At 41.7% G+C, this 60,948-nt stretch overlaps 1 protein-coding gene across 1 annotated transcript; it reads left to right on the forward strand.

The window, feature by feature from the left end:
- The first annotated feature begins 10,696 nt into the window (after positions 1 to 10,696).
- USP38 (ubiquitin specific peptidase 38) lies at positions 10,697 to 36,146 on the forward strand. Its single transcript, XM_072119716.1, has 11 exons — positions 10,697 to 10,883; positions 13,897 to 14,604; positions 15,172 to 15,307; positions 16,285 to 16,414; positions 23,366 to 23,467; positions 24,273 to 24,431; positions 28,512 to 28,705; positions 28,827 to 28,920; positions 29,185 to 29,291; positions 31,304 to 32,642; positions 35,494 to 36,146. Exons 2-11 carry the CDS (start codon positions 13,923 to 13,925, stop codon positions 35,650 to 35,652), a joined length of 3,102 nt encoding a protein of 1,033 aa, XP_071975817.1. The 5' UTR covers positions 10,697 to 10,883; positions 13,897 to 13,922; the 3' UTR covers positions 35,653 to 36,146.
- Positions 36,147 to 60,948: the final 24,802 nt, after the last annotated feature.

Below are 60,948 nucleotides of genomic sequence, written 5' to 3' on the forward strand. Positions count from 1 at the left end.
GCACCAGGAAGAAAAAAGGTGAACTCCGTTGGACCTGAGCAGGGAAGCGACACATGCAGGATATCGGGCATTATCGTCGGACAATGCACTTTTAGTGAACGCCGCAGACCAGGTAAGTAAATGTGCCCCAATGTCATTAATCACAGAAAGGAGCTTAACTCCTTAACGACTTGGCCATTCTGCAACTTCCTGAAGTGACACATTTTTTCAAATCTGCCCTGTGTCACTATAAGTGGTTATAACTTTAGAATACTGTAACTTATCAAGGTGATTTTGAGACACAATGAACTTCATGTTAGTTGAATAATTTGAGCAATATGTTTTGCATTTATTTATGACAAGAGAGAATATTTGTCAAAAACTTTCAAAATTCTAAATGTTTTACTTTTCTGACAAATAGGAGCACATTTACTTAAGAATCTTGCGCCAGTTTTCTGTCAGACTTTGCACGTTCTTTTAGGTGAAAACTGGTTGCACAGGTATTTAAGAAGTGTCTGCACCACATTTGTGTTGTAGGCGATTGTTTTGTGGCACGTCTGCAGTATTCTTCATGCAACACAAATTTCTGCACTGAAATGGGTGTTTCGGTGCACCAAAATAAAAGTTGGTGCACTCTGTCGGGGCAATGCAGCGTTCTTAGTAAATGTGCCCCATAATAATGACATCAGCTTTCAAGTCACTTTCAGAGGCCTAAATACAGTAATAGTAAAACTACAGTATTTTTACAGAGGTGCAATGCTGATGTCTCATCCATAGTGCATTCCTGTTGCAGCCTCTGCCTGCAGCTGGGCCCTGGAGTGGGAGCGACTATGGTTGTGACATCAACCCTACATCTCTGAATTCATACAGAGACAGGTAGTGACATTAAAGGGGTTTTCCCATGAAACAAGTTAGGCCCTATCCACAGGATAGGGCCTAACTTACTGATGGGTTGGGTTCTTATTGATGAGACCCCCACAGATCATGCGAACAAGGGGTCCGATGTACCCCAGTTGGACTCCTTGTCGCTTCCCAAGATGAGCGGAAAATTATGTTCTTTTCACTTCCAGATCATGGTCCAAACAGTTCCTAAGTAGAACCGTCAGTAGTTTACAAATTCATCTGTAACCAATGTCATCAGTGTGTTCAGTTACAGGTATATAGAACAGAACAGTTTTCAGTAGATATAGTAGAAGCAGTATTTTATAATTGAGAGACAAAGTATACTTCCACCATTCTGTGGCAGGTTACATCAGTGTTTAATTCAAAATAGAAACAATTGTGTTTTATCACTGCCATCTAGTGGCTAATGCATAGAATTGTGTTGGCTATTTGTTGAAAAGTTGCCACATTCAATAATGTTTACAATGATTCTTTTTTCATAAAAATAAACTAGATAATGGTAATTTTAACCATCTGATACCCATCAATTCAAGACCAACCTTCAAAATCAACATCAGTTTTTTGTTTCTTTTTTCCACTTCCTGAATTACATGTAATATTTTTTTTTAATTTTTCTATTTATAGAGAAATATAAAGGTTTGTTATCTGCGGGACAAAATGCACTATCTTGTGGCACCATTCCATTTTACATTTTATATGCAGTATACTGGAGATCTGGAAAAAAAATCTAAATGCAGGGAAATTGACAAAAAACACATTTTCAACACTTTTAGTTTTTATGGATTTCACCTTGCTACCCAAAATACACATCTTCTTTATTCTTTAGTTCAGTATCATCAAGGAGATTACCAAATTTATACATTCACTCCTTAGTAACAAAAATAATTGTGTTTGCATCACCATATTCTGACAAGCTTTACTTTTTAATACTTCCATGTATAGAGCCATGTATGGTGTAATTATTTTGTGGAAAGGTTTCAATGGTACCACATTGGCAACTGTATGACCACTTGATCACTTTTTATTCAGATTTTTTTGGGTAGCAAAAATGCGAAAATGATGAGAAATTATTTATTTTGCCACTGAATAGTAAAATATGGTATTATTCATTGTATGTCGGTAATATTTGGCCACAGCATTGTTAATTTACTGTATGGTAGTACTCAGTAATCAGGCACATCAGTTTTATTTAGTGTACAATAGTATAAAGGTTTTTAACTCCCATGCCATGGTGCCTTCAGGTCTATGTAAAAAGTTCATGGGCTGAGCTCTCTTCATACAGGGCTGGTATCAGCTGAACTGCGCTGTCAGGTCTGGTATCGATCGCAGCAGTTAACCTGTTAAGAGACACGGTCAAACCGACGGCCACACCTGACAGTGCTACCAATGGGTTCCCTCGTGATGTCATCGGAGGGCACTGATAGGTTGTCATGACAGCCTGAAGTTTTATAGAGATAAAATGTAAACACGCCCAGACAACCGTTTTATTTAACCCGTTAACAACCCGTGACGTAATAGCACGTCGTGGGTCGGCCGTGGAAGCATGGAGAGGGAGCATGGAGAGGGCTCACGCGCTGAGCCCTCTCCATAGCCGGTAATTCTTTGCTGCATATTGCTGATCGGTGCCAGATTTCCCGCTGATCGCCGCCGCCAAAAAGGATTGCCGCTCCCTGTGACGTCATCGGCGATCCGTCACCATGGTAGCCTCGGGTCTCACAAGAGGCTACTTCGGGTTAACCCATGCATTACAATGTGCTATCAGCACATTGTAATGTATGAGGAGTAAAATCCCCATATACTGCCATACTGTAGTATGGCAGTATATGATAGGATCGTACAGACAACCTAGGGTTAAAGTAGCCTAGGGAGTCTGAAAAATAGTAAAAATAAAAAAAAAGTTAAAAAAAAAATTATAATAAAAAACCCTAAAAACTCAAATCACCCCCCTTTCCCTAGAACTGACATAAATATAAATAAACAGTAAAAATCATAAACACATTCGGTATTGCCGCGTCCGAAAATGCCCGATATCATAATGGTTTTTCACTGCGTTTAATCCCGTAACGGAAAATCGAGCCCAAAGTCGAAAATGGCACTTTTTTGTAATTTTAAAAAAAATTAAAAATTCTATAAAAAGTCATCACAAGGTCGTACAGTCCTAAAATTGATAACATTGTAAACGTCATCAAAATCCACAAAAAACGACACCACCCACAGCTCTGTACACCAAAGTATAAAAAAGTTATTAGCACCAGAAGATGGCAAAATCCCCCAAAAAAATTTTGTACAGGTTTTAATTTTTTTAAATGTATGATAACATTATAAAACCTATACAAATTTGTTATCCCCGTAATCGTACCGACCCAAAGAATAAAGTAGACATGTAATTTGGGGTGCACAGTGAAATCAGTAAGATCCAAGCCCACAAGAAAACGGCACAAATGCGTTTTTTTACCAATTTCACTGCCCAGTACACGGCATGGAATAATAAATACCATCTCTATGAAGTGTAATTTGTTACGCAGAAAACAAGTTGTCACACAGCTCTGGACATGGAAAAATAAAAAAGTTATGGATTTTTGATCATGGGGAGTGGAAAATGAAAAAACAAAATAGGGCCATGTCCTGAAAGGGTTAAATATATTTCAAAAGGCATCTGTAAAGCACAAGCAAAATGGTTACCAAAATACAAAAAGTATTTCTCTTTGCTTTCTTTTTTATACAGTAAACTAGTTAATGACACCTGTAAACACACCTGACAGATGTGTCAAGAATGGCTTATTAGTTAGATGATATAACTTACTATTATATTTGATCAGATGTCACATTTCAATGAGCCAATACAGGCAATTTGTTCTTAAAGCAAACACGCCCAACCCCCAAAACTAACTAAATTTTCATAAACTGACATTAAAAAGCATTGCCCCTATCCCTACATTGTCTCTCTACACGTCTGTAAACTTAAAGGGGTTTGCCCATTAAAGAAAATTCTCAAATTCCAATCCCCTAGTGATGTTTACACAATAAAGATAATTTTTAACCACTTATTTTACAACTTTATTTTAGCTCCCATCACTATAAGAGGACACTTCATGATCCCTCTGTGCTATGAGATGATGTGAGCTGACAGTGTGCTTAGATTATCAGGGTGCAGCTTTATCTACACATTAATTTAGCTGCTGAACATTCTACTAGTATCTGACACATAGAAAGAGAGATGAGTCAGATCAGAGATGATGAGATCCATGTGATGCATATTACACATGACATTCTCAGCTCAACAATCACAACCATAATAAACACAGAGTTCTGCTGTATATCTCACTTTCCCTCCGCTGGATAAAGATCTTGTCTGCCTGTAGCATGCAGCTTTAATCTCCTCACAATGCTGCTGTTGTTTGCCAGCAGTAAGTCAGTTGGGGGATTTATCACAATTATTTTAGGACAGAACTGTTTTAGTTGCCCATGGCAACCAATCAGAGCTTGGCTTTCATTTTCCCACAGCTGTTTAAAAAATTAAAGGGAACCTGTCATCTCCGATCAGCTAAATAAACCCCAGACAGTACTTTAGAGAACAATGTAGTCATCTCAATGCTTCTAATCCTGTTACTCTGTGATAAAAACAACTATGCTTTTTGCCCTTGTTCATTTATGCAGTTAAGGAGGCGAGATAGCTCCCCGATCCACCCAAGCGCTGCCCGCCTCCTCACAGCTGCCTTCGCTTCAACCCACGAATCAAAACACTGCTCCCAGCTCTATGTCACAGACCACCCTACAGGTGCACAGCGCATGTGTCTGTAATACGCATGATGCTGGTGTGACTGAGAGCTAGCCAGCCATGCACTGGCACACGCGCAGTGCACCTGTAGGGCCGGCCACATACGTGCACACAAGAGCCTTTAGAAAACAACACCTTTCTGCTGGCCTATGGCTGTTAGCATGTTAACTCAGTTTGTCCAGTGTCAACTTTCTGAACATAAATCAAACATATACTGAAAAAATATTATGTTACTTGTTCTCTTCTCTTTTACACAACAGGGTCACAACTTAGTAAAACATGGTTCATACTGTAAGGGATTGTGTATATGGATTTTAGATTTTTCCTGCTTTTACTTTGTAACACCAAACACAGAAAGGGACATGTATACAGCGCAGAAGTGCTGAGGCTGTATGAAGAGGGCTCACATATTGCAGCAAACACTGATCACGAGTATTAACTCTTCCAAAGACGCCGGCAGCATCAAAAGGACAGCAGCGCATCGACGTTGCCATCTTTGTTCTGATCGTCGGTCCCCGGGGAGTCAGTGGGGGTTAGCGATCAGTTGCCATGACAGCATCGGGTCTCACCGTGGAAATGGTGACCATGGTGTAGTCAACAGACACAAGCAATACATATGAATGCATTTTTATTGCATGTTAATGAATAGTTGTATCTTCTTCCAGGAGTAGTTTGCAACAAATGTTTCTTCAGGTGTATATTGACTCTAAAATGATACACAACAGGTCTCGCACAAGTAAAACGTGAGTCACTTTAACCCCTTGAAGCCCAGGTTTCTGCATTTTGTATTTTCACTCCCCTCCTTACACAAGTCATAGCTTTTTGACTTTCTCCGTGTACAGAGCTGTATGAGGGCTTGTTATCTGTGAGACAAATTGTACTTCCTAGCGGCACCATTTAACCGGTTAAGGACCGGGCCCTTTCCTGTTTTTTCATTTCCATTTTTCACTCCCCACCTTCAAAAATCTATAACTTTTTTATTTTTACAAGCAAAGAGCTCTGTGATGGCTTTTCTGCATAACAAATTGCACTTCATAGTGATGTTATTGAATATTCCATGCCATGTACTGGGAAGCGGGAAAAAAAATTCCAAATGCAGTAAAAATGGTGAAAAAGCGAATTTGCGCCATTTTCTTGTGGGCTAGGATATTACGGCTTTCACTGAGCGCTCCAAATTACATGTCTACTTTATGGCTGGTACGATTACCAGGATACCAAATTTGTATAGGTTTTATAATGTTTTCATACATTTACAAAAATTAAAACCTCCAGTACAAATTTTTATTTTTTTTTTAATTTTGCCATCTTCTGGTGCTAATAACTTTTTTATACTTTGTTGTACGGAGCTGTGGGTGTTGTCATTTTTTGCGACATTTGATAATATTTTCAATTATATCATTTTTAGGACTCTACGACCTGTATGACGTGCCATTTTCGACTTTGGGCGCTATTATATATTTTTTATTTTTTTTTTTACTATTTTTCAGACTCCCTAGGGTACTTTAACCCTAGGTTGTCTGATCGATCATATCATATACTGCCATATTGCCTCGGGACGAAACAGCCTCGGGACGAAACAGCCTCGGGACGAAACAGCCTCGGGACGAAACAGCCTCGGGACGAAACAGCCTCGGGCTACCATGGAGACGATGGCCTCTCCCCAATAAAGTCACGGGGAGCGACGATCCTAGGCAAGATGGCGACGCCCATGCGCCGCTATCTTTTTGAGGCTGCCGGCTGCGATTGCTGTGATAACACTCGGTGTGTTACCGGTAAGCAATATGCAGCAAAGACTTACAGGATATGGAGAGGGCTCAGCCCGTGAGCCCTCTCCATGCAGCCGGACCCGACCGCTCGCCGTGTATTCACCGGTTAATATTCAGTGCAATGTACTGGGAAGCTGAAAAGAAAATCCAAGCGGTAGAATTGACAAAAATATATGCATTTGTGCCATATTCTTGTGGGCTCTGCTTTTACTGTGCGCCACAAATGAAACCTCTTTTTTATTCTTTAGGTTGTATGGCGATTGGGATACCAAATTTATAGAAGTTTTATTAGGTTTTAAATACAATCTACGTCCAATGGCACTTCCTCGTTATTAAGTTGCGCTTTGTTCTGATGAGCTTTGTTTTTACACCTGTCACTGTGCTCTCCAGATGACACTACCTATTTATTCTTTAGCTCAGTAAAATTACGGAGATACCAAATTTCTATAATTTGTTATGTCTTTATACCTTTGGTATAGACAGCTGGTTAAAATGTCACTCTTTGCAGGATGGGATGACATTTTACAATACAATTTGGACAACTGTACAACCTTTTGATAACTTTTTATCCAATTTTTAAAGTGAGACAAATGGCAAATTGATGTGAGCCCTCTCCTTACTCCCTACACAGTGACAAGCTCGTTCATTTACATAGGTTGGTCATCAAGGGGTTAAAGACTGGGAACCTTATCTAGTGGTCCCTTGTCAGTGGCCAGTCTAACCACGGATCCACTAAAGCATGCATTCTGCTCATATTGAAGAGGGATGGGGGAGTAGCCGACCACTTGTCCAAATTTTAAAAATGAACCCACAGTCTGTGGATCCAATGTGCATGTTACACAATACAGAGAACAACAGCTGTTCAATGTACTAAAGTGTGCTAGGTAAGAAATGAAGTACTCACATGAGCACTATAGTTGCTATTTTTATTGATACTGGAAAGCACCACTGGTAAATGTGTCTTTGGCTTTCTCCGACCTCCATTCCACAATGACCTTACTGCTGACATCACTGATGTTTCTAAACTGGTCTGCCAAAGCTGGCACATTTACTGCAACTAAACTCAGTTTTACATCCCATGCACATTGCAGAACTGATTTTGGCTAAAGGAAACCTACCATCGTGGATCTACCCACTAAGGTAGATCCGGAGGCAGGTTACTGTAATTATGCCTTATGCTTTTTATAATAAAACTTTAATCTGATGTACATGCAAATTTAGAGGCTACTGGGGCGTGGACTAGCCGCACCGTGAACCAGGAGCTACCGCACCAAGCAGTAGCCTCTTTCGATCCCTCGTGCTTCTCAGATGAGGCGCTGTGCGCATAACACAAGCTTCTCCAACAAGTGCACACAGTCTGGGGTAGGAGGGATCGAAAGAGGCTACTGGGGAGTGGAGAAGCCGCACTGTAGAGCGGGAGCCACGGCTACTCTTTTGATCCCTCCTACTCCTGTACATCCGAGTTCTCGGATGAGGCAGTGCGGGCAGAACTCCAGCTTCTCAGACAAGTGCGCACCACAACTGTGAGCTATGCTCTGAAGACCGGGATAGTAGGGATCGAAAGAGACTAATGGGGCGCCCCAATAGCCTCTTATGTAAATTTGCATATACATCACATTAAAGTTTTATTAAGTTCTGGGGCAACAAGTGTTTTGTTACAAAAAGCTTTAGGCTACACTACATTACAGTAATATGCCATTGGATCGACCTTAGTAGGTAGATCCGTGATGGTGGGTTTCCTTTAAGTTAAGGAATGTCAAGCTCAATTCCTCGTAAGACTGTAATGTTTTCCTTTCAACCAAACTACATCGAACAGCATTCAGATGTTAAAATCCTTTGTGGGAAAGGAACTGCACTGATAGTGATGGTAGTCTATTGTGCTACACACATCTGATGTTTTCCAAGTTCCGTTTCCGGAACCCAATTCTGAGAAAATTGCAGCTCTGTACTGCTCTGATGCAAGTCTTACATGAAACTAGCCCATCAAAGTCAACGGTTGTGTGAGAAAGACCGACAGGACTTGGATATCATCTGGGTGTTGTAGGTTTTTCTTGCATGTTCTGCAAAAAGATGCTGAAGAAGTAATAGCTCAAAGCTGTGAATATAAGGCATAGAAGTATGACAATTCAGATGAAACAAGGACTGCAAAAATGGATGGACTGCCGTATAGCAACAAGACTGAAATGTGATCAAAACCTGATACTTTTCACTGACAAAAAATGTCTGATTTTAAACTCTAAAGCTGTTGGCTCCATGTCCATACAGTGGCTGCAACCTATAATTACAGCTGTGGCTCTCATTTGATGGAGAACCTGACTGTAAAGAGTACGCCCTCATTTCCCTCCTAACCTCACAAAGCAGACATGCACGGGTCCCCCTCCTGCGCTCACCTTGACTGCCTTCTACTCTCACAATGTCACTGTGTTTCCCACACAGACCCGCCTCCTCACAGTTTGCTTTTCCAAGAGCCTCTCCTTCTCACACATCCTACACCTCCAAGCCCCCCTTCTCCTGGGACAGCCTGCACTCCTATGCCCGTCTTCTTCAGACACAGCGTGCACCCCGATGCCCCCTCCTTCTGGCCCAGCCTGCTCCCCTACATCCCTCTCCTCACACAATCGGCACCCTATGCCCCCCTCCTCTTTGCATAGCCTGAACTCTCATGCCCCTCTTCTTCTGGCACAGTCTGCACGCCTACATCCCTCTCCTTCTCACACAGCCTGTCCCCCTATGTCCCCCTCCTCCTGGCACAGTCTACACCACCATGACCCTCCTGGGACAGCCTGCACCCCTTTGCCCCCGTCCTCCTAGCACAGTCTGCACCACCATCACCATCCTGAGACAGTCTGCACCACCATGACCCTCATGGGACAGCCTGCACCCCTATACCCCCCTCATCCTGAGACAGTCTACACCACCATGACCCTCCTGGGACAGCCTGCACCCCTTTGCCCCCGTCCTCCTAGCACAGTCTGCACCACCATGACCCACCTGAGACAGTCTGCACCACCATGACCCTCCTGGGACAGTCTGCACCACCATGACCCTCCTGGGACAGTCTGCACCACCATGACCCTCCTGGGACAGTCTGCACCACCATGACCCTCCTGGGACAGTCTGCACCACCATGACCCTCCTGGGACAGTCTTCACCACCATGACCCTCCTGGGACAGTCTGCACCACCATGACCCTCCTGGGACAGTCTGCACCACCATGACCCTCCTGGGACAGTCTGCACCACCATGACCCTCCTGGGACAGTCTGCACCACCATGACCCTCCTGGGACAGTCTGCACCACCATGACCCTCCTGGGACAGTCTGCACCACCATGACCCTCCTGGGACAGTCTGCACCACCATGACCCTCCTGGGACAGTCTGCACCACCATGACCCTCCTGGGACAGTCTGCACCACCATGACCCTCCTGGGACAGTCTGCACCACCATGACCCTCCTGGGACAGTCTGCACCACCATGACCCTCCTGGGACAGTCTGCACCACCATGACCCTCCTGGGACAGTCTGCACCACCATGACCCTCCTGGGACAGTCTGCACCACCATGACCCTCCTGGGACAGTCTGCACCACCATGACCCTCCTGGGACAGTCTGCACCACCATGACCCTCCTGGGACAGTCTGCACCACCATGACCCTCCTGGGACAGTCTGCACCACCATGACCCTCCTGGGACAGTCTGCACCACCATGACCCTCCTGGGACAGTCTGCACCACCATGACCCTCCTGGGACAGTCTGCACCACCATGACCCTCCTGAGACAGTCTGCACCACCATGACCCTCCTGAGACAGTCTGCACCACCATGACCCTCCTGGGACACCCTGCACCCCTATGCCCCCCTCATCCTGGGACAGCCTGCACCCCTATGCCCCCCCTCCTCCTGGGACAGTCTGGACCACCATGACCCTCCTGGGACAGCCTGCACCCCAAGGCCGTCTTCTTCTGGCACAGTCTGCACCCCTACATCCCTCTCCTCACACAATCTGCACCCTATGCCCCCCCCCTCCTCCTGGGACAGTCTGGACCACCATGACCCACCTGGGACAGCCTGCACCCCTATGCCCGTCTTTTTCTGGCGCTGCCGGCACCCCTACATCCCTCTCCTTCTGGCACATATGAGCCTCTTGCTCGCACACAGCCTGTACCCCCCGGTCCCTCTCCTTGTTCCTGTGTATCCTCTCTCCTCCCCCAGTGTCAGCGCTACACCAGCCTCTTCCTGTTCTAGCCCGCACTTCCATGTAAACTCTAGAGTTGCTCCTCCCACACCCGGCTGGTCACGTGATCGTGACGTCATCGCAGGTCCTTTCGCCCACTAGGAAACGGTATCTAGAGAGTGAATAATAGTGGCGATTACCAGGAGGAGATATTGTACGTCGCTGTGTGAGCCGCCGCCTGATGCTGAAGCTCCAGGCCCAGCTGTGCCGTGTCACTGACAGGTAAGTGTGCGGGCGGAGGGGACATCTGCCATGGGGCAAGGGCTCCCTATGGACTCGCTGGATTGTGTCCAGTCATGTTACTTCTCCTGCTCTGATAAGGCAGCACACAGGGGCAGTAGCTCAGGGTCTGGCCTCACATGCCCCTAGTGCCCGGTGCTGTACGCATTACTTCCTCAGGTCTGGTAAATCGGTGACCTGTATCCGCCATGGATCTGGGAGAATCCATGGTCCCTGTGCCTGATCACTCCTGTCTCATCCATCCCTTCATCCCCCTGACCATTGACTTGTCCCATCCTAGAAGTTCTGCCCGTGGCGGTGAAATTCGGCTTATTACCATTCCATTTATCCCGTCTATATAGAAGATAAAATCAGTTTGTACTGTGCTCCAGAATATGTGGCCACCATTTAAAGGGCTATGCCCCGATGATTAGTGTGTTGATGTCCTATTCTAGTGGTGGTGGTGAGTCTGAGTTGTATATTCTATATACCAGTGATGGCAAACCTTTTAGAGCCTGAGTGCCCAAACTTCAAACAAAAACCACTTATTTATTGCAAAGTGCCAGCACAGCACTTTTAGCAGTAATGTATTGCTCTATGTTCATTGACAACTTTCAGTCATTCAGCCGCGTAAAGACACCAACACAGTTGAAAGGAGGAGGGCAAATTCACCTATCGTTGTAGGAAGATTCTTTGAGTCCTGTCTGGTGAACTTCACGGAGCCCTCTCTGTGGGCACCCAGGCCATCACCCCAGGCCTGGGTGCCCACAGAGAGGACTCCGAGTGCCGCCTCTGGCACCAGTGCCATAGGTTCGCCACCACTGCTATATAGAATGAGTAGAGCACTAGTATCACTGCTCAACCTGTTACCCCATTCACAACCCCTGTCCTAGTGATGGCTTGGAGTCTCACCTGGATGATGCATGTCCTAAATCTTGTGGTAACATCTCCTTTTTTTTTCCCCTCCGGGACAGATGACTTTCCTGCAGCAATATTGCATTCCTATATATGGCACAGGGCAAGTCCTGCAATTGTTTTGTATATACGTAGTCTGTCCAGATAGTAGCTAAAGGGGGAGATTTATCAAGGCTTGCATGCCAGTTTTCTAGCAGACAAGCTTTTAAATAATCGCAATGCCTTTCCAGATATATCAGGAGGCCAGAACCTCTTTGTATATATGGCTGGTGCAGGGCCGTAGAAATATAAAAAGACATGGGGATGATTGTTGTTAAAATATATATATATAGATATATTGGTGTTTCTTTTCACATCAGTCATCCATTTCAGCTTATGGACACATACATATTGGTTTTCTCTTGCTGGCTTCAGTAATTTTTCACCGATACTGAACCATTCTTTTCAATGGGCATGTTCAAACTTCAGGGGGTTTTTTTCCCACTGATCAGTGGTCAATGGAAAAGATCTTAGAACCTGACCTTTTTGTGTTCATTGACCACATTGGATCAGTAGAAAAAAACTGAAAAGTAGAAAGTGTGAAAAAGTGAATTGCAAAGAATGGTTTAGTAAGGGATCAGTGAAAATCACTGAAGCCAGGAAGAGAAAACCAATCTGTATGTGTCCGTAAGCTGAAATGGCTTCAGTAAAAGAGCCCTAAATCAAATGCGCTTGGTCATTGCAGATTGCAACATTGAAAAGAATATTCTGTTACTTGTTCACAAGGATTCCATCCCAGCCTTTATCTAGTTATTTCATACATTATTCATTGTAAAATCATCTATTTTTTATCATGTAAATGAGGCTGGTCACATGGTCAGAGGCAGTGATGTTACCCCTCCCCTCTCCTCCCCCTGCTCATGTCTGTGTGTAATGTATAGTAAAGCATTGCTAGTGTGTGCTGCATCTGCTGACATGCTGCATCCTCCTATAATACAGGTGAGAGACACAGACATCAGCTACACATGAATCTGACATGTTCTGCTGTAACATGGCTGCATGGAGCTGCTGTATCTCTCCTATACACACACAGGCTGCAGGGGGTGTGGCCATCAGCACCAGGAAGCACACCATTATACAGCCTCACACCATTATACAGGCTGTCAGTCATGCACTGGGGGTGTGGCTGTGCCTCCCACTCATGAATAGAGTGGACAGCTTGAATATGCTAATGCTTCATTGGACATTTCACAGGTCATTTGCATACAGCTTTAGGACCTCATTGCTTAGGTTTACAGGCATGTAGAGGGACAATGAAGGGATAGAGGCAATGCTTTCTAATGGCAGTTTATGAAAATATATTTAGTTTAGGGGGGTTATTTTGCATGACGGGTTCTCTTTAACATTGCTTTTACAAAACGCCTGCATTACTGCAGTCACTATTATTACAACCCATAATGGGGGTAATTGTATAAAATAGACTATTTAAAAATATGAAAATTAGCCTGAGGCGTTCAGGATTCCGTCACCTGTGCGCCTCTTGACTCTGTCTGCTTTTTATTTATTCAAGCCCCTCAAAGTCGTGCCTGATCCTGCCTGTTGATATTGAGATTTGCAGAAAGCCACGTGACATCACCGGCTCTCTGCAAGATCAACTGGCGGGATCAGGCGAGTGAGAGGTATGAATTAATGAAAGCTTTACAACATGACTCTTAAGTTAACGTGCTTCATTTATTATTCCTAATAGCCTCTGCCACTGCCTTCCAAACTGTATAATAATGATATTAAGAATATGGATGATAGGATATTCACAATAAACTCCCAGGTTTCAGAGATGGTTCTTTCTATAAATGTTCATCTCATACTCCGTTGAGGTATCTTGGGATTGATGGCAAAGTGAAGCGGAAAAGAAAGCTAGGGAAATGAAGTTGTGGCACTACTAATGTGCAGAATGCAATATACAGCTAGATCTGGAATGCTGGGATGGAAAATTACATTTTTACTAGAGGTCACTTGTACCTCTAAAATCTACAGAATACTGGACACCCTCTTACATTGTCAGTTCTGTAGTGTAACATTTACAATGTCTTCATGTTTGATTTTGTATGTTTTTGTTTTTCAGATGCAAGTCTTGCTTTTCAGGTGAAAATGGACAAAATTTTGGAAGGTTTAGTGACCTCTTCTCATCCTGTGAACGTAAAGAAAGTAATTGTGAAAAAGGTTGTTGAATCTGCGGAGAACTCTATCAACGAGGAGCAATGTAAAGCTATGTTCACCGTAACCACCCGATTGGTATTGGAGGGGGAAGACTGTTTCCAGAAGCAAGTTGGGCACCAGGTTTTGGAGGCATATGCCAGATACCACCGTACAGAGTTTGAGAACTTTTTCAATAGAAACTTTGTCATTACCCTTTTACAAGAAGGCTATGGGTCTCTAGACCGGAAGGATATAGCAATCATTGACTACATTCACAGTGGACTCAAGTTGATCATGAGTTGCCCCTCTGTCCTGGACATTTTTGCTGTCCTCCAGGTGGAGGTTCTGAGGATAGTTTGTGAAAGACCCGAGCCATTGCTTTGTGCTAGATTGAGTGAACTCCTAAGTGACTTTGTACAATGTGTTCCCAAAGGTAAAATGTCAATCTCCTTTTGCCAGCAACTTGTTAGGACCATTGGACATTTCCAATGTATTTCAACGCTAGAAAAGGAATTACGGGAATATGTCTCTCAAGTCACCAAAGTTAGTAGCTTGCTACAGAATATCTGGAAGGCTGAACCCTGCACTTTGCTTCCATCCCTACAAGAAGTGTTTGCTATTATTTCTTCCACGGGTAAGAGATGAATAGATCCATTTGTGCTGTGTGTATATTCTGAAATGTATCTTTCAGTAAATGTTTGTAGCTGTTCATTTCAATCCAGTCTGAAATCCATGGTGAATCCACAGGATTTCTCCTAACCCATTGAGAGAGGACTAATCTTCATAAAAGGGAAAAAAATACCGATATATATTATGTCCTTTAATATCAAAGCACCCAAAGATCCTTGATCCAGGACCCCCATTATGAGCTGGAGAAGAAAGCTACTGCAAAGAGTCCACTTTAGACCACTATCTTGTCAACCTTGGGTTTGCTGCGGTCAGGGAAGACTGATGTTGTCTAGCCATACCTCCTTTACTAGATCATATCAGAGATTTTCGACCATATTTATGGTGACATATTCGGCCTTAATAAAAATGTTTGCAGCTAGTAGTAATTCTGTTTACATTTCAGTAACATTTTTCAGTCCTCATGCAAAGAAATGAAACTTGGAGTTTATTTATTTTTGCTTTAAAAATTTTGTGCCGTATTGATGTTGAAGCAAAGTTTGTAACTTGATGCATTTCTGATTATTTGTTACAGATGCTTCCTTTGAACCATCTGTTGCCTTGGCCAGCTTGGTACAGCATATTCCTCTACAGATGATTACTGTCCTTATCAGAAGTTTGACCACAGATCCTAATGTAAAAGATGCCAGTATGACCCAAGCTCTCTGCAGGTATGGCACGTTACATATCCCTCTCTCGTAGTAAAGCTGCAGTCCATTTTAGGGATATGGCCTTAATTATATGGCTGTGAAGAGGTTTGTCAGATGTCAAGGGGAAAACAAATAGAATTCGTACCCTGCTCCCAGTTCCAGCACTGCTGACTCTCCTGACTGACCTGGGAGTGCCATAGGTCTTGGGACTGCTGTGGGTAATCGGATGTCACAGTTCCCCCATCTTGCCAATAGCTTAACATGGATGGGAGTGCCGCCAAGCCTGCAGAACTGCAACACAGAAGCCATGGCGGAGTAAGTTCTCATGCACACGAACATATATGGTGGCCAACATAGAGGTCTATTGTACACATTCACAGTGTGGCGAGCGCACCAAGCTGTGCGGCAGCACAGAAAAAACATAAAGGAAGTAAAATTCCTACCCGTTTTTGTGGTTCACTCGCTCTTCTTCCTACCTGACCCTGTTTTCATCCTATTTTTACACGCATTCATATGTCTACATTACTGGAAATCCTCTATAAAGCAGTACTCCAGCAAAAAACTTTTTTTTTTTCAATATTGCTTAACTTCCCTGATAAAAGCAAAAAAAGCTGTACAGTCTATGATACTCTCTCTTCTCTGCCAACACTTTACATACCTGAGTCAGTGTCTCCCTAATATAACCTTTGTTCTGGTAACCATAGCACACAGGACAGAAAGGATTTGTGCTTTTAAGCATTAACCATTTATTCACTATTGATGAGCAGAAATGGCTTTTCTCCATTGCCCGTTTTTTATTAATCACTTTTCTGTTTTTTGTCTTGTGTCACACTGATGGGCTTTTGGCCGAGCTCACATTGTGCGCAGCAGCATATCCCAATTGATACAGAACCATGTTTACTTCCCCAGCCTGGCTCATTAGTACATCCATCATTAGACAAATCCTCTAATTAGTTATTGAATAGTATTTAGAACATGCTGTCCCCTCTCTTTTTAAGGATGATTGACTGGCTTTCCTGGCCTCTAGCACAGCATGTGGAAACATGGGTGATTGCTCTGCTGAAGGGACTGGCTGCTGTCCAGAAATTTACCATTCTCATTGATGTCACATTGCTCAAAATTGAATTGGTATGTAAACGACTACATCTGTTTCTTCTTGAACTGTACATTTCAGGGGAAAAATCTATTATAAAGTATTATAAAGTTGTTTTTTTTTTTGTTTGTTTTTCTGTTTTACAACTTTTTAAGTAATTTCATTGAATGTTCTACAACGTGTTATTATTTTTCGTTATGCTTAGTTTGTGGCAAGGGTCACTTTTAGCCCAGACAACTACACCACCATGTCCGAGTAGAACACTTTAAAATATATAGTCTTTATTTAGAAACCTTAAAAATGGGGCCACTCTTCAGCCACTATGCAAACACAAAATTCAAGCTTTCAGCATGTATTAAAGGGAAGTTGGATCACAATTTAGGATCCCGTTCCCTAGCCTTGGTTTATCTATTATTCCCACACCAAGATTTAATATGTTTAATTGGGTGAAGGATGTCCAACTTTTCATCAGGAAGCTTAGTAGGAGACAATGCCAGGAGCTAGGTCTGGAAGAAAGTGACCTGGAATGTCTAGACACAATGACAACCCTGGCAAATGAAAATGAACGGGGTATAGGTGAAGGGCCTTTTACCAACCTCAAAAGACCTTCTAAGAAATTTCCCCCGGTCAACAATGATTCACCCCTGGATGTCTTTCTGAACCTGGTAACTGATGAACTGAGAATTTTGAATCGGGAAGATTGTGGAAGCCATCAGAATATCAGTAAAGAAGAGAATGACAGTATCCGGGGCTTGATGAACGATTATTCTATTGTCATCAAGCCCTCGGACAAAGGGGGTAACGTGGTCATCCTCGACCGTGCGCAATATATTAAGATGTGTAAAAACATTCTAGGGGATGGGGAGTGTTATAGAGTACTAGACGCGAAACCCATGAATACCTTTTAAGGATGCTTTGATAAACATCTTGGAGAGAGGGAGAGATAAGAATCTGATTAGTGATGCGGAGCTGGGGTTTTTGAAGCCAACGTACCCCAAAATAGCCACATTTTACGGGCTCCCCAAGATCCACAAGGGGTGTAATCCCCTTAAGGGTCGCCCTATTGTATCGGGCATAGACAGTGTGACCCAAAATGCGAGTCTCTATGTGGATCAGATTTTAAGGCCCTATGTTTTAACATTACCATCCTATGTGAGAGACACAATGGATGTCCTCAATCGCATTGAGGGGATACATGTGGATACAGAGACCCATCTAGCAAGTCTGGATGTGGAAGCTCTGTATAACTCGATCCCACATGAAGCCGGATATCATGTCGTGGGTACCTTTCTTAGATCTAGAGGTACCCAATATAATGACCACAATGAATTTACCTTACAACTACTCAAATTTGTGCTTGGGCACAATTTTTTCACCTACGATGGCAAGTTCTACCACCAGCTCAGGGGGGTTGCAATGGGGAGCCCTTTGCTCCCACATATGCAAACCTCTTCCTGGGCTGGTGGGAGAAAGAACATGTTTTTAAAGAGGACTTGGAAATTTACACATCGCATATCCTGCTATGGATAAGATTTATAGACTATGTCCTGATTTTTATGGAAGGGACCACAGGAGTTATTTAAGGAATTTGTGACCATCCTTAACTCCAATCGGATTGACCTTTTCTTGACATACGAGATTCATCAAGATACAATCTCTTTCTTGGACCTGACAATTACTAAATCTGACTCAGGAAGATTGACCACCAAGATATATAGAAAAACAACAGCAACAGAAAGGAATAGCCAAGGGGCAATATCTCCTGGCTAGGAGAAATTGCTCGGATATGGCAGAATATCTGTCGGCAGCATCTGAATTGAGGTCAAGGTTCCACGATAGAGGCTATCCCGATACTATCTTGAAAACAGCGCATCATCATGCGATAGAGAGTAACAGGGACACCCTCCTGACCCCCAAACCAAAAGTGGAGTCAGAAACCCAAACACGTATTATAGGAACCTACGACTCCCACTTTAAACAAGTCAGAGATATTTTGGCAGCACATTGGAAAATTTTGAAGTTGGACCCGGATGTGGGTGATCAGATTGGTGATTTCCCGCAAATCACATGCAGGAGAGGCCAGAACATCCGAGATAAATTGATTCATAGCCACCTACTACCACGTACACAGGAAACCTGGCTCCCAAACCCCCCCCCCCCCTGGGCACGCACAAATGTGGATTTTGTAAAGCATGTAAATTTATCACCCCAAGTGCATCAGTAACAAGCTCTGTGACTCACCAGACATTTAGAAATTGTCAATTTATTAACTGTAGGAGCACGGGAGTCATATATCTGATGACATGCAAATGTGGAACCCAGTATGTGGGAAAAACATACAGGGAATTTCGGGTACGGATCAGAATGCAGTTCAGGGATATAAAAAATGGAAATGATACCACCATCGCCCGTCATGTCTGGGAAGAACATGAGGGAGACCTGCAGAGTATCAAATTTCAAGGAGTGGGACTGGTGACACCACCTATATGTGTAGGGGATTATGATCGTATCCTGCTCCAATGTGAGGCCAGATGGATTTGTATTCTTTCTACAGAAAAACCCTTTGGTCTCAATGATCTGATCATTTATTCGTGCTTTTTGTAGAGCACATTATCAGTGACTCTTACACTCATTCTCCATTCCAATGAAGGGAAGAATGATTTCAATCAATTTCTATCGACTACCTACATATACCAGTCCAACTAAATTGTGTATGCCTCTGTATCACATCTAGATGAGCATTGCTCTGTATCTCAGGTATCCAATCCTCTTCCATCCTATATTACACCCTATATTGTACATGGAATAATACTATACTGGATTCAAAGTATGTAATTTTCTTTTCTTTCTGGCCTCTGGGCTAAATCTGACTGTCTGTGTCCATACTGGATGTTTAATGCCGCAATACGATCCCCCACACACATTTTATTATTGAATAACTAACGGGAGAGCTAACACAATGTCACGGACCACTTGATTAGATACTTAATATGTACCTTATGTGGGAGATGACGCTGTCCTGTTTTATAGTTATTCTCGCTGACATGCTGAAGTATTCTCAGTCTGTCGCCGATCTTGGGCCCATGTGATTGGTTGCCCAGATCCAGCCCTGGACAGTGTGATTGGCTGCCAAGGACGAGCCCTCTTATGAAGGGAACGCCCACTGCCCTCTGGTGGACCAGTGAATGGGACCGCCCAGTACAGGAGAGGGGGTGGAACGATTCCTTTATATACCGCGCACGCACGGCCGCAACAGTGCCTGATAGACGCCGGCGGCTGCACTTATGAAAAATATGCTGTGTGCAGCCGCGATTACACACACCCAGTTAACATCTACATGCCTCTGATGACGCAATACCCAGAACAGGATATTGCAGTACTAGCAGCCGTGCTCGGTCTAGTTGTGGGTACAAGCACTGTGCCGATTAGCGGAACCAGAGTCACAACTGATGTAGATTGATAACCAGTTGTGAATTCCGCCTATACACCCACTGCCTGACGCGAAACGCGTCAGGCAGTGGGTGTATAGGCGGAATTCACAACTGGTTATCAATCTACATCAGTTGTGACTCTGGTTCCGCTAATCGGCACAGTGCTTGTACCCACAACTAGACCGAGCACGGCTGCTAGTACTATAAGCAGCATCTTAGTCAGCAGTAGGGGGAGACATTAAAATGAACGGGATCCTAAATTGTGATCCTACCTCCCTTTAATACATGCTGAAAGCCTGAATTTTGTGTTTGCATAGTGGCTGAAGAGTGGCCCCATTTTTAAGGTTTCTAAATAAAGACTATATATTTTAAAGTGTTCTACTCAGGCAGAATAATACTTTATCCCCAGAACATAAATCTCTTATCAATTTTTGAATTCTATTAATCTACACCACCATGTCCCACTACTGCATTCATCTGCCCTGGTGAATTTTGTGGTTTTGTGACGTATCAATATGGAGTGTGTCTGGAATAGTCCAGTCACAACAAGTTATCTCCTATCACAGAGGGACCTAGTGGTGTGATCCCCAAAGATAACATGAATGGGGGTCTGTAGTACCCCTAAATACATGCATCTGCTGCTCTAGTCTTCCCGGGGGATTGCCTAGGAAAATGCTCGGTTATTTCCGTTAATGCCATTCAAAGTGATTGGAGCACAGAATACACATCTAACCTGACGCTCCCTTTTGCATTGGATAAGCAAGTGTTGTGACAGGACAACCCCTTTTAAGGAACTGGGTTACTTTCATTAAAAGGCACACCCTAAAAATAGTCAGTATGTAACTTAAAGGGGTTTGCCACTTTACCTTGTGTTTTTGTAATATGTGGGGGGCAGGGTATTATGTAATTTATCAATTTATCAATAAAATCTATTAAAAGTTCTTCTCTGCTTTCTTGATTTGTAAAATTAAACCTCCTGTCAGAGGTCGCATTAACGCCTCACCAAGTGTCATAGACGCATTATGAGGCGCCATTACTCCTCAAAATAATTGCCAAGCGTGAAACTACGGCCTAGGAGTTATTTATATGTAGCGCTGAAAATTTGATACTCCTCCTCGGCTAAAAATACTCCTCAAAAATCGTGAAAGGAGTATTCTTACCCTTCTAGAAAACAGTTAGTGCGACCTCTGCCTCCTGTCTTTTACCTCATCAGCCAGGCATTACTGACTGCAAAATGGCCGCAGATGGAGGGTCATGTGATCTTGTCCATCCATGAACAAACACCCTGACAGGACCTTATGATGATATTCATGATTATAAGAACAAGGGCCTGGCAGGGCGATTGCTTAGGGACAGATAGAGATCACATGGGCCTCCTTCTGCAGCCATTTTATGAACAGGAATCTATGGCTGATGAGGTAAAAGACAGGAAGCTTCACTTTACATGACAAGAAACGGTGTAGAACTATTAATAGACGTATTTTGGTAAAATACCTAATATCCTGCCCCCTACACCTAGACACAAATTATAAATTACTTGAGTGGAAAAGTAGTTCATCAGTATCATTAAAGTATATGTACAATAAAGAATTCACACCAACAATTTACCATTATGTTCCTCAAAGTGGAAAAGTTTGGCCATGTTAAACTGACTGCTGGCTCACATGACTAATCTCTTCATTTTGTCACTGTGGAAGCAAGAGGGCTAAATCCAGGGGCGTAACTTGAGGGGGTGCAGAGGATGCAGTCGTAAGCGGGCCCATAAGGTGTCACTTTCCCATATCAGCAGACAAATAATATACACTCACCGGCCACTTTATTAGGTACACCTGTCCAACTGCTCGTTAACACTTAATTTCTAATCAGCCAATCACATGGCGGCAACTCAGTGCATTTAGGCATGTAGACATGGTCAAGACAATCTCCTGCAGTTCAAACCGAGAATCAGTATGGGGAAGAAAGGTGATTTGAGTGCCTTTGAACGTGGCATGGTTGTTGGTGCCAGAAGGGCTGGTCTGAGTATTTCAGAAACTGCTGATCTACTCGGATTTTCACGCACAACCATCTCTAGAGATTACATAGAATGGTCCGAAAAAGAAAAAACATCCAGTGAGCGGCAGTTCTGTGGGCGGAAATGCCTTGTTGATGCCAGAGATCAGAGGAGAATGGGCAGACTGGTTCGAGCTGATAGGCAACAGTGACTCAAATCGCCACCCGTTGCAACCAAGGTAGGCAGAAGAGCATCTCTGAATGCACAGTACGTCGAGCTTTGAGGCAGATGGGCTACAGCAGCAGAAGACCACACCGGGTGCCACTCTTTTCAGCTAAGAACAGGAAACTGAGGCTACAATTTGCACAAGCTCATCGAAATTGGACAGTAGAAGATTGGAAAAACGTTGCCTGGTCTGATGAGTCTCGATTTCTGCTGCAACATTCGGATGGTAGGGTCAGAATTTGGCGTCAACAACATGAAAGCATGGATCCATCCTGCATGGAATCAACGGTTCAGGCTGGTGGTGGTGTCATGGTGTGGGGAATATTTTCTTGGCACTCTTTGGGCCCCTTGGTACCAATTGAGCATCGTTGCAATGCCACAGCCTACCTGAGTATTGTTGCTGACCATGTCCATCCCTTTATGACCACAATGTACCCAACATCTGATGGCTACTTGCAGCAGGATAATGCGCCATGTCATAAAGCTGGAATCATCTCAGACTGGTTTCTTGAACATGACAATGAGTTCACTGTACTCAAATGGCCTCCACAGTCACCAGATCTCAATCCAATAGAGCATTTTTGGGATGTGGTGGAACGGGAGATTCGCATCATGGATGTGCAGCCGACAAATCTGCGGCAACTGTGTGATGCCATCATGTCAATATGGACCAAAATCTCTGAGGAATGCTTCCAGCACCTTGTTGAATCTATGCCATGAAGAATTGAGGCAGTTCTGAAGGCAAAAGGGGGTCCAACCCGTTACTAGCATGGTGTACCTAATAAAGTGGCCGGTGAGTGTAAACCATACATTATAGTCAGGGCCTGGCACAGACTGGGGGCGGGGGCTCATTAGCTTCAAGTTATGCAACTAGTTAAAACTATTAGCAACCATTTGTCCAGTACAGCTCAGAGGCAGTAAGAGGAGTCCATTGCACATCATTTGACCTATTTTGCTGTTTTAGCAAATAATGGTTTTGGTTTTTTAGACTTTGAGGCCTTCTTTGCGTTATTTGCTGATGACATTAGTTACTATAACAATTAACACAATGGCTCAGATGTTAGGGGGCTACAAAGTGTTGCTGACCAGCCTATGTTCTCAGGCTATACAGTATTGTTTCTTCTCTCTGGAGAAGAAGAGAAGGGTAAAGAAGCTTTTTCTGACATATTGCATCCTGAAGTTATACTTCTAATGAACAAAATGGTTTTTGCTAAATTTTATATGAAGGTAAATCTAGCATACAGAGCCCAGACAGAATACTGATATTGTTGTTGTTTTTATTATTTTCATGTATTTTACTATTTTTTTAACTTTTTTTTTTTTTTTTTTTTTTTTTATAGGTATTTAACAGACTCTGGTTTCCTCTGGTGAGGCCTGGCGCTCTGGCCGTTCTTTCTCACATGTTACTCAGCTTTCAACATTCTCCAGAGGCTTTTCACATGGTAAGTCCTATGTGTTTTTAAATAGTTTTATTCTTAAAGGTGTTTTCTGGGCTCTGCAAAAACTATATATCCAGTCTGCGGGAAGGGGGGGGGGGCTGATTGTAAGGGGAAAAAAGAAGTTATACTTACATTCTCTAATGTTCCCATTGTGCAGCGGCGATACTTGGGTCCATGTTTGTTTTGCAACTGCATGTGCCAGCCTTTTAACCCCTTCCTGGCTCTTTACGTAATAGTACTGCTTAAGCACCAGTGACTTGCCGACGCGTGCCTTACTATAAGTCATGCTTCTGACAAGCAGAGTTGGTACCAGAAGCAGCAGGTGTATATTACAGCAGACAACCTGCCGTAACACCTGCAATTCAAGATAACTTCCCATCTGGATTGGAACCCCCCATGCTGCTTACCAGGGGTTTTCAATCCTGTGTGTGGCAGCCTTGGGGTCAGATGAGACCTGTAAACGTCAGGACCCGGCTGTAATGCATGCATTAGGTTAAAGTGCACTGCACATCATGTTGAGTGATCGCACTCGGGGATCTCCGTCTACTCCATGCACGGCCGTCTGCTCCATTACTCTTTTGGAGTGACAAGGCATCTGACTGAGGTACGTAGGACCCTAACGGACCCCTCGTCTTCATGATCTGTGGGGGCTCATCACTGAGACCTCCACCAATCGGCAAGTTAAGCCCTATCCTGTCCTGTGGGTAGGGCTTAACTTGTATTCTTAGGAAAACCCCTTTAAGTACAGAAAATGGTAAAATGCATATTTTTCTTGACTTACAGTAGTTTATTTTTTTTCCTTGTTTAGATTGTCCCCCACGTTGTTAACTTGGTTCAGTCCTTTAAAAGAGATGGCCCACCGTCTAGTACAACTTTTCTTATCCAGTTTTCGGAGTTGATGCACTGTATGATTTATCACTATTCTGGATTTCCAGATCTTTACGAGTCTATTTTGGAAGCTCTTAAGGTAATATTTCTTCTTGTTTACATTTACTAATCAAACCTAGTTGCCTTTTTTTTTTTCTTTTTGTGAAATGATCAATAAAATTCACATGCAGATTTTAATGGCACTAAGAGACCAAACAAAAGAAACTGCAACGCTTTTCCCAAAAATCCACATATTGGATGCTTAAAATGTCCTCTGTAAGGACCGTTGTCCTGTAGTTAGATTGGACAGTCTTAACCTGTACATTCCAACATTACACCTCCTACTATGTTTGTTACATTTTTTGGTGAACAGTGTTGCAACTTATACCTTACCTATAAATTTCACTCCCTTTCCTACAAGCCATAAAAACATATATAAAGGGTCTCAACACTCTTACACCACTAATCTAGCATTTAATCTCGCTTATTTAACCCCTTTCTAACCAGGCTTTAATGGCTGGGCATCTTTAGTGTATTTTCAAACTTATTGATAACTTTATTTTTGATCTCTCACCAGATCAAGGATTGTAAACCAAACATTCTGGCAGGATCTGCTGTTCTTTTAGCTTTTTATGCCCTTGTTTTTTTTTTTTGTTTTGTTTTTTTTTTTTTAAAGGGCTTTAAATAATATGCAAATGAGCCTGTGGGGCTCCAGGCTCCATTAACTCCTACCAGTATGTCAGTGTGCTTGGTTTACAATCCTTGATCTGGTGATAGATTTAAAAGTAATCGCAACGTTTCTTTTGTGAAACTTTGGGATAGTTAAAATGGGGGGGGGAGGTAATTTTACATTTTTATTTTTTTTGGGGGGGTGTTAAATCTTACATAAAACTGGAGAATTTTTTATTTTATTTTTTTTCAGCTTTTAATTTAACTCAAAATGACCATGACCAACAGCGTCACTGTTAATTGATATAATCAAGTTATCTCAGCAGTTCCTAAGCTCGCAGTTACACTTCACCAGCTTCCCTAAGTACTAATCAGGACTGGCGTGCTGAGTCTGCAAGCTTCCCAGTCCTCACGTGAACCCACCGAAGCAGGACACTAAGCAAGTAGGGAAGCGGCAGATGGTGAACGCTTGACCAGGTAGTGACTGATATGAGGCCGAGGACAGGCAGATGGCGGAGCAGGGTTTGAAGTCAGAGGCTGGACCAGGATTAAATCACTGGGGTCATGGTTACACCGCATCAAACAGTGCAAGTAGCGGGCTGGAGTGCAAGGAAGAGGCAAAATACTCTAGCAAAGACTAATGATTCAGGAAGCTGATTTATAACCCATCCCACAGAGCAGATCACATGACCAGGAAATGGCTGCAATGCTGAGCACTAGCCACCAGGGGGAACTTGGAAAGTAATCCTCATATTCTCCGCCAGAGGGAGTCAGACTGTATAATCATGATGGCAAGCAATCTGCATACTTGCCACTAGAGGGAGATAGAATGCAAGAAGAATTGGTGCAGAATCCTGACTATAGTGTCAGGCAAATGTTGATGTTTTTACAGTGTTGAAGGGTTTTATTCTTTTAAATTATTCATAATTATTTTATTTTTTTTACTTTTATGACCTCATGGTGGACATATAAAAACCCAAGGGACACATTTACAGGTTTTTTTTTTTTTCATTTACAAGTTTTCACCTGTAACTGGAGCACCTTTAAGCGAGTTACAGGGAAAAAACTATCCCCTTCGGGGCTGATGTTTGATAATCGGGTGACCGCCGAGTCGTCTGGCTCCTGCATTCACTGCACAGCGCTACTTCAGCGCTATGAAGTGCTGAAAGGAGAAGGCAGAAGCGGTAAAAAACTGCTTCTTCCTTTTCACCAGGGCCAAAGACTGTCCTGCTCCTATGGTCCCGCACTTGCTGACGTCTTTGGTCAGACTGCACTTCACAGACTAACCAGACTAAAACAGAGCAGACATTAAATAGCGACATTACCCTGTTTGATATATGATGCAAAAAGTCTGTGCTTCAAAGTAACCAACCTATGCACTGTGATCGGTCTGTGAAATCCAGCCAGGGCATCCACAGACGGACCAAGGCCTTAGAGACTGGAGCATCAGTTCAGATGCCCATATCTTGGGCTTTACAAAACCTAAAATCATTCTTGTGATGATATGTGATATGTAAGGCTGTTAAAGACATTTTAAGGAATTAGATTTTTATCTGCAGCTCACATTTTTAACTATGGGGGAGATTTATCAGAGCTTCTATGCCACAGTCGGCTAGTGCTGGACGTTCTTGCCCTGCAACTGCGCCCTCCCAGAAGCAAACAAACTTCCACAAATGAAAGTTTGCATGCAGCACGTATTTCTACACAAAGTAGGACCTGTAAAGAAATCTAAGGTTCACAGCCGCCCTGCCAAATACATCAGGAGTAGCGGGAATTTTATCACATGCCGGCATGCAATAAATCTCCCCCACGGTCACACTTTCTGTATCTCTGGTTCTGTAGCTCACAGAACCACAGGCTCGATGCAGTGAGATCCTTTCTTTTAATATGATGGTATTATATAAATGACTATTGTTAGCTCATTTGCATATAAATATGGAGTTAAATTTTATGTTTTTTTATTTTGTAGAAATGTTTTATGGTGCTATATTTTATTGCAGAAACAACCTGTAATATGTGTTTTTTCAGTAGGGCTTTCATAGTCTATATTACAGAATGTTGCGATGTTCTTTATGACTTGTGATGACTTATGATGTGTGTAGGTGTTTAGGCAACATTGTTTTGGTGTGTGTGGTGTCACAAGAAACCTGCACAGCTCAATGTCTCCAAATATTATCTATAGTGTAAACAGGCCCACACACAAAAATAGCTACTAATCCATTAGAAAAAAAAGACAAAAGGAAGTGTGTATAAGGGCCAAAACTATAACAGAAAATGTTTATTTCATAGCAAAGTACCAAACAAGACACAATTTAAAAACATCTAAAACGTACACCAGTACATGTTACAAAGACCACTGTATCAGACCATGGTAAGTCAATACATCACATTGCATAAATGAAGACAGACCTAATAATTATTGCCGGATGCCCCATAAATCAAAAACGAGTGTACAGAGAGGTGCTAAAAAGTCATCACACATAAATATATGTAATACATGGAAATGATGGCACAACCTCCAGGAATCTGACACTCCGTATCTATGTGTAGTTACCAAACCAAGGTTGTCAGCGAGGTCCATGGACCCCTAAGGAAGTCGCTGTTTGCGACGGAATGCGTGGGGCATTCGTACACATTGCCTTCCATATATTTAGCCTGCTTGTGCCTCGCTGACAACCTTGGTTTGGTAACTACACATAGATACGGAGTGTCAGATTCCTGGAGGTTGTGCCATCATTTCCATGTATTTTATATATTTATGTGTGGTGACTTTTTAGCACCTCTCTGTACCTCTCGTATTTGATTTATGGGGCATCCGGAAATAATTATTAGGTCTGTCTTCATTTATGCAATGTGATGTATCGACTTATCATGGTCTGATACAGTGGTCTTTGTAATATGTACTGGTGTACGTTTTAGATGTTTATAAATTGTGTCTTGTTTGGTACTTTGCTATGAAATAAACATTTTCTGTATATAGTTTTGGCACTTATACACACTTACTTTTGTCTTTTTTCTAATGGATTGGTGTCACAATTCTGTTATATCTGAAAAGGATGTTTCATGCTTAAAAGGTTACTTTAGCCCAATGGGGGTCAAAGGAGTCTGCCATCCAGAAATTACTGGACTGCATAGTGAAAACCCCGGGAAACAAATTATTCAAGGGTTCATGGGTAACAAATGTGTATGGCTCCATTCAGTTTAATGGGTCTGCGTGCTGTCTGTCAGGCTCAGACACAACCGTAGACCACACTTAAAGGACATCTACCACCAGGATAAAAGACTGTATACAAATGAGCCATTAACACCTATGGAGCCCCTCTGGCTCATTTGCATGTACTCCTTCATCCTGGTGGTAGATGCCCTTTAATCATTGCAATGGGTCCTAGTGAAAAAGCTCATAGTGAAAGGGGAAACTCCAGTGGATGTGGACAATTGATGTATACACATTTGTGATACAGTTGTAACAAATTGTCTTTTTTTGTTTCTTTTTACTTTTCTTTTTTTGTAGGACTTGCCAAAACCATCTGAAGAAAAAGTCAAACTTATCTTAAACCAAAGTGCCTGGACTTCCCAATCCAATGCTTTAGCTTCCTGTTTACCCAGGCTATCGGGGAAATCAGAAACTGGAAAAACTGGGCTCATAAACCTAGGGAATACATGTTATATGAATAGTGTTTTACAAGCTCTTTTTATGGCAACAGAGTAAGTAGGAAAAGTTAGTCACCTGTAACGCAAATGACAAACACGTGGAGATGACTTTGTCATCCTTGTACAATGGATGCTACATTTAATTTGTGGCTTTTAATTTTAAAATTTTTTTCAGTTTTAGGCGGCAGGTGCTGTCATTAAATATGAATGGGTGTAACACTTTGATGAAAAAACTCCAGCACCTTTTTGCATTCTTGGCTCATACCCAGGTATGTAACGTAATTGACCATCTCCAGAATATTATGTCTAAAAGACACGTTTTATGGACGGGATGATTTTTTATTTTTTTTTTTGTATTTGTAAGATTTGCATTTTTATTTCCGTGGCTTAATTTTAATCATTCATTTGTTTTCTAGAACATTTTTTTTTTAGTTTTGGGGCTATATATATTATTATATATTGTTTTTTTTAACTTTCTTGTACATTTTGCTCAATAGTTATTATATTTTTCCCTTTTCTCTCCCCTTACACAGAGGGAAGCATATGCACCTCATGTTTTCTTTGAGGCCTCTAGACCACCTTGGTTTACACCACGATCTCAGCAAGATTGCTCAGAGTACCTCCGATTTCTTTTAGACAGGTATAGTAGAATTGTTTCACTTGTTTTATACTCTTTTTACTTTAAGGCGCAGTAGAGCTTTATAGAGGACCTCTCAGGTCAATTTGGGACCCTTAACCACTTACAGGTTGATATGAACCTGTGGTTTAGGGTCTCAAATCGACCTGTATATAATGTTTGTGTCGGCTAAATTAAAAAACTTGCCTAGAATTTAGTCCAATGAGATATATCGCACAAACATCAGCAGATCCGGGGCCTCCTCTAGCATTGTGGAAAGTGAAATTAAATTATCCTGGCTTCATTGCTCATATGCCTGTTCCTACTGCTATCCCATACTGGAAATAGAATTACAGGTAGATTACAGAGAATCTTTTAAATCAAATTCACAGCTTTTAAAGGAGATTTAACCTCAAAATCAAGTACAAGCCATGAATATTTTCTCTTGTAGATCCAGGCACAGTATCCTTGGTAATTTTCTTATATTTATCTATGGCCTTCTTCCTTCTAAAATCAACTTTTACAATTTATGATGGGTGAAATTACCAGAACCCCTCCATGCTCTGGCTTCACAGGCTGTTACACTGTCTCCTCTTTCCTGATGTAATCTCACTGCAGCGGAGGAAGTTTCTGCACACAGTGGGAGGGGGCGGTGCTCCTACACAGTGTAACAACCTTAGAAGCTGCAGCACAGAGGGGCTATGGTACCACACCCTTCAGGAGCCCTTCAGGCTTATTATCATGTTAAATTTGATTTTTGAGGAAGGATAAAAGGATAAAAAATATAAGAAGATTACTAAAGTCATTGTACAGTCTGAACCAGAAAACGCTGTCTTGATATAATGTTATGTTTTCCTGAAGGAAACCCTCAAGAATGAGACCATGATTCAGGAGTTTCTCTTCTATACTGTATCCATTGGGCCTCAAAAACTACTTTTGCTTAAGAATGTCTGTACGTTGTAAGAAGTAGCCGCAGTAGGCGGAGGCGACACTGGCCCGTGAGCCAAGTACATTCTGTTATATACTGCTGCCAATAGTCATCAGCCAGTGGGAGATGAGCAGCATCAGGAATTTTAGATGCAGCATTGTTTCAAATATTGGAACTGTAAAAGCTATTTATTAATCTTTAGAGAACAATGGGGCAGAATATGACCAACTAAATCTATATAAACTTAACAGTGATTGAGGTTCAGAGTATAATATGTTAATGGGTTTAGTGTGATCAACCTTATCCCATGCATGCCCTCAACCAATCTTCCACTTATAGGGAATCCATTGTCAACATTTTACCAGCCAAACAAATGGAGTGCTATTAGGGCTGACATACGCTGACTCATTCCGAAAAATCAATGTACTGAAATATACAAGTTTGACTTGATGTGATTGATTCGGTGGCATATTCGGAACCTTGTATGAATTCCTCCCAGAACCACTCTGCAATGCTTATATTGGTCAGGTTTGGGTGTTCCCACTCTCTTGGCATCATATAAGAATAATAATTGGAATAAACCTGCATTTGTCAAAATAAAAGGTACATTTACAACCAAATCCAAAGGTAAGGCACAGTTCCCATCTCTGTTAGATCCTCAGTTTTGAGCCAAAAATACACGTGATGGAACACACATAGAATAGGTGCAAGTTTGTCCATCATACTTTTGCTCTGTATAGTCACTGTAAAGACTTGCATCTATTCAACAACACTATGTGTTGGCTCCTATTTACTGAAGAAATTAACTGAACACCTAACGCTCATGTGAACTGGCCTATATAATGTATTTGTACCACTTTCTGGGCCAAATCTCTATTCTGGTTTCCAGTAATGAATGGTGGACACGGCTGTCGTGGGAACCACTGAGATCAATGCTGCCAAGGTCTTTGCTGAAGCGATTGTATTAAGACCATTGGAAGAAAAAAAAAGTTTACAAAATCTTGCTTGTAAAAAATAGAAGTGAAAAAGTTACTCTGATACATCCAGTGCATGACCTTTTCCATTTTCCTTGTACTTTCCTCTGATAATGAATTGTCTTTATTGTTAGATTACACGAAGAGGAGAAGACTCTCAAAGCCCTGTCTGCAACAAGTCCAGATACTATGATCACTGATGGTAATGTACAGCCATCATCACCTTCAGGAGCAGATGACTTTCCCCGTCATCAGAACACAGGCTGGAGAAGTGGTGATAAGACCCTAATAGAAAGCATGTTTGGAGGAAAGCTCCAAACTAATATCTGCTGTCTGAACTGTAGGAGTACTTCACAGAAGATCGAAGCCTTCTCTGACCTTTCTTTAGCATTTTGTCCTTCCACATCCGATAAACCTGCACAGAACATGATCTGTTCGCTACCAGAAAAAGAGGACGATTGTATAGAAATTGATGTCTCGCCTGAAACTGAACCGCAGAGTGTACATCTTCCATTGGCTGAAGAAGGTGATCCTGCCAAGCCTAAAGCAATTGGGGGTGAAGTTCTGGCCAGTAGCCCCTGTGTATTGGACACCGCTACATGTGAAAGTACAGTGGAGTGTGCTAATGACTCTTGTAGAATCAGCGGGAGAGAGAAACCCCTGTCTGTAACAGACTTGTTAAACTATTTCTTAGCTCCTGAGATCCTTAACGGAGAAAATCGTTACCATTGTGAAAAGTGTTCTTCCCTCCAGAATGCTGAAAAGACTATGCAAATCTTGGAAGAGCCAGAATACCTCATATTAACTCTGTTAAGATTTTCATATGATCCAAAATGTCACGTGAGGCGTAAAATTCTGGATAATGTGTCCATTCCTCTGGTAATTGAGTTGCCAGTAGAAAGAACTACCTCATCATCTTCCTCTGGAGATTGCAACCGAGATGTTGATGACGTTCCTGATGTTGGAGAAAACTTGGCCAAAAAGCTGAAACCATCTGGCGCTGAAGATTTTAGTTGCACCCAACTTTTACCTTATGTATTAAGTTCAATTGTGGTGCATTCTGGCACGTCTTCAGAAAGTGGCCATTATTATACGTATGCCAGGAATGTCACTAATTCAACAAGGTGTATCCAACCAGAGAAAAGCAACTTGGCATCTTCGCAAAGTCAGATTGTAGGCAAGGAAACCTGCAACTCTGTTGTTGGCAATGATAAACCGTGCAATGATCTATCAAAAGAATGGTTCCTTTTTAATGACAGTAGAGTGACTTTTACATCATTTCAGTCCGTTTTAAATATTACAAGTCGATTTCCAAAGGATACGGCTTATGTGCTTATATACAAAAAGCACAGCTCTAATGATATAGAGAATGTGAAGTCTAATTCTGCGCATGGACTATGGGTCAATGGAGAGCCCCCGCTTCAGAAGGAGCTTATGGATGCTATTACAAAAGACAATAAGCTCTATTTACAGGTATAGAATGATAGTTCTCCTGTGATTTTTAATAACTGATAAATCGCATGTTAAAGAAGTAAAGATGCCTATACTAAATTTTGTGACCTTAAAGGATATCTACCGTTTGCTTTTATGCATTATGAACTAAACATACCTTGAGAATGTTGTAACGACACTGACGCAGAAACGTATCTTGTCTATTCCCTGAATTGAGTGGTTTTGCTGAAAAACCATTATAAAATTATGATAATGAGTCTGTCGCTCCTGTGGCTGTCCCAGCACTTCTACTTTTACCCCAATAATTATGCACTGCTTCAGAGAATGATGTAATCACTGTGTTGTCCCTGACAGGCAGAAGTAATAAATTGCTGCACCATCCCCTAGTTGCTGTGTATGAGTGATCCAGCTCGGGTAGATTAGTCCTGTCTTGACAGTTCAGGAAAGTTTGGTGTAATGTGTTTATCAATGGCAGGCTGAAGTAATCCAGCTTTTTCAAGGTCCTGAATTTTATAATTGTTTTTTGAGCAAAACCACTCAATTCAGGGAATAGACAAGATACGTTTCTGGGATTAAACAGGATAGGTTTCTGCATCAGTGTAGCTCCAGTATTCTTAAGGTATGTTTGGTTCATAATGCATAAAAACAAATGGTAGATTTCCTTTAACCACACTACACGAATAACTAGTTCGTTTTGGCATCCAACATCCCAATCCAATTTTCAACAAATTGAGACATTATGGCTGAGCATCAGCTTCTTCAGGACCCACTCTCCCATTGTCAATGTGTAAAATAATATGATCTCCTTTATCATTAGTAGGGGAGTATTTATGATGCTAAAAAATAACATTTGTATTAGTGGAGTTATAACCATATAATATGTACAGTTGTACTTGAAAGTCTACATACCCCTGCATTATTTTGCCTTTCTTGGTCTTTTTTTCCAGAGAATATAAATGATGACACAAAAACTTTTTACTACTCATGGTTAGTGGTTTGGTGAAGCCATTTATTATCAAACTAGTGTGTTTTCTCTTTTTAAATCATAATGACACCCAAAAACATCCAAATGACCTGGCTCAAAAGTTCACCCAAGTTCTCAATACCATGTATTACTCCCTCTAACATCAATGACAACTTGAAGTTTTATGTTGTAGTCGGGGACAAGGCTTTATATTTTATCAGATGGTTAAGCTGCCCATTCTTCTTGGCAAGAAGCCTCTAATTCCTGTAAATTCCTGGACTGTCTTGCAAGAACCTATGCTCTTGAGATCTCCCCACAATGGCTCTTTGATGATGTTTTACAGTAGGAATGGTTTTCCCTTCCTCATAGGCCTGGTTGACACTTCTCCAAATGGAACATTTATGGCTGTCGCCAAAAAAGTTAGATTTTTGGTAGCGTCACTCCAAATGACCTTGTTTCAGAAGTTTTTGAGGCTGGTCTCTGTGCTGTCTGGTGTATTGTAGGAGAGATACTTGGGGCATTTGTGCAGTAATGGCTGGATCCCAGAAACTCACTCAGCTTTTATGCACATACACACTGATTATAAGCAAACAGGTCACATATGAGGATGTTACTGAAACTTTAGTAGCCAATCAAACTCCTTTGTGTCAACTTCAGTGCATGTTATCAGGCCAAAATCATCAGGGTATGTGAACATTTGATCAGGGTCATTTTTGGTTGTCTTTATAATTTAAAAAGGGAAAACACAATAGTTTTAAAATAAATAGCTTCCATTTACCCAACCACTTACCTTGAGTGGAAAAAAGTGTTTGTGTTATCATTCTTATTCTCTGATAAAGGCCAAGAAAGCCAAAACTCTGCAGGGGTATGTATAATGTTGAGCACGACTGTAAACAGGAAGCAATCAAATTAAAAAGGATTCTAAAAAAAAAGGCCTCTTACTTCGAAATGAAATGTTGCACTTTGAGTAAATCTATTACAACTTTTTTCACTCCTAAAAGGGGTTTGAACATGAAAGAAAGTTCTCATATCGTAATCCCTTAGTGATGTTTACACAATAAAGACAATTTTTTTTTACTCATTACTTAGCAATTTTACAGTGTTGTTACTGTTTTAGCTTCTATAACTTGGTGATGGTCATAAAAAAAAAATAAATTGTATATAAGCCAGTGGGCAGATACTGGCTGAGCAGACACTTTGATTCCTATGTGCTATCTTCTGTGTGCTGACAATGTGCTTAGATTATCGGGTTACAGGTTTTCTACACTTTTTATTACGCTTTTGAACATTCTACTTATATCTGACGCATAGAAAAAGAGAGCTGAGACGGATCATGACAGACAGTCATGAGATGGATATAAGACACAATAACACAATCCGTTTTGCTACCTCACCTAATCAATAAAACTTAGTGAGCTCTGCTATGCATCCACCTCCCCTCATATCCAGAGCTGTTTGTAGTGCTGCTGTCTCCTCTCCAGGCTGCTAAGAAAAGTGTAGAAGCACGCTGTTGCTGGAACAGGAAGTGTCTGTAGTGCTCTCTCCTCCTTCTCCTGCAATACTTAAGCTAGAGGAATCTGCCAACTATAGTCAGAAGTTTACGGTTTTATTCAGGGACAACCAAATTGTGCACACCAGGGCTGATAGAGAAAGGTTGGAATTACATCTGTAAAATGCTGTATTTTTGTTAATAACTGTGAATTAGAGAATGTTATCCTGAGTACATTTGATAATCTTGTCTGTGGGGATATCTCTTTAACTTGCAATTGAAGTGTTGATTGAGGAGCCTAGTCCTTTTGCTTGGAGAAATATTTTCTGATATGCTGTTGAGATCTAAATGTATATACTATATATATTTTATTGTTTTCATGTTTTAGTATTAACACAATTTTCTTTTTCTTTTAACAGGAGCAAGAACTTAATGCACGCACACGGGCTCTACAAGCAGCATCTGCTTCCTGCTCTTTTCGACCTAATGGTTTTGATGACAATGACCCACCTGGTAGCTGCGGCCCTACTGGGGGTGGTGGAGGAGGATTCGGCACCATTGGCAGACTTGTCTTTTGAATAAGACAGGATTGTCTGTACATTGTCGCATATGCACTGATGGAAAAAAACACACTGGCCAATGAGACTGTGTAGCCCAATCTCTTACTGTGACATATCAAATTTTACTAAGTATAAACCAATCATTTGAATTGACAGGCAGCTTCTTTGTACACTTGAATAGTTGTACGTCAGTGTGTTCCTCTTTAAGAAAAAAAACTGCCTCTATATATAGTGCTCCTATAAATACAATTGTAAGAGTGTAATGATTGGTAAAACTGAGAATTTTTTTTTTTTTCACAACTCATTGTTTTGTGTTACATTTTCCTGAAATAATGAAAGCTTTATTGTGCACCCTATGCCGAAAGCAATAATGGTTTGCATTTTCATCCAGTTCTGGTTATTTTCCACTAAAATATCACAAAAGCATCAAAGAGATTCTGTATATAAATCAGAGAAATCGCCTTTTATGAAGATGCATGATCTTCTACAAAGTTTTTTTGTTTTTTTTGTTTTTTTAAATATAGAAAACAAAATGCTAACTTTATAGTATTTCTAAATTGTTTTGAGAGTTTTTAAAAATACTACTTCAGGGAGTACATCTGCTGTGTAAATGAGGGAGAGTTCTGTAAGTGCCTTGCAGTACTGTAAATCAAACAGATTCCTTCAGATTGTTATGTGTGATAAGTATTCTATATTGTTAATATTCTGAATTGCAGCTTAAAGTTAACTTACTGCTGAAGTAAAACAGTGGTTCCATGGATGTTCTTATGGTTTTTATCTTATTTATGGACAAATACATTTGTTCCCAGTAACAAATGCAAACAAATCTCTAGTGGAATGGCATTGAATGGGTTGTGCTTTTTACCCCTCAAAAGACAGCTGCTACGTAATTGATGAACAGATCTAGAATTAAAGGGGTATTCTCGTCTGGGCACTCACATTCAGTTTCACTAATCTTCCATATATAAACATTTCTTCAATTAGATGTTATTAAAAAAAATGTTCCTGTGTGAAGATAATTTCTCATAAATGTAGTCATGTTGTCCCTTAGAAACCAGATAGCTTCCTAGGATACGACCACGTCACACTCTAGCAGTGGTGGCCAGACTTGCGCTGTTGAGCCCTGCCTGGCCTCCTGGATTCAACGATCATTACCACAGGACGGCTGTGGGATATGCAGTAACTCCCGGACATTTCATATACAAAACCTTTTTGTTTATTTCTGCAATCCCTCCAGCAGTCGTGGCCGTTTCCGAGGAAGCCATCTCGTTTCTAAGGGACAACGTGACTACATTTATGAGAAATTATCTTCACACAGGAACATTATTTTTAATAACATCTAATTGAAGAAATGTTTATATATGGAAGATTTATCAAACTGAATGTGAATGCCAAGACGAGAATACCCCTTTAAGTCCTCTTCATTTAATTAGAGCAACGCTGCAGTACCAGATACTATCCATGGATGGAGTGCTTACGTTTTTGAAAGATTGCATACCTATTTTCATAATTTTAAGGGTGCTGGCCACTTTTTAATAAATCTCTTCCATTAGACTCTGCATGTATATGTATCTGTGTTTTGCCTCCTTTAAAAGCTTAAAGGGGTATTCCCATCTGAGCATTCACATTTAGTTTAATTCATTTTCCATACATAACATCCAATTGAAGAAATGTTTATTAAAAAAAAAATCCTGTGTGAAGAAAATTTCTCATTAATGTTGTCCCTTAGAAACGAGATAGCTTTCTCGGATACGACCACCTCACATTTTGGCAGTGGTGGCCAGACATGCGCTATAGAGCCCTGCCTGAGCACCTGGATTCAGGACGGCTGCTGGGCATGTAGTAACTCCCGGCCAATTCATATACAAAAAACTTTTGTTTCTTTGTGCAATCGTTCCATCAGAGGTGGCCGTATCCAAGGACACAGTCTTGTTTCTAAGGTATGGTATAAATACATTTATAAGAAATTAACTTCGCCCAGGTAAAAAAAAAATTAATAACATCTAATTGATGAAATGTTTATATATGGCAGATTAATGAAACTGAATGTGAATGCCCAGATGAGAATACCCCTTTAAGCCTTTTCCTGTTCTGCCATGATGCCCTCGGCATGTGCAAAAAGCTTCCATCTCTTTCACTGCTCTAGGGTGTCCTTATAATTTCACTTCTGTGTCTCTCTTCTCTCAGTACGTCTGACAGGGGGAGGGGGGGAGTAGCAGGATGAGTCACAACTCTCCTGCTACAGTTCCTCCAATTTAGCAAAGCTCAGAGATGTAAGCAGCATAGTGGCTCTGCACACAGTACAAAAGTAAGTGGCAGGAATGCTGAATTAGTTGATGAAACTTCAGAGAATTTCCACAAGACCGTAAAGGCACATGAGCAACTTTTGTAAAAGACTGGCCAACCACTTTAAGTGTATGTGTACATCAACAGTGTTCAACAATAATAAACAGTATATTTTATGAGAAAACTACTGAAGAAAACCTTCTAATAAACATATGAACGCTGCAGGGTGCTACTCAGAGATTGAGTCAGAACTCTGAAATCTAGACAAAAAAGAAGAGCAAGGCGTGGTGTGGATGGAAAGAGGATCCGTCCATAACAGCGGGTTAACTATTGATGTACAAGAGCATAGCTGCAGGAGACTGATGGGTGTGGTGCAAATCAATCAAAACCGCCAGTAAGCATAAAGTAGTGAAACACAATTGGCGCATCCTTAGCTGTATTCGGACAGAGGATAACATTGGTGCAGATGTTACAGATATCTAACATTTTTATGATTATATTTCTTTATTTTTATATATTCAGGTTAACTGCCATGGATTGTGCAGGAAATGGTATCTGTATAATTCTTCTCTAGTAAGGAAGTGGGGCTCAGCCCATAAGCCCCCTTTACACACCTTTAATCCCTTCCTGACACATTGGGATGGGTGTACGAAGAGGGCTCGCCGGCTCCTTTAAGAGGATCTTTAATGGTCAGACCAATACAGATCATGTACAAAATTGCCATATACTGCAATACAGTAGTACTGCAGTATATCGTATGAGCGGTAAGATCCCTAAAAATATTTAAAAAGCCGAACCTTTGTTCAAATCGCTCCCTTTTACCAATATTTGAAATAAAATAAGCATATATAATCATAAAAATGTTGGGTATTGCCATATCCCAAAAGTCCCAATCTATCAAAATACAAAAATGACTATTCCCGGCAGTGAACCCCAGATATCCAAAACGTAATGTAATAAAAAGTTATTAGAAGGTCCTACGGACCCAAAATGGTGGCAATGAAAGCCTCATCTTGTTCCGCAAAAATTGACTTCCGTTTTTTTTTTGCCATTTTGAAAATATAAAAAATTCAATAAAAAGTGATCAAAAGGCTGTACAGTCCCAAAAATTATAGCATTGAAAATGTCATCAAAAGTTGCATAACATGACAGCACCCACAACTCCATACACCAAAGTATGAAAAAGCTATTAGCGCCAGAAGGACAAAATTTAAGGTTTTAATTTTTGTAAATGTATGAAAACATTATAAAACCTATACAAATTTGGTATTTCCTTGATCGCACCGACCCAAAGAATGAAGTACACATGTCCTTTGGGGTGAAAAGCCGTTAAATCCAAACCCACAAGAAAATGGTGCAAATGCTTTTTTTCACCATTTTCACTGCATTTGGATTTTTTTTTCCTGCATCCCTGTACATGGCATGGAATAGTCAATACCATCACTATGAAGTGCAATTTGTTATGCAGAAAACAAGACCTCATACAACTTTTTACATGGAAAAATAAAGTTATAGATTTTTGAGGTGTGGAGTAAAAAATGGAAACGAAAAAGGGCCTCGGCGTTAAGGGGTTAAGTTACAGTAGTCAAGCTATGGATTGTCCTGCCACACTAAGTAGTAATGGCAGTTATTATATTGACACCAAAATAGGGCTAGATGCTAATCTAATGACAAATGTCAAAAAGGGTTGTAATTAGTCAAGCACTGCATTATCATTCATTAAGAGAGGTTGAACTTGATGGACCTGTATCTATTTTTAATCTACATAACTATGTGTTTGGATGTAATTGTTACTCCATTTGCTGGCATATCTAATTATACCTTCAAATGTCTCAAGAACATGAGGCTACTAGTCGCTGCTACTCCACGCCCCAGTAGCCTCGTTACTCCGCCTACCATGTAATCTTCGGCATGCATCTCCTCGTAGCTGCGTGCCCTCATCCGAATACCCTGCGCGCAGAACGCAGGTCTGTGGGTGCGCGGCCACAGATCCGAGGCCGGTGCTACTGCGCATGCGCAGAATGCCGGGTACTCGGATGAGGGCACGCAGCTACGAGGAGCTGCGCGCCGAAGATTGCATGGTAGGCGGAGGAACGAGGCTACTGGGGCGTGGAGTAGCCGCGATTAGTAGCCTCATGTCCGGCTACTCCACTCCCCAGTAGCCTCTTAAAAAAATTTGCATATACCAGCATTAAAGTTTACAAAAGGATAGCCAGGACGTGAGGATTAGCCCAAAAAAGGGCTAGCCTCACATCCCATTCATCCACCTATCACCCGTTCTACCTTTATAGGTAGAACCGTGGTGGTAGGTGCCCTTTAACATTTTTTAAAAAAAGGTATTAATGGAGCCAGAAGTTCCTCAGGGTAATTTGCATAATTTTAAGCCCATGGGATCACGGGCTGAGCCCTCTTCATACTCACCGGACGTTGGCTTCACAATGAAGCCCGTCGCTTCTGTTATTGCTGTGCCACTGTATAAAATACTCCGGAATTCCCTGATGACTGGTACGGTGCCAAGTGACTAGGGCAAGGCGAATGTGGTGCCAATATTTAAAATAGGCTCTAGAACTTTGCCAGGCAATTACAGGCCTGTAAGCTTAACTTCCATTGTGGGGGAAATAGTAGCAGGGTTGCTAAAAGACTACATACAGACGTATGTGACATCAAATAGTATAATAAGTGACAGCCAGCATGGGTTTACTAAGGATAGAAGCTATCAGACTATCCTTATTTGCTTCTATGAGGAGGTGTCTTCTTGGACTTTGCAAAGGCATTTGACACTGTCCCTCATAGTTGCCTGATGGGTAAAATAAGGTCTAGTGCTTTGGAAGGAATCATTTGCAATTGGATTGAAAACTGCCTGAAGGATCGTATCCAGAGAGTTGTGGTCAATGATTCCTACTCAGAATGGTCACCAGTTATAAGTGGTGTACCTCAGGGTTCTGTGCTTGGCCCACTACTATTTAATATATTTATTAATGATATAGAGGTAGGAATTAATAGCACTGTCTATTTTCAAGCTGTGTAGTGTAATACAGTCTATAGAGGATGTTCATAGGCTGCAGGGTGACTTGGACAAACTGAGTGTTTGGGCATCCACTTGGCAAATGAGGTTCAATGTGGATAAATGTAAGGTTATGCGTCTTGGGGCTAATAATCCACATATAACATATGTCCTTGGGGGAGTAAATCTGGGAGAGCCCCTTGTTGAGAAGGACCTGGGGGTACTAGTTGATCATAAATTGAATAACAGCATTCAATGTCAATCAGCTGTCTCTAAAGCCAGCATGTATCTTGTCATGTATCAAAAGTGCTATGGACTGGATAGGGATGTAATATTACCACTGTACAAGGCATTGGTTCTGCCACTCCTTGAATATGCTGTCCCGTTCTGGGCATTGGTCCATAAAAAGGATGCTCTGCAGTTGGAGAGGGTACAACTAAGAGCCACAAAAATTATAAGGGGTGTGGAGGGTCTCAGATATGAGGAAAGATTAAAACAACTAGATTTATTCAGTCTGGAAAAGAGATGACTAAGAAGGGACATGATTAATTTATATAAATATGTGAATGGTCCATATAAAAAGTATGGTGGAAAGTTGTTCCAGATTAAATCAAATCAAAAGATGCTCCTGGGGCTATGTGAGATTTAAAGGGCCAGCGTGCCACTAATTGGCACTGGCTGGTTGCTGACCTGATAAATAGCCAGCCTCTTCCTGTAATCCCTGCCGTATTTTTGATTCATAGCCTTAGCGAAGGCTTCCTATTGTTACTCCTGTGATTATCTGTTGTGACCTCTGTTTCCGTTCCTGACTTCGATGCTCTGCCGTCTGTCTTGACCTTCTGCTACGTCCCCGACTCCAATCCTGTGCTGCCTGTCCCGACCTCCTGTCTGACGACGACTCTGATTCTGCCTGTCAATTCTGTACCACTACTGCGAGCAAAGTCGCCCCTGTAGAGCAACCTTGGGTGCCACTTAGACTCTGCTACCAGGTGTTGGCTTACGTCATTGCTTGTGGTGGTTCAGTGGGTCCACCACTCGGATCCTGACAATTTTCACACGCTTCATATACTTCCAATAGGAACATTCAAAGAGGCCTTACTTGAAAAAAAAATAATGTGACTTACAGAGAAAGTAAATTACATCTTGTGGTGCTTCACACGTTTGGAAAAAGCATCTTCAAAAAAGCCACATGACCATTTTAAAGAAATTAAGTGTAATGAAATTATCCTGGTAAAAAAGCATTTTAGAGAAATCTTTGCTGATTTCTGTAACATTTGTCCTTATATCACGGTTTGCAATCCTCTTCATGCTCTGAGAAGATGATGGTAATGTTGTGCTGTAATACTCTGTAAAAAGAGACAACCCTAACAGTGCAATCTTGCAGGGATTGATGGATAAAGTAGGCCGTTGTCTCCTCACTTTGTATTACTTCAATCATGTGAGTAATGTTGGTTTGAAATTGCAGGAGAGGTTATTATTTTATCTGAGCAGTAGAATAGTGCAGCACATCAAAGCCTGCAAGCACAAAAGATTAGAAAAATGTAGATATTATGGTTGTATTGTTACTATGCATCATTTAGGGTATGTCATAATTACATACATGTTCTTTACATTTATAGCAGAGATAATAATAGTAATCCACTCATAGGGATAGAACTTATATTTTGACTTTCTAGCAGAATGTATTAAGAGTATGGAACATTAACATTTTGTGTCCTGGTGTGAACATGATATACATGATACTTTCATTTCCATCAGAGTTAGGTCATGCATGTGAACATTGGGAGGTATTATAAAGGTTTTTAAAAAGTCCTGCAAAAGTCACAATCTTCCCTCCATTAAGCCATCTCAATGTTAATCAGAGAGGGAGGGGTGTGGAGTGGGAAGTGTTGGGCCGCACCTGCAGTTCCTCATGCATGTTATCTTGCAATTCTAAATGACCAGAAGCACTGTGAAGCACTAGTTATACCAAGAGGCTGGAACATCCAGAGTTGGTGCATCATGAGAAATCCCTCCAATTGTCTTTCCCTCTCCATGTACGAGGGCGATTCAATAAGTACCCGTGTTTGACGACAGAGGGCGTTCCTGAGGGAAATTGGTCTTATCATCGTGTGCTGCCATCTATCAAGGGACAGCAAAACAAATTGCAGACTGATTGATAGGTTAGTTTGGATTTGGCAGCCATTTGAGTAAGACATTTTTCGTGATTTTCGCTGAGATGGAAAAAGAGCAGTATCGTACGGTAATTCGCTTTTTGTTTTTGGATGGGAAAAAATGTGCAGAGATGAAAGCAAAGTTAGATGATGTTTATGGGGACACTTTGCCATCTATGACCACAGTTAGATATTGGTTCAATGAATTTAAACGTGGGCAAACATCCGTTTTTGATGAGGAGCGACCAGCTCATTTCCACGACAAGCGACACCACATCTCCCAGCTACGTTTCCAAGTTAATGAACATATACTACCCCCTAGACGTGGAGTCCATCGCATTAAACACCATAAAAAGCAAGAGGCCTTCTGGATATATACATTACAAACCTTGGAACCAAAAGACCTAAATAGGGATTATGACATACAGAGTTTAATTTGAACCCCTTACGTTCCCTTGACAACTATCGGGACTGTGATGACTGTGTTATTACTGTATATACTTGAGTATAAGCCGACACGAGTATTAGCCGAGACCCATAATTTTACCACAAAAAAATGGAAAAACCTATTGACTCGAGTATAAGCTGAGGTTAGGAAATGCATTGGTCCCCCTGTATATAGCCTGCCAGCCCCTGTAGTATATAGCCAGCCAGCCCCTGTAGTATACAGCCTGCCAGCCCCTAAAGTATGTAGCCAGCGAGCCCCTGTAGCATTTAGCCTGCCAGCCCTGCCCCTACTATGGCCCACATTTATTAAAGCCCCTGCGCCAGTTATTTGTCTGACTTTGCACTTTCTTTTTAGTGCAAACTAAATATGTGTTGCAGCTGCAACATACCCGACGCGACACAAAATTCGGCACTGATCGGGGCAGTCCATGCACAATCGGACCATGCGACTCATCATGCAGTGTCTGACAGAATTGCAGAGTGCGCCAGATTCATGAATTGTGGTGCACGTTCTTCATTAATCTGGCGCATGTGTGAGAGGTGTTGTCTGTCGTACAAACAGAAAAGGGTGTGTGGTAAAAGCCCTGGATTTGTCTGCAGTAACCCAAGGGTTAATACAGACATGTTGGGTCGGCTCCAGGTTTTCAAAGGCCCCTGGCCTACTGTGGCGACCCTTTCCACTGAACTCCCGTGGTGGCATTAAAAATTTAGAAACTAACAGTCTCCTGTTCCCCAAATTATTCCCTAATTTATCATACCAAACATCCCCCTCATGGTTATTTTATATAAAGTTCCTCTCACCCCCTAAGGATTCATTAGATACAGCCCCCCTCACCCTCATGGATTCTTTGTGTACAACCTTATGTGGGCCCACTCCCCATAAGCCTTGGGCCCCGGCACTTGCCCAGGTATGCCCAATGCTGGCGCAGACCCTGCAGACATGTAGTAAGCAGGAGTAGTCTGTTTGGTCTATGTTGGCTTAGCTAGCATAGACACCTTTGCAATCTCCGTACTGGGCCTGCTTATTATGGAGTAGGGGTAGGATGGTAGTGGAACGCTGATAGAGATGTTTATCTAGGACTCAAAACAGTCCTTACTTCAGTTGTAAAAGTGACTTTCTTATTAACCCCTTAACGACTTGGCCTTTTTTAGTTTTTTCACTTCCATTTTTCACTCACCAACTTCAAAAATCTATAACTTTTTTATTTTTCCACATAAAGAGCTGTGTTATGGCTTATTTTCTGCGTAACAAATTGCACTTCGTAGTGACGGTATTTAATATTCTATGGCGTGTATTGGGAAGCGGGAAAAAAATTCCAAATGCAGTGAAAATGGTGAAAAACCACATTTGTGACGTTTTCTTGTGGGCTTGGATTTTACAGCTTTCACTCTGCGTCCCAAATGACATGTCTACTTTATTCTTTGGGTCGGTACGATCACGTGGATACCAAATTTGTATAGGTTTTATAATGTTTTCATACATTTAAAAAAATTAAAACCTCCTGTACAAAATTTTTTTTTTTTATTTTGCCATCTTCTGGGGCCAATAACTTTTTCATACTTTGGTGTACAGAGCTGTGGATAGTGTCATTTTTTGCGAATTTTGATGCCATTTTCATTACTATAATTTTTGGGACTGTGCGACCTTTTGATCACTTTTTATAAATTTTTTTATATTTTTCAAAATGGCAAAAAAATGCCATTTTCGACTTTGGACGCTATTTTCCGTTACGGGGTTAAACATAGTGAAAAAACATTATCATATTTTGATAGATCGGGCATTTTCGGACGCGGCGATACCTAATGTGTTTATGATTTTTACTGTTTATTTATTTTTCTATCAGTTCTAGGGAAAGGGGGGTGATTTGAATTTTTAGGTTTTTTTATTATAATTTTTTTTTTTTAACTTTTTTTTATTTTTACTTTTACTATTTTTCAGACTCCCTAGGGTACTCTAACCCTAGGTAGTCTGATCGATCCTATCATATACTGCCATACTACAGTATGGCAGTATATGTGGATTTTACTCCCCATGCATTACAATGTGCAATTAGCACATTGTAATGCATGAGTTAAAAGGAAGTAGCCTCGGGTGTTCGGAACACCCGAGGTTACCATGGCGACGGATCGCCGCTCCCCGTGACGTCATCGGGGAGCAGCGATCCACAACAAGATGGCGGCGCCCATGCGGCGCCATCTCTTTGAAGCCGCCGGCAATGCTGCCGATCACGGAGAAAACACGGAGAAAGCACCGATCGCAGGTGTTACCGGTAAGCCTTTGCTGCAATATGCAGCAAAGACTTACCGGCTATGGAGAGGGCTCGGCCCGCGAGTACGGCGCGCGTCGGGAAGGGGTTAACTCTTTCATGGCTGCCCGGTAGCAGGACGAGAGCACAAAACCCAAGACACACCAGTCTCTTAGTGAATGTAGAATCTCTCTCCAATCTTTATTAGCGCTCAGCCGCATATTTCAATTACAGAGTCATCAGGAAAAAGGAGAGTGACAAGGAGATGGAATACTGCAATGCTATTGGCCATAATGAATTTTACCATGACATTCTCCGAAAAGGTTAATTAATTGTGCACTGTCTTCCCAGGCTTTGTTCACAGACATATTATCCCAGCTACAGAATTTACTGAGAATTTCTCCAAAAAACTTCTTGTTAACCCAAACAAGATAAGGGGAATAACAGGCTGAAGGACAATCATCTAAAACAAGTGTCAAGGAGAAACTTCAACAGGCAAGTTACACAAAAATGGCTAAATCATCACATTACCTGGACAGTGGTCAGCATGACCCCCTGCTTAGACTTAAAATGGCCACTTGAGCTTGGGTTGTACTTAGGTGAGGACACTGTGCAAGTCATGTGGGTTTACAGTAACTGAGTGATCTAGGCTCTGGGATCAACTCACTGGACGTGCTAAGCTGATTGCTGGCTGCAGCTACTGACACATGAGGGGCTCCCCTCATGTCTATGTCTAACCGGGCTTAATAGTGGGCCGCTGGGGAGGCCACAATATTCCTGGACTAAGACACCTGTGGTGTGGCCTAGATACTCAGTGCAAAATAAAATAAAAGATTTCGTCCAGTATGCCTAGGACCGAGGCAGACAGGATTTGCAAGCTTAAGGCTGTGTAATGCATCAATTGCCTCCTGACTAAGGGAAAATAGGGGAGAGGCAATGCAATCAGCAAGGGGGCAGCATCAGACTGGAGGCAGCAGACCTTACCCCTGGTATGCAGTAGCTGGCCAGTCCTAGAAACATGTAAAAAGGCTTAGGGCCTCAGGGCAGGGGCATATTCTGGACTGCCAGCTTTGTTTCCTGTCAGGTAACTGCCTGTGGCTGAGAAGCAGTGGTCTAGGAAGCCCACCTTCTCCTGGCCGTACAGAAGCTTGTCTCTGGAAGCTTTGCAACCCTTCTGGAACAGAAAACACATAAGGTCAATCGATGCATCCTGGCAAACCTGTAAAATGGAGGCACAAAACAGTAGGTCATTCACAAACTGTAAAAGAACGTCACCCAGTAAGGGGCTAGTCTGCCAATCTACTCCCTGTAGGGCTGTGGAGTACTGGCTGGGGGAGTTTTTCCCCTCCCTCCCCCCTTGTGGGAATCTGCACCAGGTGTACTGGAAGAATTAACTGGTAAAGGCAAATAGATACAGGCAATCTTCATGTATGGGCACAAAGAGGAAAACATCTGCCAAATCAATAACAGTTGATTAATATGTCACTTTTGGGGATGGCTGCCAGTGACGTGTGTGGGTTAAGAACCACTGGACTCCAGTACACTCATTGGCAGCTTGGAGGTCATGGACCATCCTACATGTATCTGGCTGTTCTTTCTGGGTCTTTTTCTTGACCAGGAATGGGTTAAATCTTCACTGGACTAGCAGTCTCCGTATAAATACACCTGCTCTGTGATAGTCTCAGGGTTTAAAGCGCAGAGAGCGTCAAGAATACCACACCAAGGCAGGTCCGTGATATTGCTGTGGAGAAGTTTAAAGCTGGATTTGGATACAAAATCATTTCACAAACTTTAAACATCCCAAGGAGCACTGTGCAAGCAATCGTAATGAAATGGAGTATCAGACCACTGCAAATCTACCAAGACCTGGCCGTCCTTCTAAACTTTCACCTCAAACAAGGAGAAGACTGATCAGAGATGCAACCAAGAGGCCCATAATCACCCCGGATGAACTGCAGAGATCTACAGCTGAGGTGGGAAAGTCTGTCCATAGGACAACAATCAGTGATACAAAAGCTGGCCTTTATGGAAGAGTGGCAAGAAGAAAGCCATTTCTCAAAGATATCCATAAAAGTCTTGTTTAAAGTTTGCCACAAGCCACCTGCAAGGCTGGATCACAGGGTTTGCACCAGGGGCACGCGCCCCTGGGCCCCCACCACTTGGGGTGAACAGGGGCCTCCACATACACATAATCTATCTGCTCATAAATATAGGTGTCCTCAGTACACCAATATAAATGAACTTTATGGCAGAGCAGCAGCAGTAGCAGTAGAAAGAGGGAGAGGAGAACCCACAGGCTGTGGCCGAACCCCACTCAGCTTGGAAGTAGCAGCTGGAGGCTTAGAGTGAAGACTTAAGACAAAGACTGCCAGCAGTGTGTGGCAGGTAAATGCCAATCGTTGCTCTCTGTGATGTCATAGGACAGGATCTAGAACACTGTGCAAGAGCACCATGTTATAGATTCCTAACAAATGTTCAATATACTTCAATAACGTAGTACTGCAGTATGTGGTAGGAATGATCAGACCTCCAATGGTTAAAGTACACTGAGGGGTCAAATAAGTAGAAAAAAAAAAATTCAAATCTCTTTTCCCTAGAACTGATATAAAAATAAACAAATTAAATCATAGACATGTTAGGTATTCTTGTGTACACAAAGCCCTGATCTATCAACATATAAAAACAGTTATTCCTGGAAAGTAATGGAAAATAGCGCCCAAATGTCTGAGATGCCACTTTTTCGCCATTTTGCAACATCACATCCCACAAAAAATTACACCTTACAAAGGTCCATAAGCTGCGGTGTCATTTGGAGTGCACAGTACAAGTTATAAAAACTGTGTCCACAAGAAAATGAAATGGTGCAAATGCATTTTTTCTACAATTTCATTTGGACCACCACAAGAGGTAGCAGCCTTGTGATCTCTACACAGAAAAATCCAGATTACTGTATATGGGTGAAAGAGTGAAAACATGAGAGGTCTAGGTATATCGTCTTTAGTTTGTGGCCCAAAGTCAAGCCTGTTATATAGCACAGTGGGTTTACAACCCGATGCTTGTTACACGGTTATTTCAAGTCTTGTACTCTAAAAAACTGCATACAAGTCTTGATAAATCTCCCCCATGTATGGCTTCTTTAACTGCTCGTGCTCCTGTAGCTCAGTATCTCTGTTTGCAGGATATTACTGGACACAGCACTGTTATTTATCCAACACACACAATCTTTTTAAACTGAAGTCCGTATTATGAGCCTTTTGAGTTGAGTCGTGCACCGTGATGTTCTGCAGCAGCTGAATTGTATAGTACTACAAGCTACTGATAATACGATGTATTATCATTTTCTGTAGCTGATGAGGCTAAGGGAGGCCTATTAACTAAAAGTTTGCCCTTGGCTCAACAAGTACATTTTTCACCCAGGGGCCTCTACCTACCTCAATATGGCCCTGGCCACCAGGGAGACATACCAGACACATGGAAGAAGGTGCTCTGGTCAGATGTAATCAAAATTGAACTTTTTTGGCCACAATGCCAAATGCATTGCACAGTACACCATCCCCACAGTCACACATGGTGGTGGCAACATCATGGTTTGGGCTTTTCTTCAGCACGGAGAAGGAATATAGTTAATATGATGGGAAGATGGATGGAGCCAAATACAGGAACATTCTGGAAGAAAACCTGTTGGGGTCTGCAAAAGACCCGAGACCTAACAGAGATTTAGCTTTCAACAAGACAATGATATCAAACATAATGCAAAATCTTCAATGAAATGGTTCACAAATACACATATCCAAGTGTTAGAATGTCCAAGTCACAGTCCAGATCTGAATCCAATGGAGAATCTGTGGAAAGAGCTGCAAACTGTTGTTCACAAACGCTCTCCATCCAACCTCACTGAGCTCCAGCTGTTTTCCAAGGAAGAATGGGCAAGAATTTTAGTCTCTTGATGTGCAAAAGTGATAGAGACGTGATACCCCAAGAGACTTGCAGCTGTAATCGCAGCAAAAGTTTCTACAATTTATTATCTTAAGGGGGCTGAATAATAACAATATCCAATATATAAATATCCAAGAAGTCCTACTACACAATTGTGGCCCATTTTAGTTGGTTTTTCACCAAAAAAAATTTCAATTTTATATCTTTGTTTAAAGCCTGAAATGTGGCAAAAGGTAGAAAAATTCAAGGGGGGAGAATACCTTGGCAAGGCACTGTATATAGGTGTATATGTATAACATGCATTTGTTATATGTAATGGCTATGTACATGCATAGGATGTGTGAGCAGTAATATGTCATGTGGATGTACTGTGTAATGGAAGTAGTAGAAGCAGTGTGTGTAAGTAATGTGTATGTATGTAAATGTATTTGCCTTTATGTAATCATTAAAACATTCAGTAGTTATAAGGAGTGCAAGTTTCCCTGTGTATGTATGCTCAGCCTTTTGAGTGTATTTATATAAAATTGTGCCTTTTTTGTGTATATGTAATGGTTTTGTTTTTTTGGGAAAGCTACAGTAAAGTACACTATGAGGGTTGATATTGTTCTATTTCCTTTTTGGCGCACAACAATTTTTTAAAAAGGAAGCCTCACTGTGTGTAATAACCAGCACCAATAGTGCCTGATAAATGCCATTTACCTTTTACATTATGCCATACATTGGCCTTCCATTTGGGTGTGATTTTTGCATATTTTAACAGAACCTATGATACATATATCTGTGGGAATGTACGATTAGTGTTCCTATATGTTTCTAAGATTTGTTACTGCGTGCCTCCCTATCTGTATCTATATTGAAAGTGATTGTCAAGGGTTTAACATTTTAACACAATGATGACATCATTACCATAGCAGGTTACCTGGTCCTGACATACTCCAGGTCCAGGCCACAGGCAGAGATTGTAGCACTATGGTCATGACGTCAATGCTGGTAATTAATTTATATTGGAGAATTGCTTCTTAAACTGTATTGCTATCTTATTGTAGTAATCATGAGATAATTGTAACTAGTGGGGGGCCCCCAATCTTTATACAGCCCAGGGTCCTTGGTGCCCATAAGCCACCTCTGCCAACAGTAATTTCCATAGCCTTTCCACAAGCTTCAGAAGTGAGTTATAATCGGGTGGTTTCTGATGTGTTTTATGCTGCAATAGATGTAGACATTGGGGCACATTTACTTACCCGCTCCTTGCGCGTTCCCCAATCCGTACTATCCGACGAGGATGAACTCTGCCGTGATTCCTGAAGATCGTGTGCCCGATATCCTGCATTTGTCACTTACCAGATCAGGACCTCTGGAGTTTACCTTCTTCTTCCCGATGCATGTAAGTGCTTGGCTTGCGACACAATATTGAAGTTAAATCCCGCGGTTTGTTTGAATCCGTCAGACGGCCCGCCCCCTGATCTGTGTCCCATGAAAGGCGTTGCGTGTGCCAAAAACCCCTTTTAAATCCTTGTTCCAGCAGCGCAAAACTAAAACGTCGGGATGTCCGACGAAAGTCCAGTCCATGGGCCCTTAGTAAATAAGCCCTATTTTCTTTAGTGGTTATTTATCATTGAGTTTGGATATTGTAAATAAGAAAAGTTAGCAAGAAATTAAAGATGCAAAGATTCCAACAAGGATGGCGCAGTTAATCATTATCAAAGTGCTTGGACCTACTCACAGCATCCAAAGAGTTAATGTTATGTTACATCCAAATAAGTTGCATAAAAGATTTATTTGACTTTGTACCTGTTTTCCATATAACCACTATGTAGTGGAACTTTAGTATACTGGTAAAAAAACCGCACAGTATCGATGAACCTGCACTGATTCATGTAGAATTTCTCTGGGACATCTAGCATATGACAGTGCCTCAGTGTTTCTCATGTGTTGCAAGGTGTGGAAATCGCTCTAGGCACTGCATTCCATACAATCCAGTCTCAGTAGGGTCTGCTAGCTGATGATGGCACAGAAACAATTACCTCCCTACTTGGGTGTGTCCCCTATTGTCATGCTGAGAATTGACCACTCTTCAGTCACTCCTAGTTTCTGTTTAGTATCTAAAAGGTTAACCCAAAAAAATCTCACCCATTAGAAAACTTTCCCTTTAGGCTGTTTCTGCTCGTCTTTCGAGAAGCAGCATTCATGATTAAAATAAGAAACAATGGCCCACATTCACTAAGGTACTTGAGCCAGTTTGTGGCGGACTGCTTGCACATGCACATTTGTGTCACAGGCAACTGGTTTGTGGTGCAGCTGCACTATTCTTCATGCAACACAAATTTCTGCACTGAAATGGGCGTTTCGGTGCTCACTCGGACTGTGCCCCACATTTTGAATGTATCGCACGCCCTATGTTAAAGGTGCACAAAAGTTGGTGCACTCTGACAGGGCAGTGCAGGGGGTGCCAGATTCATGAAGAACATGCGCCAGAAATCCTCAATCTGGTGCACTCTGCACACTACACAATTAAACTGCTCATAGTGTTGTACATGAAAAAGTCACAAGACTTTCATGATGGAATTCAGATAGTTATGCTGATGTATGTGATGGCAAGACTACAGTATTCTAATAAATGTTCATTTTTTCTTCTTTAACAATGTGAATTCTTGTTCAAGGAAAAATAAGACATCCCCTGAAAATAAGACCCGCTGCTTCTTAAGGAGCAAAAATTATTATAATACACTGGGGCTTATCTACTAAGGGTCTATGGATTGCATTTCTGTCAGACTGTTCATGGTTTTCGGAGATTGCCCCTCTGGGACAGGGATTTAGCAGGGGATTGTGTCGCATGCGATCGGCGCAGCGTTGCCGACTTTCATGTGACAAATTGGGGGGCAGGCCGTCGGACAATACAACTGATGCGGACTGAGCGCAGGATTTAAGATAAAATTGTGTTGCAACCAATGCACTTATATACACCAGAAAGAAGAACGTGAACTCCGGAGGACCTGAGCGGGGAAGCGACAGTTGCAGGATATCAGGTGCTCGAACTTAGTGAATGCATTTAGACAATGCAAATTCGGGAACTCCGAGGGACCGGGTAAGTAAATGTGCCCCACTGTCTTACTTTCAGGGAAAAATGGTATATATTAGTGGTTTGTGCTGGCTATTGGATTGAGTGTAGTAGGAGAGTCTCCACATATATTTTGTTAGTATACTTTGTATACATCACATTTACTTATGTGGGCCCTGTATTTTATGGTTGTTGTTCCTCTTTATATGTGTTTTAAGATCGGTTATCCAATAAACTTTTGGTTTTACTAACAATGTAATTTGTGTGCCGTTTTGGATTTCTTTTGTCGGGTACACTATTTAGACTTGAAATCCTCAAGTCTATTCTAAGCTAAGTTACATTTGCAATCTGCTACTACCGTATATACTCTAGTATAAACCGACCCGAGTAGGAGCTGAGGTACCTAATTTTAACACAAAAACTGGAAAAAACTATTGACTCAAGTATAAGCCGAGGGTAGGAAATGCATTGGTCCTAGCCAGCCCCCAGTATACAGCCTGCCAGCCCCTGTCCCCCAGTATACAGCCCCTGCCCAGCCTATAAGAAAAAAAAAGTATACTCATCTTCCGATACCCCCATGGGAGGTCCTCTTCTGTCCAAAGATGCTCCGGCTCCCTCTCTCCGTGTGGTGCCATCGCTCGAGTTGTGACATTAGCGCCTCGCTGACGTTCTAGTGTGTGCACCACCTTCGTCACACACTGTGATGTCAGGGAGCTGCTGACATCACAGCTCGAGCAACAGCAGCGCATGGAGAGAGGGACCCGGAAAATCGGTGGACAGAAGAGGACCTCCTGGGGTGGCATCGGAAGGTGAGTACACTTTTTTTTATTTATATATATATATTTATATATATTGTGTGGGGAATTGCTCAGGTAGATACCTGGTTGTAGTAGTGCAGGAAGCAGGGACACATGCAGAGTTAAAGTCCAAATAAAGTGTTTTATTCACACTCAAAAACAACATAAATTCAGCCTTGGTTTGGCACATATAAAGCAACACAAAAATAAACCCTGCCCGGCTAGGCACTGCCTAATACAATTTCAGATCCTAGATATACCATGGCTGCCTGGCACACGCTCTTGGCCAGCAGAATCTCAGGAGGCACCTTTGCTGTGTGAACTCATTCTTAGCCTTCAGCTCTCCAGGTAGTGCCTCACCTACTGCTTTTGGCCTGCAGTCTAAATCAGGCTCTAACGAGGCCTGTGACCCGCACCTGTGGGCTATACAAAAGCCCAGGACCGAAGTCCGGGTGGAGTAGGAGTCCCACTACCAGCCTACCCCTATTCCATAATAAGCAGGCCCAGTACGGACATTACCAATGTGTCCATGTTAGCTAGGCCAACATGGACCAAACAGACTATTCCTGCTTACTATATGTCTGCATTAACCCTTGGGTTACTGCAGACAAACCCAAGGCTTTTACCACCTGCATTTTATCTGCCTGTAAGACAGATAGCGGTTTTTCCACACAACACCTCTTACTTTCTCACACTATATATGTATATATATATATATATATATAAATATATATATATATATATATATATATATATATATATATATATATATAGACTCGTTAGGGTTTTTCAGCATATTTTTTGTGCTGAAAAATTCGGCTTATACTCGAATATATTGTATTTGTTATTTGTGTTTCACAAAGCTATAGTTTGTAAGTGATCAGTGAGAATTGGATCAGGTAAAGAAAGAGACAACTATATGAAATAAAAGTGGTGCTGTGTTGGGTACTACAGTTAAGGGAATGCCCTTTATTTTTTTGATTGCAGAGGTACTAAGGATGAGAACTCCACTAATCACAGGGCCATCAATGGTGAATCCCAGAAATATCTTGTATTACCAACTTTATATAGCATAATTTTATTTTTTGTACCCTTTTGTACTTAGGGTTGTTTTGGGTCTTTATGACCAGAACAATTCTTCACCTTTTGGATTATTTTATTAATGGTATTTTTTTTTTCTTTGTTTTAAGTCTACTCTGTAATTAGTTGTTTTGCTTTATGCAATGTACTTTCTATACAACACAAATTAAACACTCATGCCAAACTTGTTTGTGTCTTGCTGGAATTGAAAAATTAGAATGGGTTCAGTCATATGTGATTATTAAGTTAGGTGAGGGGATGGTTTATTTTATTTTATTTCTTTACATAAATATTCTTTGTTTTCTATTTTAACTATTTATAACCAATTTTATTAATTTTTCTTTACAGTTTACAACATTTTTTCTTTTTTTTTCTTTGCATGTATTATTGCATTTATTATATTGCTTTCATTTTGTTTTTTTGTTTAGTTAATGCAGATATCATGTTTCCTGGATATCTTTAAGCAGACTCTACACAGTCGCTGAATGTAAAAATAGAACTCTGGTCAGGTTATTATTCAGCGTGGAACTGAATAATATCAGATCCCTGTCACAGTACATGACATGGTTGTGTGACGGCCTATTCCTGCGGATAGTTGATATGTATGTTATGGGGTTGTCAGGGTATGATATAGGCCTCTTGATGTATCTGGTGGATGGCGTGGCAAGCTAGAAAAATCCAGCATGCTAGTCCCCCTTGACAGGCGCTGGGAGGTGGCATACGCCAGAAAACTGGCGTAGAAGCAGTGATAAATCTCCCCCTATGTATATCATACATGAAGGTTTTGTTCCGTACAGCTGCTTCTACTGTAAAAGGTTAACTAAATATGTAAATGCCACCAGATTTGGTACCATTGCCTCTGCTGAAAAGATTCTCAGAAAATATTGGCTGTGATCAGTAGCATTCAGCAGCTCTCTATAGTGGCATTGTCCAGAATAATGTTGTGGTTGTGAACAGAAGCATGGAGGATTTGTTTGTGAATAATTTAACAACCAGCTAAAATAAGGAGCTGATTACAGTATATTACTACTCTAGGACCTTTTCTCTTTATTTATACACATTTACAGTTTCTAAATTAAAACAATGCAGATTATTGTTATTCAAATAAGATGTCATTACTATTCCAGTTGATGCATGTGATGTGTTACTCACAAAGCTTGAGTTAGCAATCTCATCTATCTGCTGTTTGAAGGCAATTGAAGCTAAAATTAACCACAGGCAGAGTGATGATAAGTGCCGATATCCCTGGGAAAATAGTAAAGGAGGGAAGGCTATCCACCGGATTTACACTGCTTGGCTAATGTGACACAATTTTAGGAGCTCTGTCAAGTAATGTATTGCTAAGTGCAGAGAAACTTGCACGTATGAGCTCCACTGGGATAAAAGAAGGCTAGCCGCCAGTAATTGTAAAAGTTGGAAGTGACCTCAAAAATGCATGCTGCACAGAGAAAATTCATCTTTATCTGTATTCTGACATGTGATGGACATTTCTCAAAAGACAGGACTAGAAGGAAGATTATCACCCTGGCTGATACATTGAAAGGAGTTGCATAACTGAGATTTCTGTATCTTCAAACTGTCTTGATGGTGTTTTCATGAACATGTCACAGACCACCACGTCTTATCTTTATAAATGTCTCTAGTATAGACAGAACAATAGGAAGACTGGCAATTCATTTTCAAGGTTCGCAGTTCCATAAGCCCTTTATTTACAGCTTTAATACATATAAAAATAAAACAAATCCTAAACAGTCTCTATCATAATGTGGTCAGAGGGACCACATTCTCATCAAATAAATGTTAATGTGTGTGTAATTAAAAGTTGTAAAATTTTGCAATATACTTTCTGTATCCATTTCTTACAGTTTTCTATATCTCTGCTTGTTGTAATTCTATAGAAAGCTTCATTGTTTATTTCACGGTGTTCTAGATCCTCTGCTTGCTGTTATTCTATGGAAAGCTTCTATGTTTACTTCGAGTAGACAGAACACAGTTACACACAGGTCACACAGGTATACGGCTCATTTTATCACACAGCTCTGAATAAGCTCACTAGCGAGCCGAGGACCTGTGTGACCATGGTCTGATTTCTGTTCACTGGAAGCAAACACAGAAGCTTTCCATAGAATAGAAAGCTTTCCATAGACAGCAAGCAGATGATCTAGACAACAATGAGGAATCGATACAGAAAGTATTTTGTAAAAATGTATAATTTTTCAACATGCGAACAATAACATCAATTTGCTGAGATCAGAATACCCTTTTAAGCTCTCCCATCAGGAAAGTGTCAACCCCAGCTGAGGGGAAAATAGGTAGACTGATATTGGGGGATCTATGTTGTTCTGGTGGGAAGTTGGAGATTAATTTGTTAATTATTTATTACATTTATTTTATTTTCATCTTGCATAGGTGTATATATTTTTTCAATTTGCTTGTTTTTCCATGCCTTTCTTTAAAAAATGTATAAAATATGTAAAGAAAATTAAAAATCATATTTCATAATTTTGAACCGCATCATAACTCTCCAAACTCTGAATTCCATTGTGAAATTCATACGACTCTTTTTCCTTTAGTAGCATTGAACTCAGTTTCTCATGTGTAGCAATGGCACTTTTCTTGAATGGACCTCTCTTGCCTATGTAACCTAAAAAAGAAATAAATTCCAATGTCCTCCTTGATAGAAGAAAATACTTTTTATTAAAAAAACATTAAAAATAGCAAGGGTACATCAGATGGTAAGGCTAAGAAAAAAAGTAGCATGTTCTCCAACGTGTTTCAAACTCAAATTGTGAATTCTTTGTCAAGCAGGCTTGTCCATGTAGCTGCTTGTAGTGCATTGCATCCACATACTCTGCATGGTGAACTCTGTACAACCCTAAAATAAGAAAAAAAGCTAAATATTCAGTAATGGTAAAATGTACACATTTTCTGTGTCTGGGATCCACTTCTGGCATGGTTAGGAATACTGAAGCAAAATACTATGAAGAATACTGCCCTGTGAATATACCTCAGGAGTCATACGTACATTCATACAATAAAATTGCATTAATAACACATTCTATTGTATTCATTTTCTAAGTGTTGCAGTTCCCTAGCAGGAGCTGCAGCAGTAGCCAAAGCTTGTGGTCAGGATGGTGCTGCTGGCCTTTTTATATATAGAGAGACTAGAAGTGACTGGAGTTACTGTGGGTAAATGGGAGCACGGTGAGAGGTGAGTATACAAGGTTTATTGTTTTTACATCCCCCTCAGCCATATACAGCCAGTCCCTGGGTTACATGCAAGATAGGTTCCTTGGGAACTGTATATTTTATCATTGTAGCTCCAGACAATTTTTTTTTTGTCCCAGTGACAACTGGATATTCTAAATTTTTTGCTGTAATGGGACCAAGGATTATCAATAAAGCTTCATTACAGACACCTTATAGCTGATCATTGCAGCCTGGGACTAAAGGAAAGCATCCAGAGAGCTTCACCAGAGGTCACAGTGGGCAGAGGGGTTCGTCTGTAACTAGGGGTCATCTGTAAGTTGGTTGTCCTTAAGTAGGGGACGGCTTGTATATAGTTTTATTCCCGGACAACCCCTTTATTACAGTATCAGCATTATATGTTACCTGTAAACTGTTTAAACATTATTTGTTTCCTAGATACAAACGTGTTGACATTGTCTCTTTGTGCTCTGTTGCTGAAGTGAAACTTGGGAGTCATTTCTTTTCAGACTCAGGAATTCTCATGTTGGAACTCATGACTAAACATTCATTCTATGAATCCTGAATAACAGGAGTGCCAGATCTATTTTACCAATCATTCAGTATTTTTTGCACAAACCAGGGGTTTACCTAAATGGTTGAACAAAAGGGTAGACCTCTAGTCGGTCAACTCAGCTGCAGTACTGGCTACAGCCCACTTATATTAGTGACACTGTCCTTAAAAAACTATGGAATTGCAAGCTGCTGAAATTCACGTTATCAGCATAGTTAAGAAGATTCATATAAATCTGCAACATGTCGGTTATTAGGAGATATAACTCTTTCAATAAAACCACTGCAAAAAGTCACTGGCCTTCTTAGATATTCTAGTTTATAATGCTATTGGATTAAATGAACTACAGTACTTTATTCGCTGAGAAAGTTAAGGATTGTGGAAGTCTCAGGAATGAGACTCAAGAATGTGTAATGTAACATGTACATGTACACAATATGATAGAAAGTAATTCCTATAAAAAACTATGTTATGTTTAGGGTTTTTATGTGATTTTAGGCAATTTTCAATAATTGTTCATAGTTCTTCACATTTCCATCTTGTCTGTGGTTGCTTTTATACAAGAAGAACACTGATCACAGATGATTGTTTGCTTGATGTTTTGCAGCCTTATTTACAAAATCTTGTGCAAAAATGAATGGGGGGAACACAATTGCTACAGGGGGTTGTTTCTCCTCTATTTAGCTATAGTGCTGATCAGCTGCACATTCCTATTTACAGTACATTTGGGTCAATTATTGGAATGTTGTTCACAATAATTACTCTGATTATTGGACCACGTAAAGGCTCAAATATTTTTGTGCAAGTTTACACTTGACAATTCAAATATTCACTGGACTTATCACCCAGGTTGGATAACAAATGCAGTGCAGTATGCCTTTATTGTACCTGATAGATGGCTTACACAGGGGGTTGTGCGAAGGTCTCTTGGGGCTAGAGTCTGTGGACTCCCTGGACCACCGCGGGGGATGACGGTACTAGCCACAACCCGGGACCGGAGTCTAAGTGGCCCATGGTCTTCGATAGAGCCTGCTGCAAAGCAGGAATGTCTTGCTGCGGCGGGGTGCCACCAGTTCGTTCCACGTGTGCGACTAGGCCCGCAGTGGCAGGAAACAGGAACCACAGGGAAGGCAGGACCACAGAATGGCAGGACCTCAAAAGACAGGACCACGGGAAGACAGGACCATGGGAAGATAGGACCACGGGAAGACAGGACCACGGGAAGGTAGGACCTCGGGAAGGCAGGACCTCTGGATGGCATGACCTCTAGATGGCAGGACCTCAGGATGGAAGGGAGGACGTCGGCTGGATGGCAGGACCTCAGGACGACCACTGGGATACCGGACGAACACAGGAATACCGGATGGCCACAGGAATACCTGTTCGCCACAGGAATACAGGGCCGACACAGGAATACAGGACTGCCACAGTAATACAGGACCATCACAGGAATACAGGACTGCCACAGGAATACGGATACAGGATACGGACCACAGGATACACAGGCATCTGGAAACACTGGAGGATCATAGGGAACATGGAGGGTCTGGAAACGCAGGAGGAGCACAGGAGGAACACAAGAGGCTTTCACTTCAGAGAAAATGACTTAAAGATCCAGCAGAGAGTGAAGGGAGGTGCCGGATTATAAGGGCACGCCAGATTAGCCAGTGCCAATTAGGAGGACGCTGGCCCTTTAAGTCAGGACAAGTCGGCGCACGTGCACCTCAGCAGCGCTGTATGGTGCACAACATAGGCCAATGTTGAATACAAAATACTAGGGGTTTGCCCATGAAAGTTCTCAAATTTTAACCTCCTAGTGATGTTTACACAATAAACATAATTGTTACCCCCTTACTTTACAATTTTACTCAGTTTTATTGCTGTTAAGCTGTTTAACTCAGTGATGTTTGTCAGGTTCCAGGGGTAGTGGACCCACTGGACCACCATGGACGATGATGTAAGCCGACACCTGGGACCAGAATCTAAGTGGGTTGGATTTGCTGCTGACCAGAGCGGGTTGGATTTGCTGCAGCGGCGTACCAGCAGGTAATTCGACTTTGTCCGCGGTGGCATCCAGGCAGGACGTCAGGACGGGCAGCACGGGATCGGAGTTGGGGACATTGCAATAGGTCAAGGCAGGCGGAACAGGATCAAAGTCAATAGGAGAGCCGTGGTCACAACGGGAATACAGAACAATAGCACAAGGCATACAAGAAGCTTTATCTAAGGCTGTGAGGCACAAAGATCCGATAGGATGTGCACTTAGATGACGGTATTGCCAGAGGAAGGTGGAAGGTCCGTGATGAAGTCCATAGCCACGTGAGTCCACGAGCAGCTGGGTATCGGCAACGGCTGAAGACCAGCATGTTTCAGACGAGACGGCACAGGAAGCGCAGGATCCCACAAAGTCCCAGACATCCTTGACCAGATCTGGCCACCAATAGAAACAGGAAATGAGAGCAACAGAGCGCTGCACTCCAGGGCGCCCAGCCACATGTGAGCAGTGTCCCCAAGTCAGAATCCTCTTGCGTAGAGCAGGTCAGACGT

Source organism: Engystomops pustulosus, chromosome 1 (assembly GCF_040894005.1).
Source record: "Engystomops pustulosus chromosome 1, aEngPut4.maternal, whole genome shotgun sequence".
Lineage (NCBI taxonomy): Eukaryota > Metazoa > Chordata > Amphibia > Anura > Leptodactylidae > Engystomops > Engystomops pustulosus.

Coding starts and splice junctions, on each gene's coding strand:
- USP38 (XM_072119716.1), top strand. CDS start 13,923: ATGGACAAAATTTTGGAAGGTTTAGTGACCTCTTCTCATCCTGTGAAC. Junction 15,308..16,284: donor ATGACCCAAGCTCTCTGCAG/GTATGGCACGTT, acceptor TCTCTTTTTAAG/GATGATTGACTGGCTTTCCT. Junction 16,415..23,365: donor CATTGCTCAAAATTGAATTG/GTATGTAAACGA, acceptor TTTTTTTTATAG/GTATTTAACAGACTCTGGTT.